Source organism: Juglans microcarpa x Juglans regia, chromosome 4D (assembly GCF_004785595.1).
Source record: "Juglans microcarpa x Juglans regia isolate MS1-56 chromosome 4D, Jm3101_v1.0, whole genome shotgun sequence".
Classification (NCBI taxonomy): Eukaryota; Viridiplantae; Streptophyta; class Magnoliopsida; order Fagales; family Juglandaceae; genus Juglans; species Juglans microcarpa x Juglans regia.
The window spans coordinates 25,208,347-25,279,993 of record NC_054600.1 but is presented as its reverse complement, the minus strand read 5'-3'; the positions used below and the strand labels follow the sequence as shown (position 1 = coordinate 25,279,993).

The following is a 71,647-nucleotide window of genomic DNA, read 5'->3' as shown; positions in this document are numbered from 1 at the left end:
CATATGTAGCATGCATTGACCGGGTACAAACCGCGTAACGGACTTAATAAAATTAAATAATAAAAAAAAAAAGGAAAGAAAGAAAGAACTGCTCAAGTTTGACCATGCTGCATCTAGAATGCAATATATATATATATATGTGTGTGTGTGTACACACAAAGCTGCAACCCCCTCCAGGTTCCAACCTTTACTTTCTTGAGAAGATGATCAGATTGATATTAACGTAGCTACCAATCGAAGCTCAACAAGAGGCAGCTTCAGTCAGATTGAGAACCACGAAAATAAATAAGGAAATAGTTACGTACATACAGGTGGCATTATTTCTTCTATTTTTTAAACAAAGTATATTTAGGTTACTTTCCTGCTAATATCTTCGCATTCAATATATATTGATCTGACGAAAGCTGGATGAAGTATTTCCGCGTTAGATCAGGTATATAGGTGGAGGATTAAGTGGAGCTGTTTTCTCGTTCATGTACAAGATATAAGAGAGGTCTACGCGTTCCTTTTTGATGGTCTGAGGCTCTGAGGGCTCCATTCAAGTTCTAAACAAAAGATATGGGTGACCCACATGCATTATCTTCTTCTCCCCACGAGTCACGATCAAGAAGGCTCATGTAGTTTTCGGGAATAGAAGGACGGTGAAGGAGACTGTTATTTTACTAATAAATATAGTGGCATTCTCTGTGTTTTGCTCGTAAAAAAGGAAAAAAAGGTACAAATTAATTAGAACGTAGGCCCTTTTGCAGATTTTATATGATGTGTTTCTGGGACTGCAGTGATAATAAAGATCAGTGCTTGTCGACTGCAATGCCAGACGTACGAATGGCCTCGTGTCCCTGTTCTAATGAGGAAGAAATAGACCAACGACCCCTCGAATTGTTGGGGTTGTTTTGGCCAATGAAATCATTTGCTTAATGGGGATGAAAAGCAATAGTAGCAACGAGACTTATCAACTGTAACAAATTAAATATTTAAAATATTCAAATATGGAAGAAGAATGAATAATCAAATTAAAAAAAAAAAAAAAAACTGCTAGGTATACAAAAAGATTATACAAACTAAACCTATAAACTGATATAATTTTATGGAAGCTGTTAGATCTACTTTACAATAAATTAATTTTACAATATAACGTAACATATCAATTTATAAATTTACTAGTGTAATTTTGTTGTGATTAGAGTATTTCCTGAAAAAGAAGTGGGGTACAAGGATGTGGAGTTCAAAGAAAGGGAATGACTTGGGGTTATCTGTAGAGAAGTAAACAAGGGGCCCAATTGGCCATCCAAACTGAGAAGTAAAGTCCACAAATGCTAAAAAAGTATTGAGGCCGAGTTGTAGCAGCTCAAAATTCTCTCTTCCTCCTCTTCCTCTTTCTTTGAACTTTTTTCTTTCCTCACATCCTCGATCCACTCTGCACTTAGTCCAACAGACTTTTCTAAACCAAGGCGACAACACATTTTAAGGTGGCACTACTCGCATCTTTTGGTTATTGTCAATTTCATGTTTATTTAGTGTAATGTGTAAAGGGAGGTCCAAGTGATATTTGAGTAAAGAGGAAAGCAAAAATAGGTGCACGAAAGGTGCTTGATAAAATAGCTCAATCAGATTTTCCTTTTCACAAATTCATTTTTGAACTGAATTTTCCTTGCTACAGAGTAGTGCATAGTTTTTCAGTATTTATAGACGATATCAGGCCACTATTACAGGCGTAAATCCTATGCATTTCATTCATTCAGTTTCAAAGAATATTTCTACATTCTTCCACAGCATTCCAGTATGAGGATTCGGTTATTCCTTTCTGTTTTGATTTGGAGTCGATTTCACTAGAAGCTTCCTTTGAGGCAGTGAGATCTGAGGTAGAAGAAACATGTGCCTTAATACTGAGCTTATACTCTAAAAAGACTAGCCAATGATATAATTAGAGTTTTATTAAATCTATTATAAAGAGCAAGAACTTTTCCTTCCCAAATAATATCGGATTCCATAAACCACCCACTCTTATCACTCAATATGGGTATGGTCTTACATATTTATTTTGTAAAGAAAAAACTGTTTATCAGATTGAGACAGAAAGTAGTATCAACTTTTTTTTTTTTTCTGAGTTCTCTTGATTGCCATGGTAATAGACCAATATGGTTCGATCAGTTAGAAGTTATCAGTATTATTTCCAATTGTCATTTTAATGAGAATCAAACCAAAATCAACCTGTTCCTGCTACTAGGAGTTACTTTTCAAAGACAAAGCACTCTCCTTGTTGCTTTGACTAATGTATGGTTTGCTTGGGTATTTTACCCAACTTTTAAGAGCAATCAGCTAAGGCCATATTCCTTTGTTAACTTCAGCGCGATGCATCATGCATGACATTAAAACCCGCAATTCGATGTGGAGTTTGACTTTTCCTTTCCAACTAAAATTTCATAATGGTGTTCTGAAACTTACATATTAGTCTTCAAAGTATGCATGATCCGTCTTGCAAGAATAGATAATCATGAAGGAAGTTGACGTCTCTAAACTTACCACAATTTAACTAGTTTACAGAACTGTGTGAAATCACTTAAGAGACATATCAGCCATAACTCCATGATTCTCTGGTCTCCATAATTTTCTCCTTAGATCTCTCCTCATAACAGCTGATGTGATTTCTTTCTTATTTTAAGCATAACGTTAGTCTTGCACTACTGTAAATAGCATTGCCATAGGATTCTTTCACAGCTGTATAGTTTCCTTCTTTATTTCTTGTACAACTGTAAACCTTTGTTTTGTCCTCTGTTTTTGCATCTTGTAAATGCTATATAAATGAAATATGAGCCATACATACTAGCAGGCTATTTTTCTCATTCTTACAATCATCACTTGTCTCAAAAGCTTAAGTTGATGGGAATATGTAGAATTTATTATTTGTATTATAATTCTTAACAAACTGGAACTGCTGATTTCTCCTGAAAACTGCTAGTTTTACTGCTTCTAGCTTCTGCTTCATTTTCCAATAATGACATAGGCTTTATGGAAATCACGAATTCCTTATCACTTCAAGTGTATCATGTCTTCAAAGATGTGAATAATGTTGCTGATTATTTTGAGGGGGAACTTCTTGTCATTTCTTGGGTCGAAGATGCATTCCTAGAGAAGTAGTGGGTTTGAACAGATTAGGTTGCTCTTATTTCAGATGTAGATAAAAACTGTATAGCTTGCTTTACAGCAGCCTCGTAATTGGGTTTTTCTGTTTCTTTCTTGTACATGGTTTTTCCCTCTACCTTAAGTGAGGGTAGAGCAACAAAAGTACAGACCAGAATTTTAGAATTTTAGTAACAAGACAGATATGCAGAACAGAATGATCTTTTAGTATTACTCAGATGCCTCGATGGGATGAGACACAAAATTCTTCTCTTATCTCATCTCGTCATTACCTATTTTTCAAATCCCCATACAAAATATAATAAACAATTCAACTTTTTCAAATCCCAATTCACATTTTTCAAATTTCAAAACAATAATAATATTAAAACATAATATTTTAAACTCTTAAACAAAACACAAAATTCTCATCTCACCCCACAAACCTGCCTTAAGAAGATACCTTACAAAACACGAACTCTTAAAGTTTGCCTGTGTAGAAGATACATTACATTCTGGTCTTCCTAGACAAGTTGGCTTCCTGATTATGTATTAATTTCTGCGCTGCTCATGGAAATTTAGTTATATGTTGGTTGTTCTTTACCCCCTAAATCTTCGCAAGTGTTCAACTGAAACTCCGCAGTTTTGATGGACCGAAAGGAAGTTGCTATTTGTTCAATTCGCAATAACTTTGTAGAACTTGTATTCAATGTATTCTGGTTTAGCACGTAATATGCATCTAACTTGCATGATCAAGACAAAGTGACATTTGATTTCAGAAAGCATACCAATTTTGCAATATAAAGATCCTTCGCTTAAGTTTCTTAAAGTTGGTGTTCTTCCCTTCCTCACTTCCCCGTTCGAGCCATTTGGTCTTGAATTTTGAATAGACCTTTTCCAGGTGGTGCCAACCAAGTGGGGTTGGTCTTTAATACCAAGCATCTTGGCAGCATCCAAGAAGCCGGGTAGATAAGTAGTCTTATTGGATTTATTTATTTTTTTTTTACTTTTCCTCTGAAATTGGAAGTTTCTTCCTTTTTTATTTATTTAATTTATTCCAAAGTGTTCCTTAAGATAATGCTATTTGCCTTGAAGAAGCTACAAGCGATGGAGAAAACATATGGCCGTTATTAGATTGAGAGTCACCATCTCTATGTACGGACTCCAAAGTGAACAACTCTCAATTCATTTGTGGAGCACCTTCTTCTGGACTATATGGTGACACCCTTAACGCGCTCTCGTGCGTGTGTTCGTGCGCGCGCATGTGTGGGAGCATGCACGCACACGTGTGTACAAGAGAGAGAAGAAGAGATAGCAGTTGCTCTCGAACTCGAAGTCTTGCAAATCCAGCAAATGAGACGTATTGCAGATGTCATGATAATTTTTTCCTTTATTTTCTCAAAATAGTCCGGACGAAAACGAAAACACTGTTATGAAGGTGAATGAGATTTGCGTCCCGTGAAGACAGTGATAGGCAACCATTTGAATCATAATCTTGAAAAAGAAATTGGATTAAGAGGATTCATGTAATATTCAATTGTCTAGGCCCTAGAGAGGTGGGGGGAGAGAGAGAGAGAGAGAGAGAGAGAGAGAGAGAGCCATGGTCTAACAGAGAGATTTGACATTATTACTGGTAAAAGGAGTAACTGGAAGCTGGATGAATAAGTTTAACAGACATTTTCCAAAATGGTCACCAGAAAGAATTGCAACATTACAGAGAGCATATGCATTGAGGAAAAACAAAAAAGAAGAGTAAAAGACACCGGTACAAGCCTTGTTTTGCAATTCTACCTCACACAAAAGAAGAAAGAAAAAGGTAATAGCAAGAATGTTTCCTCACAAATATATCAAACCCAGAGGCTGAGAAAATTTTCTGTATTCTGATCTATATACAAGAGAAGAATATGTGGCACACATCTGTACTAAAGAAAACAGGCTAGGATTTGAAGCCTCTTGTAACTGAAATTCTGCAGTTTTGTTCTTCCGCCGCTGACCAGAGGCTCGACATGTTAATAATGGCTTGCTAAGTATGTCCAAAGGCCGCAGTTAGCGTTTGGATATCCTTACCACATATATCAGAAGATTGTAAAGGACCTTGCTGCTTGTTATGAGGCCACATAGCACTTAAACTATCGTTTACCAAATGCGATTCTGATTTTATCTCGCTGTACAAAGACTCTGGAGTTTGAGTCGTTTGTAAAGCAGCCGCCATCAATAATGGGTTATTAAAATATTCAGACCACTTCATGTCTTCCGGTTGTTGGCTTTCCATCAGATGGATTTGGGTGTCTTTGTTTGATGTGCTACAGTCGGCCAATCCCCAAGAAAACAAGCTGTTCTCCAACAACGAGCTGTTGCTTTGCAACTCAGCGCTGCTACTACTTCCACTGCTGCAATTGCTGTTGTTGTTGGTGGCGCTTGGTTCCCAGTAACGGGATCCATTCACTGCGAAAGAGCTGATGGATACATTATCGGAGGGAAAAGTAAGTGGTGGAGGCTTGTAACCAATAGACGTTTGAAGAAATGAGCTGGTTGAAGGTGAAAGAACAGATATTGCGTTGGAGGTGAACTCGGAATTCATGTCAAATGTTCTCCCAGTTTGGGTGAACCACTGAATGGGGTTTGAGGATGCGGGGAGCCTGGCATTGGATGCATAATTCAATTGCTGAAGCGGAAAATGCCCCACAAAATCTGAAGCCTGGCAGTCGATGGTGGAACTTTCTTGGTGGGATGTTACAAACCTATCTTGGAAGAAGTCCTTACTAGGTGTGTTTGTCATCAAATTGTTGTTTTTCTTCCTGCAGTTTGTTGTCTTGGAGCTGGAAGGACCCTGAACTTCCAATGGGTAGCAGCCTTGTGCTGCTGCAATTGAAGATGGTCTCTGCTCAAGTAAAGCTGCCTCTTGCTTTGAATTGTCTGTCTTGAGGAGATTCAGTTCATTAGACACCACCGACATTTTGTCTCGGCTTTTGGCTGCTGTATCTTTGCCTTCTCCATTTTCAACCTCGGAAAGTGGTTTGTGGGTGACGGGGTCAATGCCTCTCTGCCTGAGCTTCTTCTTTAAGCAAGAGTTCCAGAGATTTTTTATTTCGTTGTCGGTTCTTCCAGGCAATTGTGCTGCAATCTGAGACCACCTGGGGAAGCCACAGAATCCCAAGAATGTTCAACAACATTAATGATTGCCCCAACCATAGGGAAAATGTTTAGACGAGGAGAAGAAAAAGAATTTACCTATTCCCGAGAACTGCATGAAGTTCAATTATAAGGTTCTCCTCCTCCTGTGAGAATGTGCCTCTCTTCAAATCAGGCCTCAAGTAATTGATCCACCTCAATCTGCAGCTCTTCCCGCACCTTTGCAGACCTGCCAATTCATCATATGGAGATCGACAGTTAGAAATTTCTCTTGTTCAGAACATTGCAGAGAGGTTTAGTTTGAGAGTAAGAAAACACAGGGGAAGAGTAAAAATTAGGCTACCAGCTTGCTTAGGGACAGAGCTCCAACACCCATGGCCGTACTTGGTAATATGCCTCAGAAGCTTTTCATCCTCCTCAGGTGACCAAAGGCCTTTCCTTAGCTTCTGCTTATAACAGCAAGAGTGCCTTCCCATTTTGGAGCAAGTCCCACCTGCTATGAGGGATATCCTACCCTTAAACAGCAAGTTTGTTGAATCCTAGGTGAACTGTCAGCAACGGCTGGAGGTGGCTCTGAATGGATTTGTAGGGGAGCTTTGGGAGAAAAGATGTAGAGAGAGAGAGAGAGAGAGGTGACAGGGAGGTTGAGAAAATGAAGTAGCAGCTGAGAAAGGGAGTTGAATTAATATATAAGAACTAAGAAGTAGCCCCCCAGTGAGAAAAGTCACACTCAATTGAGAAGGTACTTTTTTTCAGTCTAGTTTTTTCTTTTCTTTTTTTTCTTTTAGGGGGGAGAGAGAGAGAGAGAGTGGGAGTTGTCTGTATAAAAAGATGAGAAGGAATGGTAACAAGCTGAGTTGCATATGTCTAATCAAAACTCTGAGAATTAATGTCTCTTGCAAAAATGGTGGGGTATTTTTGTTAAGAGTAATATTAGAGAGAAGTTATTATAGTAATATATATTTTATACTCATTATATATTTATTTTTAGTTTTTTATTTTTTTTATTTTAGATTTGAGAAATGTATGGTTTAGATGATGTCACATCATGTGTGTAAAATAGTTATTCTTAATAATAATTTTTATCTATATTTATTTTTTCACTAAGAGTAATATTAGAAAAAAGTCACTGTAACAGTGTATACTTTACATTCATTATATGACTGCTTTTAATTTTTTATTTTTTTATTTTAGACTTGAAAAATATATAATCTAGATGATACCACATCATGTATGTGCATCATGCTTGCCACATCATGCCACTAATCCATCTGAGAACAACCCATGCTTGCATCCGAAGTCAGCAAAACTATTTTTTTCTGGGCACAATGGATGCATACTCGGGATGCTTCATTCATCCTGACTTGTTTAAGTTTTACTGGTTAAAGTCACCTATTTAAAATTCTCTCTTCACAACAAGAACTACAGTACTTGAGTTGGAAAAAAAAAAAAAAAAGTCATTAACTTCTCAGACCTCTCTGATTAGACATATGCAAGCAGGCAGGCAGGCAGGCCGGCGCCAACTTAAAGGAGATAGATGAGGCTGGAGAAAAAATTCACCAAATTTCAGTTTCCATACACCATGGCCCATGCAAATCCCTCTGTCATCTGTGAAAAGTAAACCAACAAAAAATATTCCATTACTTAAGCTGGAAAACTTTTTCCTCATAAAAAACAGGACTGTCTGTCTTCTTTACTTTATACTTTGAGAGCTTTATGAGCTATTCTTCCCAAAATAATCAACACTTTGAAAAGTCTTATCATTACGTGGAAAGAGGATTATGCAGTGTTCATTGCCAAAATTAGAGCAAATCACCCTTTTTTCTGAATAAATTACACTGAATGTTGCAAATTATTTAAACCCTTACGGTTTCCATTTTCATGTTAGATTTATCTAATTTTCCTTAAAACTTCATACACATTCAAGAAAAAGAGGGTTTCCCTGCAGCCTGGTTAGTTCTACCATATCCGGTTATATTGAACTATATATATATATATATATATATATATATATAGTCATGACCATTGCTATATTAGTCTTAATACACTTTGAATCTACTAGAAAAGATAAAGCTTAATTGATATATAGTCTTTATAAAGAATTGAATTTTCACAGGAATTATAGGAGATATTAATTCTTAAATAACATCAACGTTTTGCATGCAAGAGTTTAGAAAAACCCTAATTAATATCCCAACAATAAATAAACCTATTAATTAATAATTAATTCCTAAATAATCAGAAAGTAAAGCTAGCCCTGATTTAGGAAAATTCGAGAATTACAAAAATTTTATATAATATATATTCCAATGACAAACATGACATCGCATGCCAGATCACATATATAAAGGCATTATACATTGAAGGTGACTCAAACTAAGGCATACATAAAGCAATTATATATATGTGAAATCAGAAATAAGTGCTTTGAAAATATATAAATAAATAAATAATAATATATACTAATAATAATGGGAGTGCCTTATAATAATAACAATAATAATAATAATAAAACCTAGCTACGAACGGTACTAGCTAGCAATTAATCGGCCTTTAATTGTTAACAACTAACAAAGTGGCGCATGCAACAATAGATTTATTACAACCTAGCTAGCTAACATGATCGATATATATATATATATATATAAATATATTAAGCTTTCGGCTACTAATTAGTTTAATAAAACCTCATTAAAACCAACCGCCATATATATCATATATTTCTTCGATCGATCCTTCAATCATTTTCTCAGTTGATTACAGAAGGGATTGAATCACTGTTTTCTGCCCTCTCGAATCAACGTTGACATGCAATATATTACACACAAGTAATTATTGTTCATGAAGTGACATGCATTCATGTTAAATTATTAATATTCATATTTTCTTTATTTGTTTTAATATTGCTGTCATGTACGTTTTCCTCGATTGATTTATCAAGTTCCTCGATTGCTTGTGTAAGCTGGCACTTTCAAAGATATTAATGAGATTGAGATGCATGCAACTTGATTTTTATATACATATCTATGTATAGTACTTATAAATTTACATATATATATATATATATATATATATATACACACACCAACTAATTAACATGGCGATGCTCTTTTTTTTGTTTTCCACTTCAAACAACCAAAAGACAAAAAGGATGAATGAGAACTTGCTTTTGTCCCCTCTTCCATGATTGAAGATTAGGCAACTTTGTGACCTTTGGAGCTGTAGATCAATATCAAGTTTTGGCTGTGACAACAATGTCAATTTATAATTCACATATTTATATATTTCTAGAAAATGATTGGATCAAAAATCAAATATATTTGTCTAAAAACTCGATCTTGGCATGCATTCATTCATTCATTCATTCACGACCATTTGGACTAGCTAGCCTAGCTAGCTACAGATAATTTGATATTAATTGCAGCTAGAAAGCATAGATAACGCTTTTGGATCATCGTGGACATGATCGCAATTCAATTATTAATTCTAATTTTCCAGTACCCCCCATGCTTGCATGGATGCATGCCAGCTCCATGTGCATGTTATCCCCCACAAAGGACAATGAGTTGAACCCTAGCTAAACCCTATTTTAACTCATCTTCACTGGTACCAATTGACATTACAACATGAAAGGAAAACGTATACATTTTTATCTTTTTTGTCTTCTAGTCTGCAAATTATTATTCTTCATCGGAATATAAAGTTAGTCCGTGCAAGTAAACTTCTTTTTAATATTAATGTCCATATATATACGACAGTACTAGTGGCCGGGATTAATAAAATAAGCGAAAATATCATGATTCTGTTTCTGGGATTAATTTTTATTTTTATGTCAATGATTAGAAGGATGCATGGGCATGATTGTTTGAATTATTCTCAATTTTTGAGTATTTTAATCCCACATACAAATAGTAATTTTTAAATATTAAACACATTTATTATTATAAATTACTTGAAGATATATATATATATTTTTAATTTTTGCTTTGGACCCCCCTCCCTCCCCTCCACTACCCTCCACTCTTCTTCCCTCAACTTTAGAGCTCCGGCTTCAAGTCTTCTAATCCCCGCTGTCTGTTTCCATCCTTTTCTGGGGCCCTTTAAATTTCTTTGGAACCATATGCGAGTTAAATTCAGTTTTCCAAGAAACTTAAAGCTGCTGCATGCTCTGCTATATTCGCCAAATTAATATTACAAACAATTAGCAGCTATAGAGAGAGCCTAGAGGGAAACATGCAATATCCACATGAATATATTCGTCCGTACTTCCAATTTTCATTTAATGGCTGATGTCTTTTTCTCTAGATAAACCCTCATATATAGCTAGATAAGCCTCATGTACGTCCGTAGCTTGAACACAAGATCATGTCCTGTATTAATTAATTAAAACAAAAATTATCCCTATAATTATTTTTATTTTTTATTAATTATCCCTTTGATTAAGAGAGCTAGGGAAATTATTGCAATATATATATATACATATATATAGATAAAGACTGATCATGATGAACATTTTAGCTGAAGAAATTGCACTTATAATATATATATAGAAGCCAAATCATTCAACAAATTAATTCAACCATTAAAAAGATTAACCACAAAAAAGTATTCGCATTCAATTATTGCAAATCATTAGCAGCCGGTGTTGTGGCCCGCTTTTATTTGTGAAACCTTTTCGAATCTCAATGGAAGATTCCAAAATATAAAAGGCGCGGTAAAAAAAATTCTACAAAAATATATATAATAATAATTCATAATTTAAAATAAATAAATAAATAAATAAAGCTACGCCGACGACGTTATATATATATATATCATTGATTGTGTACAGTACTTCTTAAAAGTAAAAAGAATTTAAGGAAAATCACAACACTTGGCCGGGCCGATCGATCAATGATCAGTAAAGTAGTACTGCAACTTAATCTGAACGGTTCAAAATATATAAATAATTATATATATATATATATATATATATATATATATATTGCGGTGGAATTTTGGTCTGCAAGGCGCTGCTGCAAAAGCAAAAATGTGGAATTTTCAATGTGGACCCACCCAAGAGATAACACCGGGCATTACACATCTCCATGTGATATACACTGTGCAGATATATAACATATCTGTGCGCCATCTTTCTGGGCCCCCAAACTGTCTCAAATTATATAATTAAGGATCGGATCGATACATATTGCAAGCTAGATAGATGGTGATCATTAATGCAAGGCATCATATATATATATATATATATATATATATCATAATCCCCATTTGACCTTGCAATATTATAATATCTTTTCTTTTTTAAACTAATTTTCTTTTTGTCCATATATATACATCATGTAATAATTTTGACGTACCATGTAAAACTAATGGATCAGATCAATAGTGCATGTTTTGCTGAGGCCGCCTGACTACTGCAAAGTACGTACGTAGACAGACCCATGGAATTTTTAGCAAAGGACCATAAATACACTTGGCTATAATCGAAAGAAAATATATTATAAATATTATTTTTTTTAATATTATATATATCTATTTATTTTTTTTTAAAGAGAATACACAGAATTTATACATCTTATAAATAATATATATATATATATATATATATAGTTTTATTCTAAGTAAACAAATAAAAAGCCTTGCTTGCAAGTCTCACCAATGGAATTTAAAAAACCACGATCGAGTACGTAGTACATGGTATTTTGACTTTTACTGATCATCAAAGTGCTGGTTTTTCTATTACTTTGGCCGCAAATGAAAATTCTACCACTAGTACTTTTTTCGATTGATCTCTGTGGTTTGACTTTGCATGTTTTTAACCAATGAAGTATTGAATTGTCAAGGTCGAGCCAGTACTGATTGATCTTGATAATATATTGATCGAGGGTTTGAACTTTGAGGCCATGGAGGAGTACTTGGCTAGCTCAAGGAAATATGCATGCAGGATCGAATATATATCATCATCATGTACAACAAAAATAATAATTTAGGTGTGGGACCTTCGGAAAACAATGGAATGTGGTTGTCTGGTTGACGGTATATATATATATATATATATATATATATATATGAATATACACCTCTTCATTTATAATTTATTAACTCTAAATCGATCTCCACCGACAGATATTGATTGGAGGAGCTTTGGATCGAAATTATGACCCTCAAAACTACACAAGTACTCCAATATAATGATAACGTGGCAGAACTAGAACTAGTCCTGCGTACGTGTATTTTCATGGATGCTAGCTAGGGTGGCTTCCGCATCATCAATCGTGTCCATTGCAACGTACCTTACAGATTAAATCTGAATTTGATATATAGAATATTGATTAAATGCATGATTAAATTTGATTCTCTGCATCAGTTTAGTTTCTTTGAGATCACTGGTAACATGCATATATATCAGATCAGAACACAAGTCTCGAGTTTTACCTTTTTTTTTTTTTTTTTTTTTTTAATAAATTTCTTTATATATATATAATTTACTAAAAAAAAAAAGACAAGAAAAAAAAAAACCCAACATAAAGTTGACTTTGGATTGGACCCTCGATCCCTAATGCCAACCTGTTTTAATTATGTGTGTGAACGTTTTATCTATCTATCGATCTATCTTCAGTATATAATATTATAATTCCTAATTTTGTTCTTCTCATGATCAGTATTCAATTGCTTGTTTTAATTATAAGTTAATATATAGGATAGAAAGATTCCATATTTTAGGTTATTATTATATATATATGTTGTGCAAAAAATAAAGAACTTTTTATTAATTTATAATGGAAAGAAAGAATTAGAATTAAGCTAGCTAGCTAGCTAGGAATTGTTAATTCGTGACTCGCATTAATGTTCATGGAAAGGCAAATATTCCATGACATGGTGTGCGCGCTGTATATACAGACAACCAGAGCCACCAAGGCGAGCATCTTCTACCCTTTAATCCTCTCCAAGCTTCGAAGTTTTCAGTAGTACTAATTAGAACACAAACATTAAAAAGTAATAGAAATTAATAATAATATTAATCCTGCATGCATGCAACACTTTCTCATGGGAAAATCCCAAAGAGAAAAAAAAGAAGTCTTTCGTTCTTGTATTATGGTTTGTCTCCTTGTAAAACCATGATGAGGCACTCTTGACCTTAGCAATGTCCTCGATCGGCCAGCTGTTCACACACCCAATAAAAGCAATAATTAATTTATTAATTATAAAATAATAAAAACACCCAAAAGATCAGATATTTGTTACTGACCTTGATCCATATATAACCTCATCATATATATATATATATATATATATATATATATATATATATATATATATACTCCCGTGAGCTTATGATGATCATATGCAAGAACATGAGCTGTTTCCTTTAGTCAACTATTGTCTATAGCTACATGCATGGTTTGGCTTAAACAATATGCTAATGCTACCCAAAAGCTAATGCTGCCGGTTGTCAATGATTTATATAATTTTGTTGCAACTCATTTAGACGTTTCTCATGAACTCTTCTAATAGCTAGCCAAAATCCAAAAAACTCAAAAACAATAAAGCAGAAATAAATTAACAGATCATCAAGGTGTCATGATTAATTTTCTGGGATTTAATTAGTATCTTTAGAAATTAATTAGGATTTGAACGAGATCTTATTTTGTTTAAACATTTACGTAGCAACTTGATAGATATATATATATATATATATATATATATATATATATATATATATATACACACACACACACGGGAACAGTACGTCTCGGGTGCGTTAGCCCCGGAGTGCACGTGATATAATGATTTAAATAAAAAAAAGTGAAAAAGTCAGTAGCTTATTTGTCTTGAAAAAAAAAAATACAAGGTATAAGGTTGAAGAAAGACAAAAAAATCAAGATTAAAAAAAAGTCTAAACTTTAGCAAAATATGAATATTTGTCTGCATCTATATTGAATTATCTATTTACTCTCTATATAATAATAAAATATTATTAATTTAATAATTTTTTTAATTTTTATTTTTATCACATTTTATAGTTCTACTAATTAAAATAATAATAATAATAATAATATTCTAATCAAATTAATAATATTCAATATTAATAGTAATAATAATTATATTCTATTAAGGACTTTTTGGTAAAACATGATCATTCATTAAATTCTACAAGAGAGCTACACGTCAAATGGTCAAAGGTTTTAAGGACCTTTTAGTAAAACGTGGTTTGAATTTAGAGATGAGTTGAGATGGTTTGTAAATAGTAGAATAAAAGTTGAATTATTTATTATATTTTGTGTGGAAATTTGAGAAAGCTGTTTTGAGATTTAAAAAAATTGAATTGTTTATTATATTTTGTGTGAAAATTTGAGAAAGTTGTAATAATGAGATAAGATGAATTGATGTGGGTTTCGAATGCAAACGAGTCATTTTACAAAGGAGCCACATATTAAATGATTAAGGGTTTCAATTGCTTTTTAGTAAAACAAGACTTAACGGAAAAACAAAAAAAATTAACAGAAAAATAACAAAAGTTACTATTCACAGTTAGATAACCACTTATTATAATACAATATATATATATATATATTTAAGAGTTAGTCTACATATTTGGGGACTGTTCATACAAACCCATACAGTTATGTTTAAAAAAATTTTAAAATTACAAAAATAATGTTTTTAAAATGATATTTTTTCCCTTTTTACCCTAATTCATCAGTGAGACTACACACACAATCTCCGACTCAAGACTGCAAATAGAATTTCTTATATATATAATTGTTGCCACGATGAAATTATATAGCACATGAATTGAACAAATAATATGCAATTATTAGTAGAAAAATGTTTGGCTTAATTATAAGAAAAACTTACAAAATGATATTCATGAAAGTGTATAATATTGAATCCAATTTAATTCATAATACAAAGGCCGTTTTACATGATGAGCTATAATTTTTTTTTTTTGTAAGTAAATAATGTATTTAAAATTATAAAGCATTAATATCCTTGCATAAAATATCATCTTATTGGTAACTATATATATTGCAAACGAAGGAATTAACGGTAAGATCGAAGTACGTACTAATTTATAAGATCGAGGCCTTCGCAAATACCACAAATATGTACATTTTGTAATAGCCAGGGACCGGCTCCAAATTACAGTGACATGAAATTGAACTGTGCCAAGAAAAAAGGGGGCAATTTAAGCAGTGGGGACAGTAGTGTTGACTGAAAGACTATGTAGATAGGGCCGTGGCCTACCGTGGGTGTCAAGAATGACATCAAGATCATTCGGCCATATATATATATATAAGTTGTGGCTCTGAACTTTGAGTTGTCTTGGTTCAATGGCTTGCACGAAGAATGATGTATTATACGTACGGGTCATGTGCTAATCATGATATATCGTCGGAGCTCGTCTGATTCAAATTAAGGTGTTTGGGTACGAAATATGTCCTCCCAGGTATATGAGCTGTGGCTATGGGGATATTGATCATCGTCTTCATCTCCATCGAAATCAGACCACATCACACGACTCTTGTCAACTTTCCTGCTTAACCCCACAACGAGAAAAATTCTTATAAATAGAACAACATAAAATAATTAAGTGAGAGAGGATCGATGCATGATAGATAAGTTTTTAGGGTACTGATCATGAAGTCGCCTTCATGAATATCAATATGTGTTGCTAGTCCATTTTGACCCCACCATAGGGCCACTCCCCTAATCATTTTGCCTCTACCAAGGATATATCAATCCAGTTTAATGCCAAAAAGATGAATACCCTTTTGAGTTGAGGGAAAACAAATGCAACAGTTCGTGATCCAAAACTAGGACTGCCTGCCTATTAATATATATATATATATATATATATATATATATATTGTTTTAATTTCCTGGCATGTCTTTCTTTCGGACTCCAAATGATCGTATGTACAGTGATTCAAACAGTATAGGCAACTTGCTTTGGGAATACTAGGTGCGAGCAGTACTAGTACAATCTCCTACAAATAGTTAGGCCTTGCGAGTGTAAAAATTTCTGATCATACTTCCTAGTGTTGTAGCAGCAAACAAAACAGGATCAGAGTCTAGATTTCAGACAGGAAAAGTCTGCATTTTATCTACCAGTACTACTCATGCAAGCTTCCAAAGCAATCACTAGTTGTTCAATAATTTTGAGCAATCCAGACCTGAAACTCAAACCAGTGCTAGCTAAGAGATTCTTTGGAAAGTAAATGAAATATGGGACCTGCAATTTCGAGTCAATGTTTCCAATGTCAAAAGTGATGAGCCCCAAAAAGACCCAAAACAAAAGTGTGTTGTTCATGTGAAAACAAGACTTTTCACCATTCTCAGGAAATGTCACATTCTTCAGGTACAGTGCACGATCGATCGAGCAGACTCCAAAGGTGGGAAAGGAAAAATGCAGGAGAGCCATACAAGTGCATATATGTTCTGTACCATGCAATTAATATCCATTGGTGATCAGTAGTACTATACTTATTAGGCAGCTCATGTAGGACCCGATCCACACGAATTCAAGAAAAATCTTGATCTAATTAACTGGACCTTACGATGAATCAGTCCTCCGGTCATGCATGGGGCCCCCGGCTTGTTCAGTAGGTGGTGACGTGATGCGTTGCACATGGATACGTACAACAATCATAAATAATTATAAACACCATGCAAATAATGCATTAATTTCGAGATGAAAACCCCACGATTATGGACAAGATCATCGAGTGTGCATGTCCTTTTTTCACGCAAATTATATATCTGGGAGACCCGACCCTCCATCAGCAAACATAATCGAGTAAAATGCATTGGTTTCCAAAAAGTGTGTAGAGGCTAGAAGCTGGAGAGGCCGGGTGGACAGTCAATATTTTAGCTTAATTTTTAACGAGACATCATTTGAACAGTGACTGTCGGCAAACCCGATTTTAAACAAGCTGGGTAGACACTGTGTTTAATTAATTACTATTTGTTTCTATTATATAATATATATTCTTCAGTGATGAACTTTGTCTGTCATAATTGCAATCATGACTCTGCAAAATTCTCCCTGAACCGGCACTATATACTGTCTCTTACTCTAATGACAGGGAGATTTTTTATTCCATTAAAATCCTCTTTAGTTTGAACTTTTTGATGCTCCAAACTTTTACATTTCTTTCTTAATTTGGGGTTGGTAAATTAAACTTTAAAGTGCGTACGTGAGCTGTTGAGTCGACAGCCGTTTGTGTCTGTTTGCCTCCTTGTTACCCAGAAGATAAACAAATTTTACAATTTTATATTATAAAAATAAATTTAACCAGTAAATTTAATTTAAAAAAATATTTTTATGATTGTTGCAGTACTCATAAATAAATAGGTTATCTGTTTAACTAAGGTAAAAACCTTACTTTTCTGTAAAGTTAAAACTGGCTTATCAAATGATAATGTTTGACACCATTCTCAACGTGTATTAAAAAATTCTATTCATCATTTTTATATTATACATAATTTTTTAATTATTTTTTCTTAATAAGTATGTAGTATAGGAGTAATAATGAATAGAATAATTCAGTTATTTTAGTAGAAATAAAACCAATTAAATAGAGTATTCACAATTCCATAAATAACACCGGCCTGCAAGTTTCTTGGTTTTTTTGGGCTTGTACTCCTTCAACATTGTAGAAAGGAGAGAAATATATATATATATATATATATAGTTAGAATCGTGATAGAAATTAGCAGCTAGTATAAAATTTTGAAAAAAAAGTCCTAATTAATATGGCATTATATAATTATTACTTAAAAATAGATCTTTAATATTTATAATAAGTTGGTCTTTAACAGAGGCTTTTATTTCTGAAGGGTTTTAAGCGAACATCTTAGTTAATTACCTATATATTATATATTGTACCGGGCCTACGCTCAAGGTGTTCGTTAGTTTGCAGTACTTCATGATCAGTGCATGTGTTGAAGGCAGAACAACATGAACCATGCACATAGTAGAAAAGGATTGATTTTGGAAAAATATTATGTTTTATCCCTTAGCATATATATACTAACACATACTTAATTCTTTTCAATTAGACAATAATCAAACTATATATGTACAGAAATTGTATAAGTTGCAATTTACACATTAAAATCTACTCGTCAAATGGATGGAAAAAAATAGACCAGGAATGCATATGCTTACCGGTTAAATCATGGAAGGGAAAAAAATTGAGAGGAAAGTATAGTTTGAATATTGAAATGAACTTAAGTTATAGTTTGAAGAATCTCTTTATATCTATAGAAGTTCTCTGTTTGATCGTTTGACAATTACAATATTACAAAATGGGTGATAGTTTAAGAAGATATTTACAGGGTAATTTTCCTTTGATTTTAAGTCATTAATCCATAAATTTCATTGTTTTGTGATCTATAAATTAATCTGATTGCATATATGTAAGTGATCAAAGCAAATGGTCTGATCAAGATTGAGACAATCTTCAAATGCAGTAACAATAATATTATTTTTCATCATATAAAAACTCACTGTAAGAGTTATAGATCATCATTTGGCTTATTATCCAATGATTTTTTTTTCATTAGATTATATATTATTTTTTAAAAAAATAACAGATGAGATTGTGATCAGATATGCACTTCTTTTCTCAATGTACTACTTAATTTTTCTAATGGTTTCTAGGACTACTTCAAGGAGAAATAATTTGTACTCTTAAAATATGTCAACTCTGCATATTCCCTTTGACAAGATGAACAAACTGAAAATCTATATAAAAATGTCAACCTTTTAATAATGACTCTCACTTCTATTTTATTTATTTATTTATTTTTATCAAAATAAGTAAACAAGATTTACAGACGTTAGAAGTGTCAAGGAGATTACTCTCTCCAAAGTGACTCAAAAAGAAGTTATTTTTTACCCTCTCATCTCCTAATACAAAAAAAAGATGATTTATATAAGTTTTAAATAGACAAATTTTGTACAGTCTTTTTATAAAAAAGTAGACCTAACTATGAAAAAGTGTTAAAAAAATCTTTTCTTTTTAAGTGAGATCATCTTTACAAAAGGTCTGCACATAATTTATCTATTAATTAGACTATGTTTGGAACACAAACCGATCACTTCAACCTATCTCAAATCAATTATTGATAGGATATACTACTTTTTCAACTTATCATAAAAAAGTTAAATTCATCTTAACCTACGTCATATATTTAAACACATATTTACATGAAACGCATCTCAATAGGACTTATAAAATATTACTATTCATATATTAATACAAATTATCTGAAATCATCTCAACATCTAAACGCAATATTAATATTTCTCATCTCCAAAAATCCATTGGCCCTCATTTCTCTGCTTTGTTGCTAGTGACGACACGCTATCCAGCACGTGCATCATTTTTGTGGGCCCCAACAACTATTATAGTCATGTTAGCTTTTTTTACTTGAAGAAAATGCTATATACCGCTTGAGTTTATCCTCTCATTTTGATCTCTTATGGACATAATATTTTTTACTTAATAATTAAGGAACTAAAGAAGTGACTTTTAGTATATTGATATATTTTTTTATTTTTAAAAAATATTTAAATATGTTAAAAAAATATGAAAATAAAATGAAAAAAGAAAAATAAAAATGTAAATTTGTACAACAATACTCTTTCCCCTAATTCCTACGGAAAATGATAAAGCGACCGAGGATATTATAATATACTTTCTACCTAAGTGTATTTCTTTTTTATTACTTAATGATTAAGGAATGAGTTTGTGATTGTTTTAAAAAAAATGTTTAAAGAAACTTAAAAAATGCTTGAAAAAAAAAGCAAATAAAAAAGCAAAGTGCAAACGCACTATCTGTAGAAAACCTTGGTGGACGTAGCAACGTCCATTTCCTATAGAATTTTGCTATAAGTTAGCAACTGTTTACATTACATATATACACATAACGTGAAAATTTATTTTTTTTTTTATAGAGTGTGAGGATGCTTTTCAGAAGGTGTAAGGTGTAAGATGGTGAATAATAATTTATAAGAAGAATTTTTCTTTCCTATATATCAACTTCTCGTTGGTGGCCCGTGGCTGAGAGGACTTTTGGTGGCTCATAAAGGGATGCTTGGGAAATGATATGAAATAAGAATTTAGTGAATAATAGTGAGATAGTTTGAGTTAAATATTTATTAGGTATTGGGAATGAAGAGAGAAAAAGTTGAATAAAAAATATTAAAATTAAAATATTGTTAAAATATACTTTTTTAATATAATTTTTATTTTAAGATTTGAAAAAGTTAAATTATTTTTTATTTACAAGTTTAGAAAAGTTGTAATGATTAGTTTACAAGTGTTATGTTTAAATGATGTTTAAAAATAAAATGAGATAGATGAGATGAAAATTATTTCCAAACATCCGTAAGTAGCTGCTATCTCCTCTGTAATAGTTTAGCAACACAACCTTACCCTGACCCATTAAGCTGCGTGCAATTCATTATGGCCATCTAATTACCATATATCATTTCTGTCCAAAGATCAAAGGAGATGATTGGACCCACAACCCATATTTTTTAGCAAGTAGATTTGTAGAGAATCAATATTTAATTAGGATATACAAGGAGGAGCAATTAGGCCGATACAAAGGGGGTGAGAGCCTTAACAATCAACCAAGAACAATCAAAATAATACAGGACAATAAAAAATACGAAGAAAAATGAGATCAAGGAATGGGTAGTGAGACAATATTAAGGTGATCCCGGTCCTATGAATTTGATCATTCTGATTAAGATTGTGCAAAATCTATGAAGCTTTTTATGTTGCAGTCTTGATTGAGTTTATGTAATCGAATAAGTTCGACACTCTAATCTTTTGTTGAAAAACATATCTAAAATCACATTTATTTATGGACGGCCATAAAGAAAAACTGAATGGATTTCGCGAGATATGGACTTGTAAAAACTGGATGTGATTTTGAGGAGTTTGGATCTATAGGATTACATTGTGAATTTGTTAAAATGCCATGGAAGTAACAATATATATGGAGGTTGAATGTTGTAGTAGTAATAATAGTTGGGAGTTTTATGCATAGGAAAATGGAGATAAGGTAGGGGTGTTGGATTTTCTCTAATATCTCATAGGAAAATGGATTTTTTCTTAGGAATTGTTGGGATACAAGAAGCCTCTAAATTTTTATTATCTCATCTCATCTAATCATTACAACTTTTTTAAACTTCCACACAAAATATAATAAATAATTTAATTTTTTTCAAAGATTAAAATAAAAATAATATTAAAAAATAATATTATAATAATATTTTATTCAACTTTTAACTTTTATCTCATCTCATCTTAACTCATTATCTAAATCTCCTCAATTTTTAGGTAGAGAAAGCTGGGAACAGATCAACAAGACCCACAACCAATAGATTAATGTTAAAATTAGAAGTTGTCGACACTTGGAATCTACTCGCTATCCTGTTTAAAGTATAATGAGATATTAATGATATGTTACTTTTGACTTTAGAAACTAAACACTTATTGGGTTATATACATTTCAACGTCGTTTCAAAAATTCTGCTCATGAACTCATTATAACACCTAATATATATATATATATATATATATATATATATATATATATATAATTTCAGTTACAACATTTTGATAACATATATGCTATCTCAAATCTGTATTATCTCTTTTCTTCTCGTACATACAATGAGAGAGAGAGTTGAAATATTTTAAAAAGCAATATCTAGGTGTGAATTTAATTATAGAAAAATGATATTTCAGTCATAGACTATGCAAATACCGTGTACTCCCTTAAAAAAATGAGTAAATATGAAACCCACATAAAAAAATTAATTTTTTAATAATAGACTCAACTATTTTTCTAAAAGAGTGTGTAATATTTGTACAACCCATATATAACTGTATCTAGCATTACTCTTAATTACAACATAATGGCAAAGTATGATTTGCAGCTATCACGTACAGTCGACTATGGCTTATTATTAACAATGCATGGTGAGATCTATGAAATCTTTGCATGAAAAAAATGAAATTTATGCACATGGAATCATAGTCTAAAAAATGAAATATATATATATATATATATTTATATATATCCATCATTCATGCATTATAGACCATCAATCATAGTCTAAAAATGAAATTATAGAGTGCTTTATATTGAATTTATCTATTAACTTAAAGCAATGGTAGGTCAAATGCCTTTGCAATATAAAATTTGACTAATAATCCCTTAAAATTGTCTGTATTGAAAGTTTGCATTTGTCTTAAATGCTACAGTAAATCTCCAAATATGTATCGTTATTGTTTCCTCTTCAATTGATTAATTTATGTTATTTTTTCTCTCATCTCTTTTCCTTACAATCAAACTCTTTTCTCTTTTCTCTTGATAGGTTTTATGTATTTTGATGTGTAGATTATTGAAGATTATGAAAGGTAAAATAAAGATTAGTTCAAAAAAATATAAAAGATATACATTAATATGTAGATAAAAAATTTAAAAAATTTTAAAAAATAAGAATATTTTATTATTATAGCTAGTGATATGGCTAATTCAATGCAGAATATAAAATTAATACGGATAGGCAAAAGACAAAAGATGACATTTTATTCAAAATTTACCTAAAACTTTAGCTATACCAATACTAATACTCAATTTATTTAATGGAAAAGTTAACTTGTGGGGGGTACTATTTTAGTCACACTGCCTACGTGACCATGTGACGATTTTTAGCATGAGGCTTATCACAAATTTTGCATTTGAGTAATGATAGGTATAAGTCCGAAATAAACAGGTAAACTTCATTTGGTACATGAGTATTCACGACATATATACACAGGTAAACTTCATTTGAAGAATAATTACGTACATGCAGCATAGGTGACCCACGCACCTTTGCATGTTTTTTGAAGGAGGCTCGTCGACATAATCAGCTGATGACTGATTTGAAACCTCAAATATTAGCCAGTTTAAGGTGAATACATACATATATATATATATATATATATGGAAACAGTAGATATAGACTTTTCCTTGATTTGTGTATTCATATATGGATCATATTATATACTCATCGATCGAGTCGTGGATACCTATATAGGGTTCTAGGCTTCTAGCTATTCATTCCCGCATGATCTTTTTCATGCTAGCTACTGGCTAGCTTTTTATAAAATAAATCTAGATTATTAATATTGATTGCTCTTTCAATATATAGATAGATATATAGACTAAAGTCAGCCCCCCCGGGGAATAACCAAAAAAAAAAAAAACAGCCATAATTAGGTTGCGTAAAGATGGAAAAGAAAGCAGATCGCTTGCAAGAAAATAAAAAATAAAAAATAAAAATTATATCTATCTGCATGTCATAGAATATGGGATGTATATATAAATAGGTGCATGATGGGATATTAGTGAACCAAGTTCATGAAGATAACGATTTATGAAGATTCTAATCAAGAAGTTGTTTGAATCTTAAGTGGCATCATCGAAATGTCCTTGAACAAGAAAGAGGAGAGAGAGAGAGCTCATTAATACTCTTTTGTATTTAATAATTATTATTATTTTTATTATTATTATTATTAATCCATCTCTTTCCGGAAAGGATGACAACCAATTGACAAGAAAGATCAACCATCACTTTTTGGGATAATGGGATTAGACAATTGGGCTAAGCTCTCATTAAATTTGCTAATAATTTCCATCCCCGAGGCTGATTGAGTTTGATGTTAACGGCGGATGGAAGATGAGCAATGCAATGTCCATGACCCACCCTTTGTTTTTAGGAAGCACACCACGTTCCTCTTTGGAGTACTAATAGGACTACCACTAAGAAGGGGTCTATTCGAGATGACCCTTAATGTATCCCACTTAATAAAAGTCCCCCCCCCCCCCCCCCCCCCCCCCCCCCCCCCCCAACTAAATTACATGCCCTAACATTTATATATTATAAGCACATGCATTTGTCAATATCTCTCTTTTCATTTTTCAATTGATTAAACCCCTAATTAACATAAATAAATTACAGCGATCCGAAGCCCGTAAATTAATCTGAGTAATTACCATGTAATAATTAGTGAAACATGTACATGATGATCTAGACATGAGTGATTAACTTAAGTGTAAAATTTCAAAAAAAGAGGGAGGGAGAGGGGGATTTAACTTTTGATTATAATCATGATATATTATATTATCTTAGGTTTAAAATATTAAGGGAGACCGAAATTATTATGGGTATTTGACTTCAACAAGAAGGAACAAGGCATTAATTAGTAGCTAGCTAGAAGGGAGGATTGATTAATTTACCCTTTAACCCCATCAATGATCAAAAGGGGTAGGGTTTTTGTCAAAGCTTATGAAAGGGTTGTCGAGTTAAAACGCTCATCTTGTCCCCCTAAGGTTTGAATTATTGCATCCTCTCCCTCTCCCTCTCTTCAATTCCCTTTTGCTTTCCAGTGGGAAATGATTGTCAACTTTCATCACAGATTACATCATTGACTTCCAAACCGGAAAGTAATTAGACCCTAATTGATCATCAATATCCATTATTATTATTATTTTCTTTCACCCAATGATTCTACTCCACATCACATGTTACTCTTCAGATTCGATTATGTTCTCAACTTGTCTTATCGCCCAATGATTCTACTCCACACCGTGCCAATCCCCAATTGAGGGGAGGGCTGGCTTCAATATCAAATTAACACATTTCTATCAAAACTGTCACATCCTCAATTTAGAGGGTGTTTCAAAGCTATATATCTATCTATTAATTCCCCCCATAGACCCACTATTTAGAGACTCCATAAAGAAAAGAAAATGAATTTTTTTAAAAAAATGTAACATGTACATGCAACAATAGTAATGTCTTGGTTTTCCTAATTTTTTTTATTTTTTATTTTAGTTATATTGATTATTATGATACGTTTTAAATAAATTTATAAGTCAATTGATATGAACAAACTGAAATATCCTCCTTATTATCTGGCCGGCAGTTTGAATTCATTTTTGTAATTTGTAGAGCTTCTTTCTTTAAAAATTAATAAAATTTTGGGGGGGGGGGGGGGGGGTGGTTTGAAGAGAGGCATGCAAGCGCAGTTTCTTAGGAGAGGGAGGGAGATATAAGTAACGTTTTTGGGTCTTAGGTAATTTTTATGGGCTGTGGCATAAAATGGTCTTAGAGAGTTTCACGTACTCAAAGGTGAAATGGGCCGGAACCAACTGAAATCACCGTACTTTCTATTGGTGCAGTCGCATTTAACCTCGAGAAATCATGGTCCACTATCAAGCTCACTCGTGTCGTTTAGTTCTTCCTCGTTTAACAAGATCGCGTTCGTCTCCTCATCTCTAGCTCCTATGACTGTGTTGAGTTATATTCACACATAAGATGACGACTTAAACCTTGCACCAATAATATGTGCATGTGTGTGTAAGGCTAAAGAGAAGAGTCAGACTAAAAAGAACATGAATAGCTAAAAAAAAGGGCAAATAAGTAAGAAATGGTGATATATATACTATACTCATGTGAGTCGTGTAGCTCACAATAGTTAGGAATGCGGATGCGAATGCAATCATGTTCACTTGGGAAAAACTGAATAACATGAGTGAGCTTGAAAGAAGGCTAGGCTTTCTCGAGGTCAAATGCTTGTGCACTAACAAAAAGTACTACGGGGAATTACTCACCAGAAGGATTAGGGTTTCTGTAATCTAAACCCTAGAGCTAGCTAGCTCTTTTGAAAGCTTACAAGGTCGATCGGGGATCCTATTCTTATATTTCAGTGCTAATACATGCAGGCATTCATGCTAATGCAATTCCATGGTATTTATAAGAGTCTCAACATCATTGTGGACTACACTTATGGTAAGTTACAGCGCTCCAAACTGACATGAGCTTGCATGCATGATGCACTACTTAATTAATTTCTCTCTGTAATATCCATATATGAATGAGGTTCATGATCATGATTAGCTTTCCTTCGTGTCTCTTCTTTATTGCTAAATTACAACTCATTAATTATGAAACCTTTTGAGTAAAGAAATTAATGAGAAAGAAGAAGACCATTAATGTTTGCTCTGTATGAGCTCAGTCTTTAGACCATATTATTTGGATAATGAGCTGATCTCAACTTATTTTACTTAATCATTATAATTTTTTCAAATTTTCAAACAAAATATAATAAAAAATTTAACTTTTTCAAATCTCAAAGCAGAAATGACATTAAAAAAAACTATATTATAACAATATTTTATTCAATTTTCAACTCTCATTTCATTTCATCTCATCTCAACTCAAATCTCTCCATCGCTGTTCAACAACCAACAAAATCAAACTAATTAATGTGTTCATACTATAACCTACATCACTTTAATTTACCATATGACCAATTAATGACCATGGCATAGGAAAAAATAGCAAATAACTTGAGATTTGAACAATAAAAACCAAAGTTCTAAATTCCATTTAGTGACTGTTTCAGTTTAACTAGCTACTAGAACGAAATATTTTAGTATCAATATTTACTAATATTGTACTGCTTTTTATATATAACCGGCCGTATATATGACTATCTATATGTATGTTCACATAAAGCTCATGCCTTCATTGTATTGAAACATTAATGAAAAATTAAAAGATTATCTTCAGCATGTCGATGAGTGATTGTAATTTAAAACTTATATCAAGATTCAAAAGGTTTTATTAATAATAGACCAATCAATTTGGGAAAAGAATCATAGTTTCAAATATTTTTATATTTTAGTGTTAGACCTTCAAAAAAAGTCAGTTTTGGGAGTTGTGACAAGTGGTGGGCATAAATGAGATGATTTAAAATTTTGAATTGACCTTCTGTTGAAACTCAAATTGCCATAGATTACAAATTCTTGTCTCGTCCTCATAGTTGTTGAGATCGGTTGAAAAAGGTTAATGATTCAATTACCAAAGTCAGCAACCTTGTGAAATATACGAAGGTTTCCCCCCAAAGGCTTGGCAAGTTTAAGGTTATAGCCGAACAACTTAAAATTCTATCTTCTGGTATGTTGAGCTTAGACAATCCGACTCAATGGAATTCTATATACACGATGTTGGATGTAGCACAAAAATACCAAAGAGCGTTCGAGCGGATAGGGGTAGAGGATAGGGACATGAGGTATGCTTTACTGGAGTTAGTAGGAGGGAAAATGGGGCTCGGTGGGCCAAACATTGTTGATTGGGTCAATGTGAGGTAGTTTGTTCAATTTTTGAATTATTTTACGACATAATTGTGCACATATCTAGTGGTTCCAAATATTGTACTGTGAACATGTCCTTCGATGAGCTATCGGGGCTTTATAACCACTTGCAACACAGTTGTACTACCACTGTCAGATTGTTGAATGGTATGACTATGAGAATAAAATCTAAATATAATAAATATTGATGAGATGTTGAGAATATAAATAGATTATTATTTGTGTATGCAATTCTTAACCCCCGATATAAGTTGGTTATTGTAAAATTTTGAATTATAGATATTCTCGGTGATGAGAAGTCCGATAAGTTTATTAGAGTGCTGAAGAGTAATATTGATGATTTATATAGTCATTACAACTACAGTGGTTAGTCTTTAAGCGAATGTGTTAGCTTCTCACGACCGACCAGCTCGACATTTTCCTTGGATGACACACATGCACAAAGTTTATTTGTTTTGATATGACGATATCATCAAATCCGTGCATTGAGAAATATTGTGTAGTGTAAGTCTGAGGTTGAACATCATTTTATGCATGATGTTGAGGCACCTAGTAATACATTTCATATATTAACTTGGTGGAAGGTTCATTCCACCAAGCTTCCAGTCTTTTCTCGAATAGTCTGGGATGTGCTAGCCATTCCTATCACTGCGGTTGTCTCTGACTCTACGTTTAGTATCGGAGATTGCATGTTAAATGCTTATCGGAGTTCATTGGCTCCGAACTTTATGCTTTTAAATGATTATTTATATATTTTTAATATTTTAATTATTTAACTTATTATTTTTCTGATTTTGTAGACTTAGCTGTGAACTCCAAAATAATTGTGAATAACTGAGACAAGTGCACTGTGGGATGGAGTCCGGACTGTCCGGTATACCATTAACTTTCATTTGAGGTACTTAATTGTTAGTATGTTTAATTTAGCTAAGTAGTGTAATGTCTAACTTTTTTTAATTTCTAAAACAATGTAGGATGCTGGAATTGGAGGCTAATGGTGCTTATAATTATTGTACATTTGTAATCACTAGTTTGTAGTTTTTTGTTTTATTTTGATACATTAGTATATTTTAAATTGGTTGAGGATTTTGGTGAAGCTGGTTAGGGTTGTTGTGATTGTGGTGGATAGGTGGTTGTTTGGTGGTGATTGTGATTGTAATTGTGGTGGTTGACAGATTGTGAACTTGTGATTGTAGAGGTTGTTTGGTTGTGATTGTACTAGTTGTTTGGTGGTTCCTTTACATTTTTTATTTACATTATGTTTGTGATTGTGCATTTTTCTCTCTTTAGTTTTGTAATGTAAATTTTTTTTAATTATTTTTAACAAAGTTTTTCAGAAATGGGAAGCCCACTAGGCTGTTGGTAATTTTGTTTTTTTTTTTAAAAAAATTTTTGAAACAGGTTTTTGAAAATGGGGAGCCCAAATAAAGATTGGGCCCTGGATATTGGGTCGTGGGCCTTTAGCCCACTCCAACTCCAATTGAAGCTCCGAGCTCTGATCGTCAACTCTGACCTCTGATCGAAGTTGAACTCCGACTCCCATCAGAGTTAGAGTCCGAGTCCAAGTCCAAAATTACCTCTGACTCCAGTCGGAGTCCGAGGTCAGAAGTGGGCTTTCCAAGTCCGTTAGGATCAGAGCCCACCCCTACCGATTTGTTAGTAGTAAAACTCTAATCCAAAGAGAAAGAAGTAGCTGGATTCAAATAGGTGATTATGTGCACATTCTTTTGTGCTAGGGCATAATGCATCTACAGCTAAATGAGATGCAAGATATTCTGTAAAGGTTATTGTTGGAAATAAAGGTTAAAGGGTACATGCCAAACCAAATTAGCTCATTTTTGCCATGATCTTGTAGCAGATGTGATGAACTAATCAATCTTGATGTTTGGTGATCATTTCAATATTATAATTGAAAATAATGAAAAAAGTAATGTTATATGTAGTCGTAAAGTGTGCAAGCATCATGTAATCGTTTTGAAAAAAAATGAGATTCATTATTAAATAATTAATTTTTTTCATATGAATTCTGTAATTACTCATTTTTTTTCAAAAAGATTGTAGAGTATTTGCGCACAAATATCATTTCTACAGTGAAAATGGGTTTATGGCTGATTAAGATACATTTGCAAAGCACTAGTTATTGGATCTGCCAACAAGAAGTTTGTTGGATGGAATCGCCATGTGGCACCATAGACATCGCTCACTTTTCATTATATTTTATTTTACAATAAAATAAAATATATTTTACAATAACCTCATTATATAAAAATATTGTAAAAATATTGTATGTTTATATTTTTTTAATAACTACTTTGACGTGATAATAATAACACTATATATCTTGTCAAGATTTTTTGGGTCAATTAGTAACACCTTGATTTTTTATTAAGAGAACTAAGAATCAAATCTCTCCTCCCCATGTATAAAAAATAATAATAGCCTATTGATTAGAAATCAGATAAAAATGATCTAAGCGACTATTTTACAAAATAAGTTAGGTTGCGCTTGGATAATGAGGTGATCTCAAAATTCTGTGAATAGTTATGAAAAGATAATGATAAAATATTGAATAGTAATAAAAAATAATAAAAATATATAAAAATAATAATAAAATAATAAATAGTATTAGAATATTCACTATCCAAACGAAGCCTTAGATAGCTAGAAGTTGCAAACACTCTCAATTTTCGAGTTTTAGTTATAACAATAATAGCATAAACTCTAGTCCCTTTAGGAAATTTAATAAATATTTAGTCGGCTAATATTAATAGTTTAAGCCGCATGAAGATGAATCTAAAACCTAGTACATGCTAGATTGCATAGAAGTAATCTAAGAACCATTAAACCATCATCCTTTATGGTATTATTCTTTTCCTTTCTATTCGTTCATAGTAGTTAATGTGGGCATAAAAGTAGTTTTCATGTCAATTAATTATCATAGAAGGGAAACTCCTTTACACTAACAGCAACCCCTCTCGGAAAGCACTTCAACCCTCTTATGTATTTTTTTAAAAAGAGAAATACTTGGTCTTCAAAGGAATCTTACAAAAACAAAAAAAAATTAAAAATTTAAATTGATACAGCTTAATATGATATGTTAGATTATAAATCACTTTTAAGTGGATCTAGCATATTATATTAAGTCATATCAATTTGTAGTCTCCCATATTGACAAGAAATCGATATAAATATTCGTCTTACCAAAGTCAGTGCAAATGCATTTCTTGTTGAGAAATGCATTAGCCACAAAAGTAAATTTACAAATCAATGTGGTTTAATATGATATGTTAGATTATAAAGTTATTTTTATTGTAAAATATATCTAACTTATCATATGGAATCATGTTAGTTTATAAAATTACTTTTATGAGATATCTCTATGAGTGTAGTAGCACTTCTCTTGTTTATTTGAAAGAAACGCTCCAAGTTGTAGAATGTGCTACCATTGCTATTATAATTCAATTCTAGGTAGATTTTGGTGAGAGATAAATACAATATACAAGTCCTATATACTATACAACGGACAGTAATATATTTTTGATAATGTTGTAAAGCTCACCCCTTGTGTCTCTCTCTCAAAAACCAAGGTAATTCTAGGGGATCTCAAACCATGTCATTCCAACATTGTTTCAACTGACAAGAGCCTATGTTATTGATGGTTAAAGAGCCCTGGGTCTCTGGGAACATCAGATAAAATTGATTATATCCTGATGAACTTGTGATCTGAATATAAATTGAAATTCTCCAAATACCTCTGATTATTCACGTTAATACTAAACAAAAGCTATTAGCACTGATTAGTAACTAATATAAAATATTAAGAGCATTAACATAATAATTTGAATACGAAGGGAAACCCTTTGAAGAACTCCTCAAAGGTAAAACCCTACGGGGCAACCAAGTCCAAGAAAGCCAATTTTATCGATTGAGAGTATTACAAGTAAAACGTTTACAAAACTTTTGTAACTAGACACATTTACCCAAGACACGCGACCTACTTGTCTTCTACTGCAGTAGATAATCAGAATCTCTGACACTCTCCAATCTTTGTCTTTCCTACTGAAACCTCCAATGGTTGAACTTGAATACGGCAACTCCCCCTCGAAGCATGTTGTCACTCAATCCCACAATTGAGCTTTTTGGAAAATCTTTCTCTCAAGAATTTTCTCTTGCACGATCTCTTGAAATTCAACCTAGATCTTCAAACTCTCAATACTTGTGAATATGTGCTATTCAAGTCACTTGAAACCCTCAACCAACTCATCAACAAATAGACAATGTTGTGATTGATTTGGAGAATGACTCTACCGACAGGTTTATTCAGAATCTCAGTCAAATACGTTTCTCACTATTTGCAAACATCTCGCACTAGATCACTTCTTCTTGATTGCCTCGAGTTCAAATCAGTTTCAATTTCTTCAATAAAGCTTGCATCCTTATCTCTTCAACTAACTCTTAGACTCGAAACATGCCTATGATTCTTATAGACTCTTATCTTATAATATTAACAAGATTTGATAAGAGTTACAATTCAAACACTCATCCTTATCGGATAAATACTCATCCTTATCAGATGCAATCCTAGAGTCCTATTAAAATTACATTCATCCATAATTCGAATTAAATACAAACTCATCTAATCCTAACCCAACATAAATTACATTTACATAAATAATCACCATCAAGGAGTCCCCCGTGTCAAACTATAAGGAACCTTTTTGTGATGATTGGCTTGAGAAACAAAGTATGAAAGGAGAAAAGGCAATTTCATTGGCACTATCTTCATCTTCTTCTTCAATAGGTTATTATTGGACAGATGGAAAGTGCAAGCTGCATGAATTAGAAATCATGAGCATTTCAGTTAATCTATAAAACCATAACAAAATAAGATATGTTTTATTAAAACAATGCCAAATGATAAGCCAATGGACTGTTATAAAGGATTTATTACATTGTTTGGGATTTTCTTTGATTTCCAGGACAGAAATTTTAAGTCAAGCTCCATAGCTGCGGTTCTTCTAGTATGAAATCATTTTTTTCCTATTCTACAGCTGACATTCATTGGAACAAGACCTTGGAAACAATCTGTGGCTGAATTCATTTGCTTATCCTTCAAATGGTTCTTTTTAACCTCAAGGGAAAAAATATGCATGTCTTGCAAGTGAATGCTCACACCTTGATGTTTGGATCTTTGAGGATTCTGTATTTCCGTGGTTAATCTTTTCTGAGTAGATGTTCTGACTGAAATCCTCTGAACCTGTTAGGGGAACAGAACCAAGATGTTCTACAAGTGGGGAGGCTCCAGAGATGCCATGTGCTAGAACTGATTGGATAGGTTGGCTTCCTAGCGAAGGAATGAAGGATGGGTGTGAAACTGGCATGGGAAATGCTTGACCAGGAAATCCAAGCATTTGAAAGCTAGTTCCTGTAATCCCAGGCAGAGCAGTGGCTCCTACTTGTGATGTAGAGAACTGTGCTGGGCCGCAACCCATTCCCATGCCCATTCTCATACCCATCCCAGCACCCATGGCAGAGAAATGTGTCAAATGTGCTGCATTGATATGTTGCATTGCAGTAGGTAACATCATTGGATGCATACAAACACCATTTCCCATCGACATAATCTGCCTCAAGACACAAAAGATAGGGTGCGCGTTTCAATATCATAGTACTCATGCAGTTGACGCAGAAGCCATTAGAAAATTTACCTGTAGTTGAAGCTGTAGGGTTTTCAGATACTCAATGGCCTCATCAAGCATTGAAGCTTTATCCACCTTGGAGACATACGGCGGAAATTAGCAACAAACTGAAAAAATAAAAACCTTAAAAAAGCACCGTATTGCAATATAATGCAGATTCCAACCTTATTGCAATTCGGTATGAGTTCTTTTAATACACGCATCCTTTTGTTAATTTTGTCTCTTCGCCTCTGCAAATTTTCACCACAAAGGAGTAAGATTTCTTTTTTTTTTAGTGGGGGGTTGCTAGGGGCATCACTCACCCTTTCAGACAAATTATGAACTTCCGCAGTTCGGCTTCTCTTGCCACCAGTACAGCTACGACCAGGCGCCTGTTTTCTTAAACCCTGCGGTTCTTCAACATTCTGCAGTAAAGTTGGAGATTTTTAAGCCATGGAGACGGGTGCGGATAAAGGGATGATCATGAACCTTTACCCTTTTACCTCACTTGGACCTGCCGACGACTCAGTTTCCTCGTACGTCCTCCTCAAAGAATATGATGGATCGTTCGAAGCTCCAAGTGAGCATACTGAAGAAGATGTAACGGGTGGCTTAGTTAAAATCTTCACATCGGTCTTTCCTTTTCGTGTATTTTCTGCTAAGCTCGAGGTTTGGTTTCCAAAAGCTTCAGAGTGCTCACGAGGCAGTGGCTCCTTTGTCTTGGCAACAGGTGGTAGAAGCTCTGCTTCTGCTTGATTCTGAATACCTGTTACACTTTTTGAAGTAGTAGCCCGTTCAATCACTGTTGATTCAAGAGCGTTTCTACCACCCAGAGGAGGAGGCCTCTCATCGTTGCCACATTTCGTCTCCTGAACTCCTGTAAAAACCAGACTACTTGTTGGCCTTGTCACACCGCTGCTCTGACTATTAGCTTTGAGAATAGCTGCAGATCGTGAGTAAGAGATTTTCACTGCTCCATATTTCTTATCAGGTTGAGAATCACGCTCCGGTAAGGTTGACGTGTGCTGTTCAGTACCCATTGGCAATAAGGTCTTGCTTGAGTTCAGTTTTGGTCCTAAAACTGTTTCTGATGATCGGGAATACCCAGAGGTAGCAAGCTCCGGTTCTTGGAAACGTTTGGAATGTTTGGACTTCTTGTCCTCCCTCTTGCCTTTGTTGTCTTCCAAATTGAATTTATATAATTGGGGCGATGATTCAAGATAACCAGTTTGTGAAGAATTATTATTATCGGTAGAGTTGATATCAGAATCCGTGCGACCTAAGAGAGCAGTGTCATTCAGAGTCGAACAAATAGTCTCTAACCTTGCTTTCTTTGTGTGCATATTCTCTCCATTTTCTGCCTGAGCATTGGAGGAGGATAAAGAATAACCAGTCCAAGAATGACCCTTTTGAGCTCTACCTGATCGCCCTCGCATAAGAATCTGACCATTTTCCCACACCAGCTCCATACAGTCATCCTCAAACCTGCATTGCAGACCCTGTTAAAATCATGATTCCATATAAAAAGAGAAGGCATCTGCAAAGAGAATTAAATAAAATATTACATGGGAGCTAGAGTAGGTAAACGGCATGTCATCCTTGGTCGTGTTGATTCAAGCATGTTGTCCTCTGCCATTGAACAAAGTTGAAAGAAATTAAAAGGAAACACACTTAACTATAAAGGGCACTAAAAATTAAGCCATTATTAGGCTGCCATATACTCCTAAATGCAACCTAGTGCAACCACATATCATTTGAAGCCTCCACAACACCACATCAAGATGTTAAACTAGTATAGTTTAGATATCCATGTTATATATTTGCAGAATACCTGAGACTATCTTATCTTCCTTACTGCAACTCCTTTTTTGTCACCCACCCTTTCTTTGTTGCAGGACTCAGAAGCGAAAGAAGAAGATAGACTAGAGAGCCCCAGTTAGTCAACTTGAAAGAGATCTTCACATGGTCTCAATTTATAGGCCTCGCCATCTCTCTCTCTCTCTCTCTGTTTTTTTTTTTTTTTTTCCTCAGTTTTATCTTTGGCTAATACATAGGCCACACACGGCATCTCACATGAAGTTCTGCCACTCAAATTCTAGTAACCAACATTTCAAACATAGGTTTTAATTTGAACCAGTCATGTCTGAACAGACGCCAATCACGAGAGTTGGTGGAGATTCCTTGGTCAAGATGAAGTGGAGATTCCACCAAAATGGGGTCCGCAAAATTTAACCACCTCCCGATCTTTTTTATAGAGTCCAGTGTTAGGAGTTTTCAGTTGGAAAACTAAATGATTAAACAACGTTGTAATACAGCAAGGTTTTTTCACCTTTTGTTCTTATCACGGTCTCCTTAAATTTTTATGCGAACTCGAGGGTTTCAAGTTTTTACTTAAACTTAAAGACTTCATGTAAAAAAAAAAAAAAAGACAAATTAAATAGGTCCTAAACATATATTTTAGCCCGTATAAATATTTCTAGTAGTATTAAATGTATAATAAATTATATAAAAATCACTTAAACGTGTATATCTTAATCTTTCTCTTGAGGTATCCGAACTTGAAGAAATCTTTTAACAGGTGTGTATGTACCTTTTTTTTAGACTCAGGTAAGACAATTTACTTTCTAACTGTACTAATAAACTCATATATAATTTTTGGGTGGAGGTTTATTCTTGTTGAGTCACTCTGTCAACACTGTAATTAAAGTTAATGTTATTAAATGAAAAATAATATATGATGGTTCAATGTCAGTTTCCATATATATATATATATATATATATATATTAATCCAGATAATAGAATCAAGCATTCTCACACCATTGCAGAAAACACCAAATATGAACAAAAACTTGTGTAAATGAGGGAGGAGTGGGACCTTTTACATGAAGAAGGCTAACCAAAAGGGCTATTGCAGCCTACTTTGTCAAGTGTATTTCGTTTTCTGCAGTGTTTTTATTTGTGCGAGAAAATAAAAGAAATATGCTATTAGATTTGACGTCCATAGCATATGAGTTACCTCACCGCCTTTGGAGGACGAAGGGACAATAGTTACCTTGCCTCTTTTGAAGGGTAGGATCGTTTAGTTCTGTTTTTACAAAGTATTTTCTCTATTATCACGAGAGAGTATAGAAGTTAAGACAATATTCGTCACAAAAAAAATTGTGGGCGGAAGGAGCTCCTAACAGATGAGTAGTTTGACTGATAATCTAAGTTTTTTTTCTATATTGATTAGTTACAGTTATAACTTCGGATTAATTGAATGAAATGAAGTTTATTTCTATAAAAAAAAAAAAAAAAAATTAAAAAAAAGGATCTATTGCCTATTAGAGTCATCCCTACTTGTAAATGAGCACTCTTTCCTCCTCGGGTAGACTATATTTGCAGAATGTGTTCTACTACAGAAAGATTATGGTTTGAGATCGTCGGTATAGAGAATCAGATGGTTGATGCAGTAGACGAAGCATATGTTGGATATTGCTCTGAACAAAATGTAAGATCCTCCTTTACACTCATCAAGGGCAGGTAACAGAGTAGGTAGAAGAAACCAACATATGGTGAGGACTGAGGGCTGGTTTCTTATGATCGAAGACACTTGGAGTTCGTGATTCTCGTAAACATGTATCATCTTCTTTAAAAACAGAGCATCATCAAGCAACTTCTGAAAAAATGAAAAAACAGAGGGTATTCAGAGTTACCTCAGTCTTGAGCTTATAACTAGGTTCTCTAATCGTACCAACTCGGCACTTGGCAGGTACTCTAGATATTTGATTTTTGACAGGCAGGAAAGAGCTGAGGACCATTTATTGGGAGACTCTTCTGAATATAGACCAAACCTTTTTAATCACAACCACTTTGACACATATTGATGCGAAACCAAAGAGATCAGCACTGGAAGTGGATTCAGCCATGAAACCCACTATTGTTCTTCGCTTTTGTACTCCACAAAACTACAAACTACAGATTGATGGCGAGGTGACATGTTCATCGTTATAGCTATCTTGTCGTACCTATGATAAGGACACGACATAAAAATATTGTTCCATTACCCGCTTTTCGGGATTTATTAAACAAATTAGGGAAGAAAAAATAGAGCAATCTTACATTTAAACATACCCACGTGGACGAATGTATGACATTTTAAACATACATTGTATCTATCTCCCCTCAAACATCATGTCAAATTCACAATCTCAGGGAGAGAGGCCTTTTCCGTTCCGATGAAAAGTGTCTTTCACGTGGTACTCCCGGTGGACTTCACGTGCCCATCTGATTTCTTGTCTGCGTAAATGTACTTTTTTTCTTTCGTTCCATACATAGATAAAAGGACAAACGAGCCGGCCACACAAAAAAAGAAACAACTGAAGAAAAGGACCTTTGTTTTGGGTGCGGCGTGTGGGCATACCTTCCACAAGCAGTGTAGTACGAGACGGTTCCTTAAAAATGTTTTTATTTATTTTTTTTATACTCTTAAAAAATATTTATTTATAATATTATTAAAAAATATTTTCTTAATTATTAAATAAAAAAATAAAAATTTATCTGGATCAAACGGACCCAACAGCCTGTCAGAGTAGCATTTGTCTATCGTCCACAGTTTGTTATAGCTACTTCATAAATGACCAATCGGTCTGGAAAAAGAAAAATCATCCCAGACGTGAAAACGACTTCTCCGGATTGACCACCAGACTCCAGAAATGGAGATGAAAAGGATTCAACAACAACACTGGATATTTAGTTTGTGAACCAATCGTTTTCCCCTTTCACTCTCCTTGGTTTGGGTGCTTCGTGCCTGCATATTGTCCACAAATTGTGGTAACTAAACAGTTCACAATAATGAAAACGTTGTATTAACGTCATTGTCCTTTGGGCCTGAAATGTCCCACATGAATACTGGACATTTACGATACTGTCAGATCTTACGTTCCAAGCAAAGCTAGTGACGGTCCTAAGCACAAATGAAAGTCGTATGCGTGGTCCGAAATCATTAGATTTTAATTACTTAACGGCATCGAAGAAATGGTTCTGAAACACAATTATAACATTATTGAGGATGAGTTTGAATGTTTAGTTGAATTTAATTTAATTCTTTATAAATAATAATGAATTAAATTGTCCAGTGAGTTATATAAAATCTATATAAATTAAGTTTAAAGTGTATTTAAATGTTAAGATGAGTTTAATATTTTTTATGGAAAGTTAAAAAATATTGTAAATTTCACGTATAAAGATATATTAAGTTAAAAAATAGTATAGATCTCACGTGTAATAAGTTTTTGAATTGAGATGAATTTAATAATTTGAGAGTTGAATTTTTAGATGTTAAACTCAGTTTAAAATTTAACTGAACTCAACTGAGTCTTACAACCAAATGCAACCTAAACTTAATACAAATTCAACGCAGTTAAATGGGAGACGGAGACTCAATTAAGATATAGCAAGAACATATTGCAAGCAAATTTTATTACCACTCCTTTACTCACTTGCACACAATTAGAGTCTCCCCCAATTTCTAAATTACCACTCGAATCCTAAAAGCACAAATACAATTAAAAAAAAAAAAACTACCGGCTTTTACTCAGACAGTGTTCCATTTGAAAAGCATTTTACTTTTCCTTCCTTTTTTATGCCAAATACATTTTTTATATTGATTGGTGAATGATTTTGGGTAATGGACCCAAGCTTGACTGATTCGAGATGGTCAATCTCCAGAAGAGTTAGAGAGCAGAGAGTAAAGAGAATCGAGAGGAATTTCCCTCGACTCACTGTATTTATACTTCTTCATTATACGGCATCGTATTACAACATTCCAAAACCCAACTCTTACAAAACGACAACGTCCTATTTTTTCACATGACAGACCATTAAGCTAAAACGACAGCGTTCTATTTATTCACAGAACAGACCATAAAGCTAAACGGCAGAGTTCCACTTAATTCTTTCCTCGATTACAACACGACACCGTTTCCTCCTTCCCTTAATAACAATTGAACACCGACGGCTAACTGCTACTTCCCTCTTCTTCTGCATACAACACAGCACCTTGCCAGCACCTTCTCGACCCCTAACACTTTGTTAGAGGGGTAAAATGACCGTTTACTCTAAAGTTTAAATTGATGAAAAAACAATTAATTATTTATATTATATCGTTAACACTCCTTACATGTGAGTCAAACTCACTCTTAATAAAAGAGCTCAACACATGAAGTATTTAATTAAATGAGTAGAATATAGAGTCAAGATTCGACTTCAATATCTTTATTATAAAATCATATGAAATCACTTTTATCTAAAAAATTTAAACTAATAAAAAAAAAGTAAATTTAATTATTTATATTATATAGTTAACGGGATAATCTTTCTTTCTAAAAATAAGAACACCTCTCACACAGACCAAAAAACCAAAAAGACATTATCGCCACTGGGGAGAAAACTGGGGTTTTCCGTACACTAAAAAGTATAATTGAGAAAGATCAGAGATAAATTTGCAAGTAATAGGACAATGTTGGTTACCTACGAGATGCAAAGGCTTGGATGGTCACTTCTAAGCATGGATGAATGTCCTCGGGACTCTTTGAACTCTAGCCGAAGTCCGTCTTCCTAGATAGCAGTAGAAATCCTTTCAACTAAGAATGCCATCCTTCAAACACAATGATATCACGCCTTTCAATTGGAGCGTCTTTCCTCTTGCCAACTGCAATGAGTTCAACCAAATAAGCTATACTATATGCATAAGCACTGTCTTATTATTATGGACTATATACAATTAACTACAATATAAGCGCTCATATCTTATGAACAGAATATTAGAATGCTGGTATTTAATGAGTAAGCCTTAGGCTAGGTTCAAAGTAAAAAGATTAGAGCTCTAACTTTGCCAGATAACCATTGCATAAAATATACTCATAGAAAAGCAACTGCATTATTCTTCTTGGTAAATTAAATGTGTGTAGTGCGTCTTGCGACCATAATCTAATTAGTCTAATTACAAAAATGGGGGGGGGGGGGGTACTTTAATATATGGGAGGAGAAGTTCCATGTGAGCCCGAGCACGTTGGCTTCATGGAAAGAACCATAAGACGAGTCACTTTTATTTCAGAGCAACTGATGGTGAAATCCACTAAAGAGATACGCAATCACTACATCAGCCACCAGCTTGGATATTGTGCTTCATATGATTTTAAATATATACTTACTGTACGCTAACTATATAACCATTCTTCCAAAGAAGCACGGAACACAATATCCAGATAATATTATGGCTGAAACAGTTAGAAACGAAGTATTTAAAAAGCAGCACAAAACTTGCCTCATGGATGGCTGCGATTCTTCTTTGGGCATCATTAAGTTGGGCTTCAAGAGCTTCTTCCACTTGCAAGAGAAGCTTCCGGTGTGATGCTTCTGTCAATGAGAAGTAAAAAAATAATAACAGAATTCTGCATAAAGTTTGTCTACAAGATACTATAATATCGAATACATGTCTGACACATCAGTGTGGTATTATTTGAGTGTTGCATTGGTGGTGTTACGAGAAGCATTGCTCTTTTTCAAAAAGAACTGTCGATACTTCTGTTGTTCTTTCCTTTTCTTTTTTTAACTAGAAGTAGCTGCTAAAACTCATGTTGGGTTCAATTCCATGATTTTTTTCTCAACTGAATAAGGAAGCCCTGAAAGCAGAGTAACCAGCTGCTACATGTATCAGACAATGACTAACAATTAGAAACGACAAGAAGCTTGCAAAGATGATAGATTGAAGACATTGCAATGATGGCTTGATATCTTAAGACAAACCTTTACTTTGACAGATAATGCCAACTCAAAACATTGTGATGATGAATTGAAACGATTAAAAAATGTCCATCAACAAACAAGATTTGCCATACTTTGCTTCTCCATGGTCCCCTTAAGCTCTATGTGGTGTGTTTCCAGCCCTTCCAATGCTTCTGTAGTCCTGGAGATGCCGATTAATATCTTCTTTAAAATTTTCATGAATCAACTTCAATTCTTTTCGTTTCTCTGCATGATAAATACATCACCTATTAAGCTTCTCAAGTGCAATAATCCACCGATCAGGGTAAAAGTCTTTTTTATACAACTTATGTTACCTTCAAGTTTCCCTTCAACCCGTTTTCTTTTTTATTTACTGAGGGCTGTGATCTTCCCTCAGAAAACATTGTCAAGACCACAAATAAGAAACTCTTATCATGTGCTGAGAAACGTATCTGTTTTGAAATACTTACACGTCTTTCTGAATATGAGACTCAAGGTTCTGCAGCTGAAAATATATTCCATCAGAAATGGACATTAGGATTCTAGATGATTTTTTTGTGGTCTCTGACTTTATTTTGCTTTGAGTTTTTTGTAGTTCCAAGGCAAAGAGTTTGATAGCCCTAAAACAGTTAACAGTGGAAAAAATATCATCAACTAATTATTGATCGCAAAAACAGGAAACTAGATCAAAACTAAATGCAAACTTTTTATGGCTTTGAAAAGCAGGGAGAATAAAAACCTCAGCAGTTCATCCTCTTGGCTCTCCTCTAAAGGTTCGTGGATCCAATTACTTTCTCCAGTCCCGGGACATATACTGTAACATACTAGTCTTGGATTTAGGGTATATAAGTAAATTTCCTAGTAAAACTTTTTCTATTATTATTATGATTATAGTTTTATCAGATTTTTATATTGATTCTTTTAATAATTTCTATTATAATTTTATTTGAATTTACTAGATTTTTGTTTTAATAATAATTACTAAATTGTATCAGATTTACGTTCACTAGAGTTTGGTTTGAAATTTAAAATTTATTTTTTCTCTATCTCCACCGAACCTCATTTCTTGTTTTTAGCCTCTTAGTTAAACACTTTAAACCTCAAAACCCGTACGTTTCTCAGTGTTTGTTGTTAACATTCTAATGAAAAACCGACTCTGTTGATGAGTAATTTTCTCCACTCCGCACGTCTCCACTCTCATACACATGCACGTCTCTACTCCTCTAGATTTCCTTTTATTTTTCTCTATCGTCTACCCTTATAAATTGTGCTTACCCCGTATACGAGAGGAGAAACTTGTGAGCCACCCCACGAAAATCCTCTGTTTCTGAAATACCCAGAGGATCAACACATTTCGCTTAAGCCTTAGGTTCTGCCCAACCGCCGCCGACCACCATAGGATGTCGGAGCACCACCCATGGAGCCAGAAACTGCCGACCAGCTCAGCCCCAAAACACCCACTCCCTTCCGGTAAGACCTCGACCGCCGCCAGCCTCCTCTTGTTTTCGGTAGTTTTCGGTTTAGCGTAGTTCTCTCTCTAATCTCTCTCTCCCTCACTCGGTGTCGCACCACCACAGAGAAGCCACTAGTTACTCCGCCGTGACCCCCGCTTGTCGCCAGATCCGCCGCGCAGCCCGTCTCCGTCGCATACCCCCCCTCTCGGTGAGTCCGTCGCAGTGGCCTTCCCTATCTCTCAAACTCTATTTTTTTGGTTGACCATGTATTATGTTTCTAGAAGAATCCTGAGGTTCTTAATGGGCCCTTGGGCCCTAGGTCCCTTATGTGCGTGTGATGGGCTTATATTTTGTTGGGCTTATGTAGTAATGATATTATGTTATGGGCCCGATTGCAACTCTTACAAATTCTAATGATCTTTAAATGAACTTGTATTTTAAATGGGATTTGATCTTATTTTATTTCAACAACAGTTTTACTAATTTTATTTGGCTTAACATTTTAAAAGTCAGATTTCTTAAATAAATATATTAGTCAAAGACTATTTTATAAGGATATTTTGCTAATATTTTGTTAATATTCCTTTGTCTATTTAGTAAAATTTAATAAAATTATTATGTTAAGAATATTTAAACAATATTAGTATTTATTAGGTTTCTTATCAGATTTAATAATTATGTTAAGAAATGAAACTTAGTTAAGAATTTAAGTTTTATGAATTATTTTAAAATAGCTCGAGTATTCTACTAAATTATAAATTAGTATTTTAAGTAATTTAAATACTATGATTTATTGATTATAAGGTTAAACAAAAGATTTGTTGACTATATTTTAGATTGTGAATTTAATTATGTAGGATATTAGTACTTATTTGTTTTCAAACAAATTTAGTGATAGTTATTATTACATATAGGTGTCAAGTTACGAAGTGTTATTTAAGAAGAAACGCAGCGAGGTAAGTAATTTGATCACAAATTAGGATCATCACAGTTCAGCTTATAAATAAGTATTATTCAAGCCAGTTCATTTCCAGCCAATTATTTATGAACCACTCATGTCATATGAAAACAGTGCAAGATAAGATCAGATCAGTTAGTAAGATAACCATTCAGATGCATAGTACCAATGCAGTTCAGTTTCAGGGTGGATGTGCAAGCCACGAACTCAATCGTGGTCCACTATAGTATGCCAGAATACTATCAGCAGCTCCCCTTGCTGTAGCGGGATGTGGGGCCGGTGAACAATCTCGCACACAGTGTTAAGTGTGTTGGCCAGTCAGATAAATTAGTTAAATCAGATAAATTAGTCAAATCAGTCAGTTATTTCAGTTAAATCAGTCATGCATAGCATAAGTATCAGTATGAACAGTCATGGATTTAAACTCTCAGCATGAAAATTTTTTATGAAAACCTTATGTTTATTATATTTACGTTGTGATGGATTTCTTGCTGAGTCTTCGACTCATTTTTGTTTGTTTTCATGTTTTTAACCACCCAGGTGAGGATGATGAATACGAGCAGGTAGACCAGGAATAGAAGGAGCAATAAATTTTAGTTCAAACTTTCTAAAATAAAACATGCTTTTATGACATGAATTATTTTCAGTTTATTCATTTAATGTTTTGGAAGACATTTTATTAGACATTTTCTACAAAATAAATTTTTTAATTTCATTTATGAAATTTGAGATCTCTTGCCAGATTTATTTTTATGAAAAATACGTGACACTCATTGCTTAAGGGAAGGGGGTGTTACATATACCAAGATTGAAAGGATATAATAATAGAGAATTTTTTATAGCTGAAACGAAGTAGAGATGAAGCCATGCCTTTTGGAGAGGATGAGGTGGGATTAATATTATCAAATCTAATGCCTTCACAGGTCCAGAGCCTTTTGGTTGAATGGAGCATGAATTTTGGCTGATCGGCATCACCGGGTTCTGAATGTAATGTATCTCTTTCTCCGCAACCTGCAGGTGACCGCTAGATAAAGTAGATCTATCACAACTCTACAAGGAACATATGTAGTGCTGACACCATAAACTATACATTGTAGCACGGCTAATTAGGGTGCTATCATTCAAGCTTGAGTTGAAAAGTAGAAGTTTAAGTTTGGTTCCTATAATGTACATTTCTTGAATGTATTACACAAAAATTTTGTTGATTGTAGAATTCATATTCACTCTGGACATCTCAAATGTCACCAATCAAGAATTAAAGGGTTCATATGAAAAGTATATATCACAGAAATTGCAATGGCTGCAATACTGAAGTCCATAAGGAAGATGCTAATCATTTAAAGAAATATAAAAATCAGTCCTGCAGTGGGATGATCATTTTAATATGGTTCTTTTAGGAAGTATGACGTGCAGTAACCTAGAGCCTAGAGAGAATGATGTTAATGAAAGGTTTCAGTGGAATCATTCATACCAGGTCTATTACCCACTCTTCAATTGAAATCGAGCACCACTTGCACATTCCATTGGTCTCAAGTCTAGAAAAGTAATCTATCAAAGGTTAAGGGATATGGCTTTGGACTCGGTTTATCTTTTGATCAGCAATAAAAATTTAAGATTGGACTCAGATTTCATTTTTCTCCTAAAGTGACAGGTTTTCAGCATCTTTTCCAGCAAACCATTGAGAATCTTGATAGAATTTAGCAGCTACTTTAAACTAACAACTTCTGACAATGAGGATAATTCACAATCACCTCTGTTATGATCATGAAGGTCACAAAAGCAGCAACAAAAAGTTGTAAACAAGATTGAAATTCAAATTTGTTTATGTTGTTTTATGATGCCATGCTTATTATCCTGCCCAATTATATTAACTTTTCTAGGATAGAACTTCACTTTTAGCTTCTTGTACTCTTCTCATGCATATCAAGTTTCAAATTTTCAATGCACACAAATCCATGCTGCAAGGAAATGAAGATCAAGTGCAACTAACTACAGCTACCCACTTTAGATACAACTTTTATTAATACCTGTTGTCTAAGTGGAGTGAGAAACAAAAAGTATATATGAATCTCTATCAAACATTTAAAGTTAACGTACCAGTATATGCTTCAATGATGGGTGAACCCTCTTCCAAACTCTTACAGTCCCTCTCTTCAGCTGATGATTCAGACAAATCATCTTCTGTATCTTTCTCTTCAATAGCAGCCACAGATTCCATGGGTGGAGAACTTTTAAGCTCCCCTGCATCACCCTGAAGTTCAATAAGGAAATACAAAAGGCAGAAGGACAAGAGTTCAGCTAAGAAACCGGCGAAAATGCAACGCTATAACCTCTAACATAAACAAGGATACCAAAAAGTCTGTCTGTCTATTTGACCCATAACAGTCTGTCTGTCTATTTGAAGTCTGCAAAGTACTGAAGCTACGAATATCTCCCATGGTAATTATTCTCCCTGCGGGTGCAGGATTGTTGACACCATTTACCAGTCGGTCACTTCTTGGAGATGACGAATGGGAATTATCTACTAGTTGGTCCGTATTTGGCGTTGAGGTAGGGGTAGAACTTGAGATGGCCGTTTTAAATCGTGGACTTTGGAAAGTATCTTGTGGTTCCACATCATTTTGTAAAGACAGATTTGCGATGTCTTCTTGTCAGTCCCCATTTCCTGGACTTTTGAACTCCTCCTGCTGACTGGCCTTGTCTATCAATGGCGGTTGATGCGAATTTTGCTCTAGGATTTTATTCTCCGGTCCAAGCCACTCTCTCTCATCCTCAGATATGCAATCATGAATATCTTCCATTTTATTGCCATGTGAAAATGTTTTCTCAGCAGGAACTGTTGTTTCACTCCTATAACTTGTTTCCTGAATCTTATCTGTCATATCCTTTTTAGGAAATACAATCTTGCGTGGCTTAACTCTAATACTCTCAATGTTCTTCCTCGTAAGCTTTGAGGAACCACTATTGACAGCACTATTTACTCTCCCCGACCATCCTTCATCTAAAGAAAAGTTCTTCTGTTTGTGCTTCTGCATGTAACCAGTGGATGGACCACATGTAGTCACCTTAATTTGCACTTTCAGTGGTGCTCCTTTTCGGATCAAAGTATGAGTTACAGGTCTCGTACTAGCATGATCAGAAGCTTCAGAATCAGTTTCTATTGTATCTGAATTATGTCCACGCCTGGCAACTGTACCGACCTTCTGATCAAAATTCTGCCCCGGCTCTATATCATTGGCACCAACCTTATGTCTCTGAGAGTTTGAATACTCATTTGTAGGGGAAGAAACATTTCCCAGTATTTCCCAGAGCTTCATTCTCAAAGATTCGGTCTTGTTTCCTGTTTTACCTGCTTTATCCTCTATTGCCATTTTGTTGGACGCATCAACTTCTTGTGTAGTTGCAAAGGTAAATTCCTCCATCATTTCTGTGGTTCCATCCTTCACTCCCTTCCTTTTGTAGCTAAACCCATCAAACGTGTTTCTGCTTGCCATCACCAGGTTGTAGAATTGATGTCTTGTTCACAAAAGATTGAACCGAGCATGCTGCCATTTCATTATTTTGTCCATTAAACTTGTTTTGACAGCCACTAGTGGCTGGTTGTGCATGAAGAACGGTCTCTGGAACATGTGCTTGCTGGTAAAGTGATCTAGTAGTAATCCATGGGGAACTCTCTTGCTCCAGTGTGTCTGTTGGTTTCCCTTTACCAGGAGTTGTGACTCTTTGCCCCTTCTTTCTCACTTCCATGGAATTCTCCACATTAGGATTCATCTTTTCTGCACCTAGCACTGTGACCTTATCTTCCTTTGCAGGTCCAGATTTTTTCTTGGTGACTGAGTCAACCACAACTCCAATAGAGATCTTCCTAGATTGGCTGGATGGGTAACAATTGCTTCCAATACTCCGACAATCACTCATTCGATCCTGAAATATGTTTTGAGATGTCAATTATCCAATTTTAATAAAAAACTTGCTATGGTTGCAAGTGGTAACATCTATTGGGGCCTGAGAATTCCAGTTCCCTGTCCATTAGTTTCCATATTCTCATGGACTTCAATGTGAAGGAAAATGCCAAGAGGCACCCTCCTTCCCAAGCCATATCCACAAACCATAAGAAGATAAATAAATTAAGTAAAAAATTATGTGAAAGCATGGTTTCCGAATAACGCTGAACTGAGTCTCCAACAAATCCAATTATCTACAACCAAATATAACCATGATGAATTCAAAGTACAACCGATATGTTCATCAAGTAGAGCTTACATGAGCAATCGCCATTATTCAAAATCAATGGAAGTGATTATTTGAGAGCTAAAGAAAATAGCATATGCACAAGCTAATGAATGTGCAAGCTCCCATCCACCAATAAGAGAAAGGAAATGCTGGGAACAAAGTCTAAAAGCTTAAGCAGTAATTGTAGCCGAGAGACATAATAGTTGGGTTGAAACACCATTCTGTCAGCACTATAGCCCTAAATCCAACATTTTCAGTACTTACATGTCGTAGATTTTGGTTTGCACCAACCTCCATTATTGCTAATTTAGCAAAGAACACACTGAACTGAAACCTCCAGCAGCTGTAATCAGAACAATTTAGGTGAAGAAGCAAGTGGGAGATATCACAAATCGATAAAGATCAGTTTACTTAGTGAGAAAATGTAGCCAACTCAAATAATTTAAACTGTATATCTTACAAGATATCAAAATTTCCTAAGCTGAATTCAGCGCAATGAGTCTACAACAAATGAACCATATGATTCAAAAAATGAATTATCCCAGGTTTTTCACCAACTAAACAAAGTGATAAAGGAAATAGAAAATGATAATTCGAAGGGAACTACTCTATTGTTCATTGAATCAATCGGCTATGAACCCGCACCAATATGCAGAGCGTAAGCCCTAATGTTCCTGATCTATTCTTCTCACCCAATTTCCGCATAAGGATTCATAATTACCGTCCCGTTGATGCAAGAATTTGAGAAAAAAATGGCGCGAATACACTTCGGGAATACCAAATCCTCGAGAACTTTATGTTCTTGCTAATCATCACACTAATAAAAGAACATAGATAAACCGAAATCTGCGATCAAGAGAAAATAGTACAAAACAATCAACTAGACCAAGCTCCACGATCATAAATTTCCATTTCAGACAAAATAAGGGAATAAGATTCAAGGATAAACAGAATTTCCTGCACAAAGTCGAAATCAACAAGACCAAGCCCACGACCATAAATTTCCATTTCAAAAAAAAAAAAAAGGGAAATAAGATCTGAGGATAAACAGAATTGCCTGCTCAAAATCGAAATTCAAACAAAAACAAACAAAATCGAAGGGAAAATCGCTTACTACTTGTTTCGCAAGATAGCCTAGTTGAAGAGTTCTATTTTCATGAAACTTGGATGAATAGTGAAATTTCAATGATCCTAACAGTCGCGCGGGAAAACTTTTATTGAGTGATTACGATGCCCATGTGTCTCACAACGGCTTGGGTGTTCTACTTTATATGGGGGTGCGCATTGCGCCCACTACTCTTAGTGAAATCGGCGATTTTATTCCGAATTTTGTTGCGTACAAATAAATTTATATATCAATCTATGTATTAATATTATAATCTTCATATTTTAAATTTAATTTAATATTATTTTTAATAAAATTTATTTTCTAATTAATTATATGAAATGGATGCTCGTCTTAATACAAAAAATCATTTACGATTAAATTTTTTCATTTACCCCCTTAACTTTTTAAGGTCGCTGACTAGCTGTGACGTCTTCGTAGGCTTCCTTGGACTATTTGGATTATTAATGAGAGAATATTCTTGCTCGAAAATATAACATAAAAATCGATCATACAAAATGATTTGTGAAAGTAGGACTATCGTTAAAATTTAAAAATAAAAATCTAAACTCAAAATCAGGGCATGGTCTATACAAAGTCTCTTGCATCCTACAATAGAAAGCTTTTCTATTAGATGATAAAATAGGTTCACTCACGTAGGATTAAAGTTCTATTAACTTAAAATTAATTGAATTATTATTATTATTATTATTATTATTATTATAAAAAAGATGTTTCGGTGGTTGTCGGTGGTTTGCCGCCATCTTCGGCGCCAGTGCTGGTAGCAGACCACCCTGACGAGCACTCGGTTGGAACTAGCCAAAACCAATCAAATTTGCCAAGTTTAGTGTTGGAATGGCACCGAATCCAACTGCTCCCAATCGAACGCCACCAAATCCGGCCACTTCAACGTTGAATCCGACTATGGACACTTTTAGCAATGGCCAGATTCTTTTCTTTTTTTTTTTTTTTTTTTTTTTTTGTAATTATTTCAATTCTTTCTTGCCATCCCGAATGACGGCTAAAATGATGTCTAAAAATTGTTTTAAACATAATTAACATTAGGGTCTTTAGAAGTTTACGGCTTATATTTTAAAGTTTTAGATTATTTTTAAAAACATAATTTGGTGTGTTGGTATTTTTTAATAAATAGTATTTATTAGTATATTTTTTTAGTGTATATTTAGAATTGTAGTGAAAAATATAACTTATAGCGTTATGGCTTATAACTTATAACTTATGCAAGAAGTTCTACACTTCTACTATTAAAAAATTATTTATTGTTTAGTAACCATATGCTTAAAGTACTTTCAAACATATTACATTTGTTTAGAAATAAATTTAAAAAGCGTTACCTGATGTAGAAATGACAATTATTTGATTTTTTTTAAAGATTATGATCGTATCTTTAAAATTTTAAAAGTTATAATTATCTAAAAATTGTATAGACATTTTCGTCCGTTGACAGTATTTTTAAAATTTGAATTACATTCTAGATTATCTAGAAAAGCGTGTTTGAAAAAAAATATCAAAATTATATTTTTTCTCAAATGTTCTTTTTAGCTTATTTATATTTAAAATATATTTTAATATGTAACACTCAAACAATCTAATTTTTTTATTAAATAACTTTTAAAATTATTTAAAAACCTTTTAAGGTTCCTAACACAACTCCCAATAGGCCTTAATTTCATTATAGTTACTTTTAAGCGTCATTAAGCTTTCCTTCAGTTTTTTTTATCTCTCTCGAATTTTGTAGTTAGACATATATGACTTTGTTTCTTTTTTAATAAAGTGTGTAACCGTGTCCTTAATTTCTTACCGGCTCGTACGGTTTTGGTCTAAGTTCTTGCAAGTGGCTTTTAAGTTCTTATAGCTTAGTGCTTTGTGGGTATTAAAACGTTGGCTGTCTTTTTTTTTCCCTAAGTAAGCATATATATCATTTAAATACGGAAAATGAGATACATGAGAAGGGACCATGAGGTTCCCAACAAACACCTCATTTCAACAACTACAATACAAAAATGAAAAAAAAAAAGTTTTGAGACCAAAATCTTGGCCCACCCATACCCTACCAAGAGGGAGCCGTCTTGAATTTAACCTATCTTATATTGATTCCAAAGAAAAGATAGCCCGAGTACATTAAAGATTTTAGACCTATTAGTTTATGTAATGTGGTATATAAGATCGTAGCCAAGGTCCTAGCTAATCGTTTGAAGCTGATTTTATCAAGGATTATTTCGCTATCTCAATGTGCTTTTATTCTAGGTCAACTTATTACAGACAATGTTTTGGTGGCTTATAAGACGGTGGATGCAATACGGAGAAGGAAAATGGGTAGAAAAGGTTGTATGTTGATTAAATTAGATATGAGTAAGGTTTATGACGGGGTAGATTGGTTGTTTTTAGAGAAAATATTGTCTAAGATGAGCTTTGCTCCTACATTTATTTGGTTGCTCATGATGTGTATTACTACAACTTCTTATAAGGTTCTTATTAATGGGATTCATTCGGATTTAATTACACTGACTCGTGGTTTATGGCAAGGTTGTCCACTTTCTTCATATTTATTTGTTATATATGCTGAGGCTTTGTTATCAATGTTGCAGCAGGCAGAATCACTTCATTTGATGAAAGGGATTCATGTTTGCAATAGAGCTCTATGGATTAGTCATTTATTTTTTTTTTGAGCTTCAGTGGAAGAAAATATGCATCTTAAGAATATATTGTCTCTTTATGGGACTGCATCAGGCCAATTATTGAATAGGAAAAAAAACTGAGTTGTTGTTTAGTTGGAATGTGAATGTGGAAGTAATAAATGCCCTCAAGGAACTTTGGAGAGTTGATTCTATTCAAACTCATAATAGATACCTTGGATTACCTTTGTTTGTTGGCAAATCAAAATTAACACTCTTCGGGATATTAAAGATAAGGTATGGGCAAAATTACAAGGCTGAAAAGAAAAGTTACTATCGCAGGCTGGTTGCGAGGTTTTGATTAAAGCTGTGGTTCAAGCCATACCTGCATACGCCATGAGTTGCTTCAAAATACTAGAAGGATTGTGTCGTGATTTAGAAGAGCTGATTGCTCCTTTTTTATGCGGACAACGAGAGCAAGAGAAGAAGATTCACTGGATGAACTGGAAACGTTTATGTAGATCCAAATTTTCTAGGGGGATGGGTTTTTAAGATTTGGAAGCATTTAACTTGGTTCTTTTAACTAAACAAGGCTGGCATTTGCAAAGTCATGAAAACTCTCTTTTTTACTTGGTTTTCAAGGTTAAATATTTTTCAAATTCTGATTTTTTATCGTTTAATATTGGCTCTAATCCTTCTTATGTGTGGCGTAGTATTTTTTAGTCTAAACTTGTTATTCAGTCTGGCCATTTGTGGCATATTGCAAGAGGAGAACAAGTGAGGATTTGGTCAGATAATTGGTTGCCGAGCTACCCAAACATTTAACACTGCTTGTAATGTTCTTGTTGCTGATGCATGTGTTAGCGACTTATTAGATTCTTCACAACCGGGCCAATGGAGGACAAATTTGATACATCAGGTATTTTTCCCTTTTGAAGCTTCTGAAATCCTTAAAGTTCCATTATTTTCTCATTGGACTGCTGATAAAATGGTGTGGGGTTGTACACGAATTGGTTAGTTCAATGTGAGGTCAGCCTATCATTTAGTGCTTCAGTTGAGAAATGTTACTGTTGTTGAAAGCAGTTCTTATGTGGACTTTAATACATCTTTTTGGAAGGATATTTGGCATCTGAAGTTACCTAACAAAGTTAAAAAAAAAAAATTTGTGGAGAGCATGTAATAATGGCTTACCCACTAAAAGTCAACTGCGCTATCGTAGAATAATTGATTATGATGTGTGTGATTTTTTTCTTATGGAGTCTAAAGATGTTTATCATGTACTATGCAACTGTTCTAATATTTCAAGAGTGTAGGAAATTATTTTGAAAAAGATTTACATCTTTTGGATGAACACTCCCGATTTGATAAACTGGTTGGGGCAGTTATGGCTCTTAATGATCAAGTGTTCTTTCTTGTTTTGTTGTTGTTGTTTGGGGTATTTGGAAATTTAAGAATTTAAAGCTTTTCCAGCATACAGAAGTTTCAGTTTGTGATTTTGTGAGGAATTGCTTTTCCTATGTTGAATGTTATTTGTTGGCATGACAATGTATACAAGTTCCTCAGCATCAAACTTTGTTGTGTTAGAAACCTCTATTAAGTGGACAATTCAAATTGAACTTTGATGGGGCCATTTTTAGTTAGGAGTATAAGTTTGGAGTGGGTGCAGTTTTGAGGGATGACACATGGAGAACGATTATGGCCATGTCAAGAAAGGAAGAATGAATTTTTTTGGTAGAAGATATTGAGGCATTAGCGGCTTTAAGGGCCTTACATATTATCTCTCACGTGGGAATTTCTTATTTGATCTTGGAAGGAGATTCCTTTATTGTGATGGAAGCCATTCAATCAGTCACTGATCAAGAGTTTAGTTATAGCTCTATTATTAGGGAGATTCAGTTATTGTTATCTTATTTCCAATCTTTTGATGTTCTTCATGTTGGATGGTAGGGAAATGAGATGGCACATAAACTGGCTTGGCATGCACGGGTTGAGGCAGATACTCTTCAATAGTGGTTTCATCTTCCTGACTTTATTCAAACTAGTTTAGAAGTGGATGTTGAGGGCTGTTCAAGGGTGTACTGCAATGACTAAAGAGTGTATTTTATTTCTGTATTTTGATGTACATGCTTCTTTATGGTAAATAAAGTAATATTTGATTCTAAAAAAAAAAGGGCCCTGTCTTTAATGACAATTTTTACAGTTTGCACAATTGTGCAAACTATGATTCCACCATTGGAGGCGGTAGAAGCTGAAAGTGCATTGTAATTTATTGTCCTGAGATATTTTCTGAAGAGACTCGTATCCCCTTCCTCAAGATCATCAGTTAAGGAAAGCAAAAACATAGTAGGAAGACCAGCATCGAATGGCTTGGACTGCTGCTGACCGAGTTTATAGGGGTAGCACGTGGAGACGATCTTGATGTAGCGAGTCTACTGGTACGACGCGTGTAACCATTGGACACATTTTGACATGGGGGCACGTGATGGCCATGTGCGGAACAAGCAGTTCGTGAGTATCACGGGTTGAGATTTTTGTCGCGGATCCACTTTGTCCCGGTAGATCGACGGCTGGGGGGTTGTGTGGTGGGGTGTGTACAAGCTATCGGTCGCCGAAGTGCGATAGATCTGGCCAAAATCAAGCCGATGAAAATGAGGGATTAAAAATACTAGCAAAGAAACTTATATACATACAGGTATTAAAAAATGAACGAAGACGAGAATGGAGCCTTGAGCCAAGGCTCCATCCTCCCCTTTAGTTGAAACACTGATCATAAAGGATTAATAACTTTTATAGAGAGAAGTGAGAGTTTTTCTTTCTAGAAAGAGAGGTGTTCCGTGCAACTTAATTGTCCATTGTCGTTCGGTTGTAAAAACGTATACTATTTATTATATATAGATTTTTTAATTCAATTGGAAAGTGTGGTGTTTTTTCTTTTTCGTACAAAAGAGAGTGAAATTTCTTAGAGAGAGAAAAAAAGAGCAAAGTGTACGTAGATATTTTTTTAGAGTTTTTTTTCCATACAAAAGAGATGTGTTTTTTGAATAAAGTTTTGGGCTCAATTACTTGTGCAAAGTAGGTTTTAGCTATACGACAATCAAGTAGGTTGCTGTATCCTGAAAGAGACAAGTCAAGAGGAGATTTGCTGCACCAATTCATTTGAAACTTTGTATATCACAGAAGATTTGAATCTCCTAAAAGAGAACGAGATTTTCGTGTCTCAATCCAAATTGATTTTGTTTGAATGTTGATTTTATTGTAATTTTTATTATATTATTGTGTATTTCACTAACAATTTTAAGAAAATATTAGATGAAGCCTACAATCAAAAAATGTACAGAAAGCGTTGAAGATCTCAACAAGTCTTTCTTTTTCAAGGGAGCTAATTTTAAAAAATGGAAGTGCAATGTGCTCTTCTATATAAGCCTTTTGAACGTCTCATACGTTCTCACGACAAAAGTAAATTTAATTTGTGAAAATTGTGTCTTGCCCAAAGGTTGAAATTGAAGAAATAGTCATTTAAAGCTGCAAATAAAAAATTTCAAAAAATTTAGTAAACCTCACAAAAAGAAAGCCAAAAGAATAAGAGCCAAATACTCATTTCACAAAATCAAGCTTGTTTTGTCTGTGGCAAAAATGAGTTTTTTGCTCAAATTTGTAAGTTTTTTAAATGAGAAAATAATCATCAAGTTAACATAACTGTGGAACCATTTGTAGCAATGATTACAGGCATTAACATGACTCAATTTATTGAAAGGTGGTTGGCAGATTTCAATGCCAATAAGCATGTTAAAGTTAGTTAAAAAATCATACTCACTTTGAAGAAGATAAAACTATTATGTTTGGAGATTCAAGTAAAACCAAGATTATTGGGAATGGTGAGGTCAAGTTGAAACTCACCCTTTGATGTATATTGATGCTTAGAGATATGATAATTGAAGACATGGTTTAAAAAAAAAAATCATATTTCAAAAGAGAATTAAAATATATAGTTTTACTGTATGTAAGTTTAATACATTCTCTTTAAACAAAAAAAAAAATTAAAAGGATTTACACATCCTAAAATTACAAATATAAACTTTTGTGTTTTTTACTTTATGTTGCCCAAAAATAAGTAAAATAAAGACACTGAAAAGAACAAATTTACCATAAAATTTTAACATTTGAAGCAAAAAATAAAGATGATAAATAATTTATAGGATTTAGATTATTTAAAGTTCGTAACTCTAGATTTAGAGAGAGAGAATAAATCCAATTTGACAATTTCACATCATTTATGAATATTTAACTAATTATTTTGGATAAAAACTTTAGAGGAGGTAAATTTAATGTTTTTTTTTTTTTTAATTTCTATAATTAAAATGGGGATTGGGTACGGTATATTGACACGTTAAGGGATCAGATGATTGCCCATAAAATGAAGAAGGATCGGATGATGTAACAGCAAACAACAAAGAAACTAGATCAGAAAATCCTATCCTACACCATTTCTCTCTTCTTCAAGATAACGTAAACAAGCGGTCGGTGCTTTATTCCTCCTCCTCTAGTCTCTATATTGCGAGCGCGCGCCATGAGCACCTTGACCGACCTTCCTCTCTTCTTTCGCACTCAATGTCCTCTTCTTCTCCGCCCAACGCGTTTCTCCACTTCCACCGTTTCTGTCTTCCTCCCTTTTCCTAACAGACGAACCCGCATTCGCTGCTCCATCGCCAAGGAGGAACCCGCGATCTCTTCTACCTCCTCCTCCACCTGGGAGACAGAACGAAGGCACTCCGGCACGGTGGACTGCGTTGTCGTCGGCGGCGGAATCAGCGGCCTCTGCATCGCTCAGGCACTCGCCACCAAGCATTCCGATGTTGCTCCCAACGTCATCGTCACAGAGGCCAGAGACCGCGTTGGCGGCAACATCGTCACCGTCGAGAGGGATGGTTATCTCTGGGAAGAGGGCCCCAATAGCTTCCAGCCCTCTGATCCCATGCTCACCATGGTGGTACGTACGCCTCACACTACCTAGGGTTTGTGCTTTTTGCCTAGTTTGATATTAATTACTGCACATTAGCTTTGTTCTTTGCTCGAGCCGAGTTGAACCGTAGCCTGTATCCACTTCATAATTTTCGTACTAATTTATTGCGATGCGAACCCGTATACCTACCTTGAAATGTTGTCTTTCTAAACTCGAGTACATTCTGGAGGCACATTATTGGGGTAGGTACTATAGTTTAGTTTAGTTTTTTTTTTTTTTTTTGCAAGTAAAATGAAATTTTATTGAACTAAGTAATAGGCATTGCCCAAGTACGCAGGAAGTAAAGAAGAAAGAACACCTAATTACAAGCTAGGATCTAGAAAAAGAAACAAGGAAATTATGAAAATTAGCCCCATCAAGAACAATAGCAGAAGCCCAAAGAAATAATGTATGGAAGAATACGCCTCTAATCTCTCACAGCGAGCGATCTCTATCTAAAATTACTGCCGAGCCAAATACACCACTTAAGGCATAGAGAAATCATCTCACCCCATGGCTTCGGTTTGGTGTAGGCACTGTATTTTAATGTTTCAGATGATCATCGATTAATTGTTCTTTCACGTAGAGTCAGATTGTTCACGATTTGTTTTCTCTCATGTCTAAGATCTATGCGTGCACGATTTCATTTTTGGTGAAGATTTTTGTTGTTGATTTGTTGGTTCTTTCTATTGCATTTTTTTTTTAATAGGTGGATAGTGGATTGAAGGATGATTTAGTTTTGGGTGATCCGAATGCGCCTCGCTTTGTGTTGTGGGATGGAGAATTACGGCCAGTCCCATCCAAGCCAAACGATCTTCCGTTCTTTGACTTGATGAGCATTGGTGGCAAACTCAGGGCTGGCTTTGGTGCTCTTGGCATTCGTCCTCCTCCTCCAGTTTGTCCTCTTCTCCACTTTGTTTCCTATCAACTCCATTTATTTTTGACTCAATACGCCTGCATTCTTAAATTGAAGTTCTCATGTCTTGTAATGTTTACAAAAGTGACAGGGGCGTGAGGAATCAGTTGAGGAGTTTGTGCGTCGTAATCTTGGTGATGAGGTTTTCGAACGCTTGATAGAGCCATTTTGCTCAGGTTATAACCAACAGCATAGCCTATTTCATTGATCAATCTGTTTCATCCTGTAGTTCTATTGAATTCTATTATTCTTCGTAGAATCTGTGAACAGTCTGCAATATGCAATAGATGACTTCTTTATCCTCGGTTTTATGGCTGTGTTGACCTGAATATTTTGTCTTATGCAGGTGTCTATGCAGGTGATCCTTCAAAACTAAGTATGAAAGCAGCCTTTGGGAAGGTTTGGAAGCTTGAGCAGAATGGCGGTAGTATCATTGGTGGCACTTTCAAAGCAATCCAGGAAAAAAATAGTGCACCCAAGCCACCTCGAGATCCGTAATGCTAATTTATTGAAGCTTATCTTGTGATTGTATTATTAATTTATGAGTCTATTATTGATCCTTGTTCAATGTTCTGAACTTAATTATCATTTAGGCGTCTACCAAAACCAAAGGGCCAAACGGTTGGATCTTTTAGGAAAGGACTTGCTATGTTGCCAAATGCAATTTCTAAGAGGTACCCATTGAAAAGGATAAATATTTCAGTTGGAAAGGCAGCCATCATAATACAATGGAAAAAGTTAACTTGTAGTTTTTTATGTTGTTGGCAGCTTGGGCGGGAAAGTAAAATTGTCTTGGAAGCTTTCAAGTATCAGTAAGTTGGATAAAGGAGGGTATAATCTGACATATGAAACACCACAAGGATTGGTTTCTCTTCAGAGCAACAGTGTTGTCATGACGGTTCCTTCCCACGTAGCGAGTAGTCTGTTGCGTCCTCTATCTGTATGCTTCTTTCTTGAATAGCTTTTAAGAAATAGTCTTCCAGTCACTGCTACTGTTAGTAATATGTATTTTTTAATAAAAATATCTGTCTTTAGGCAAGGCACCATTTTTTCAATTATTTAATCTTGTTTATGGAAACTATGATTCTGTCATATTTGAAATTTATTATTAATTTATCGACAATCATATAAAGAAAATGATTCTGTCATTTCTTAAATAGCTATTCTAGGTTTTCTAATGACTTTCATATATTTTTTCCTATTCTATAAAGCTCATGTCAATCCACTAAGTTCGGTGCATGGTTATCACAAGGATTTTATGTATAGATAGTATTAGCTCAACAATCTTGATAGATATTTATTTATCAACGTTGAGGTAGCACTTAGTAAAATTTATATCTGGATCTGAGCTTTCTTGTGATTGTAGACTGGTTTTCATATGGATGTTAGGTGAACTGGTAGAAAGAAAGTGCCATGTCAAATTTGTGCTCCCAGATGCTCTAACTCTTTCTTATTGATACAGCATGATGGATATATGGTTAGGACTTTGTTTTCCAGGTAGGGTGGGCAAAAGATCTGAATACCCAGTCACTCCTGTGTCACCTACCTGAGACTGACCAACACTGATTGGTTTCTTATTGTTTGCCAGGGAAGTACAGTTCCCGTTTTGCAGAAAACGTGTGTTTTTTAAAAACCAGTTTTCTCCTTCAACTGGCCCTATCTTTTTGTCTCACTTCTCACCCTTGTTTCTTCCCTCCTCTCCCCTCTTTTCTTACTCATCAGAACTCATATGTCACCTCTTGGCCTTAGCTTCTCAATTCTCACCCTTTAGCCATCCCTGTTGTCCTGTCTCATCATGTCAGCCCCCTCTTGGCTCCATTCCTCCTCTTATCTGCGCTGGGTTGCTTATAGGGTTGACAACTTTTTACACGACTTGCAAGCATAAGATGGACTTAGTGAGTTAGAATCGAGAGGTTTGACTTATTTGATTAAATTGGTTGGGTTAGGGTTTACTCATGTACGAACGTTCAATTTGACATGACCTGAACCCACACACGACATTCATAGTTGACAATTTTTTTCACAACCCACAAACCTGACCCAAAATTTGGGAGGGAGGGAGGGAAATTCAGTGTTTTTTTAATTATATATTTTTATTTTGTTTTTCTGTTTGTTTCAGTCAGGATGGCCCAAATGGGCTGAGCCAAAACTGAAACTTGGCCCAAACCACCTACAGTAGTGACTGCGGTGCGGTTCAGTGGCCTTTCTGACCACTGATACTGTTGGGTCTGCCATTGGACTCCACACTGATTGATTGGTTTGGTGGTCACCTCTACTTGAGCGTATGCTCAAAAGTTATCTGGTTTTAGTGTTTACATTAAGCTTTAGTGTCATTCTAATTTGTTTGGGAGTATTCAGATTCTTATAAAAAAAAAAAAGAGTATTCAAATTTCAGTATATCAGCTAACTTGATAGTCTGAAAGTTTGATACAGATTCTTAGCCCAGAATTTTGTTTCTAAGCTAAAAAGTCATTATATGATAATTAGCTTTTAGTCTATTGAATAAGTTGAGAACAGATAAATATCTTTTTTTTTTTTTTTTAAGTAAACTGTAGTATAAATAAGAATAGGCCAAGCCCAGGTCTACAAGGTGGAATACAAGAGATAGGACCTATCTAGTTGCTAAAAAAGAAAGAAGAAAATCATGTACAGTTAGGCCATTAAAATCTACAGCACTAGCCCACAGAAGTAAGGTGCAGTAAAAGAAAATTCTAAGATCCTCTAATGTCAGCTCCTTATCCTCAAATGTCCGCTCATTACGCTCCCGCCATATGCACCACATAATACAAATAGAAACCATCTTCCACACAGCTTTGATTTGTGGAGCACCACCCGGCATTACCCAACAAGCCAATAACTCTTACCACTGTAGCAGCATGACCCAAATCAACCCTATACGTATGAACACATCGCTCCACAATGCTCTACCTCCTCATGATTTATATTCTTTTCAACAACTAAAGCTATGTTTCCAGGGCACTCTGTGTGATTGTCTTCAGCGGTGGTTTGTGGTAGCATGGACCTATCTTTATGTAGTAGCATGGACCCATCTTATTACATAATATATGTTCTCTACACCAATGAAATCGTATTTATTTGCTGGACGATTGCAGGTGTTGTTTGCCTTTGCTTAATTTGTTAGAATGAAGCAGAGACAAGCATAATCTTCTTCCGCCTGTTTTATTTTTACAGGTTGGTGCTGCAGATGCACTTTCAAAATTTTATTACCCACCAGTTGCATCTGTGTCCATTTCATATCCAAAAGAAGCAATTCGAACAGAACGCTTGATAAATGGTGAATTAAATGGGTTTGGTCAATTGCATCCACGCAGCCAAGGGGTAGAAACTTTAGGTATATTTGCTTCAATTTACTTATCCAAAAAATATATATTTGCTTCAATATATACTTACCAAAAAATTGGCTTCGATTTAGCATTTCATTGTCGCTTTGACTCATTCTTAACTGTCTGTTTCTACCAAATGTAATGGTAGAAAGTTTGATTTAAGAATTGATATTCTTTTAAGGAAGCATTGACAATTACCTGCCAAATTTAGTATATGTGATTTTCGTGGGTGTTTCAGGAACTATATATAGCTCATCACTTTTCCCCAATCGAGCACCAGCTGGAAGGGTTCTTCTTTTGAACTATATTGGAGGAGCTACAAATCCTGGCATTTTATCTAAGGTAGGATGATAGAGATGATTCAATTCATGATTAGGGGTATTATGGTGTAAGGCTGGTGTTCAGGTTGAAAACCGAATCAATGCTTTTTGTGAACTCTAAGCAGGTGTTCTTCAATGGCTTAATGATGCAATTCAACTTATTTACCAAGGAAGAAAAGAAATATAAGAAATAAAGAAGGGAAACAGAAAAGGGAAGGAGAAAGGGAAGACTTTGTGACACATATGATTACTCAAATTGGATTATATTCCATCTGGGAGATCTAATGTGAAACTCCCATCTAGTTTAGTTATTTAACCACAATACATGTTTTCTTTTCATCTCTCTCTCTCTGCTAGGAACTTAGTCCCATGTATAAGCTCAGATATTGCATATCAAGATAATGGTTGGTCTAATTCTCACCTATATAATTTTTCCAGCTTTGATATTGTGTAGATAGTAAATACTTTTTACTTTCTTCTTTCTTTTAAGTCTTCCCATGCCATTTTTTTTTTAATATTTTTTTCTCCTTGGCTGATGCCACTGTTTTTAATCACAGACAGAGACCGAACTTGTTGAAGCAGTAGATCGAGATTTGAGAAAAATACTCATAAAGCCTAATGCAAAGGATCCACTCATGATGGGTGTGAGGAAGTGGCCCCAAGCCATTCCACAATTCTTGATAGGGCATCTTGATCTTCTAGATGCTGCAAAATCTGCTCTCAGAGATACTGGGTTTCAAGGGCTGTTTCTGGGAGGAAACTATGTATCCGGTGTGGCCTTGGGCAGATGTGTTGAGGGGGCGTATGAGGTTGCAGCTGAGGTGACTGATTTCCTATCACAGTATGCATACAAATAGTGTCAGTTACAGAAGCTTTAGGAAATTGATGGTCATTCACTAATGGAGGGCTTATCTTTAGCTATTCGCTAGGTGGATTTTGGTCGCCTTTTATGTAGAGAGGGGTTTTTTTTTTTTTTTTTTTTTTTTTTTTGTCTATTTACCCCTTAGGCATTTGTTTAGGATCTTATTTGAGTTGTAGTTACTGAGCTTCTCCGTCTTTAAAGATCTCTCCAATGCCATTTATAATATTTGCTCGTCAGAGATTAGTACAGAAGCACTCATGCGAAACATTTTCCATTGTACAACTTGCCCCTTAATTTGTGCCGCGATTGGTAAGCACACATCTAGTACATACAATAAGACATTTAAAATCTAAGTGTCAGCATGAATTGTCTGGACATATTGTAGAAGCATGCTTGAATTCCGATCTACCCCCCCGGGGGAAGAAACTGTGTTATTTTGTTTGTGGGGTGGGTCATGTGGCCCCAAATCTAGTCATATGCCATGCCCCATATCTAGACAAGGATGTCTGCTCGAGTCTCATCTAAATTATGCATAGCAGTAGGTGACATGTACAATGCACGTGCAAAGATTTACGCACACAATAGTGTCCAACGTTGGACACAATCTTCTTTGAAATGTGCCTAGACATTGTTCTATCATCGAGATACACTGGACAACTGATCTTTTAAAAAGGGATAATAGTCAGTCAAAAGTCTTGAAGCCTAGCACCACGTAGCCAGGCGGCCAATAGCGTGAACCTTGATGACCCACGAGACGCCTAGGTTTCTTGATACATATATTTGGATTTCAAGACAAGTTTTGATAGAAGTCACGCTGCAATTCAGTGGCAATGAGAGGAAAAGGTCCGTAAAGAAGGAGTCTGAAATGGGGCATGCCCGGGCCTGGTCTGGGAGACATGGTTACATGGGGAATTCAAAAGCAAATCACAAGTTTGACTGAGAATTAAACATGTTGATGGAGATAGAATTGGGGTTGGAAGAACACAGCTGGGGTAGAAAGAATGGGAAAAGGGAAAGAGAATTTGGTCTCAGGTGTCCAAAACATTAAAGGGTTCTGGAAACTGGAAAGAGTGGGCTACGGGTAAACATGCGTTCTAAGTTGAACAAAAATACTGTGTTTGTAGACCAACAAACATATGATGCGTAATTGAAGCAACATCATGGTAGGGGTGGTGGGGAACATCTTCCTTTTCTTTTCTTTTCTTTATTTTTTCTTTATCTTTTTTTTTCCCCCCCACCTGTTTGTAACTTGTCAATTCTTCCTGGCAATAGGCGTATCTTTAGGTCCAAGCAAGATTTTGCTTGTTACCCCCTGTGAAAGAGAGAAAGGAGGAGCATCATATCATACACGTGAATTGTACACGTGGGGAGAGATGTTTAGTGCAGAAGCAATCAAGAATGGTTAAAATGCTTTTTTCACGTCTTTTTTTGTTTCAATCTTTTCCTTGTGTTTACAAATCTAGTCGATAGCATGTCTCCATGATAGCATCTCGGGTATCCTCTTTCGATAAAAAGCATTAGCTGGTAAGATTTGCTAGTCTAAAGTAATATAGAGGAAACTAATTTTATAAGCAAACCTTTTTTTTTTCCTGTTTTCGGACAGACAAAAAGAGACAGTGCTATAATTAAAACGATGGTGGGCATTTTTTTTTTTCATGTGTGTATGCAACGGATTGTTTGTGTAATGACATATAGAAAAGCAGGATTACAATATAAGAATTGAGAAATGATTCGGCCATCAAGGAATTTCAGGAAAGTAAATTTACAAACTGGCGTAATACGTTAGATTGTATAATTATTTTTATTGTAAAGTAAATTCATTATATCGCATGAAGTTATGTCAGTTTCATGTAAATTTACTTTTGTGAACTATCTTTATAGCTGTAACATTTCTCGTAAGAATTACCTTTCCGTCATAAGGTTTAATTTCTTTTCTAAAAAAATGATCAAGAAGAAAATTATGAAAAATGTATTTCGATGGTTTAAAATAAAAACGGGGCTTATACCTAATTCTAAAGTGACGCAGTTATATAAATCGATGCCCCTCGTGGCCATTGAAATATTCGGAAAAGAAGTCTATACAAGAAGAGCATGAAATACCAATAGAAACTAATGACAATGAATGTACCCATTTTAAATTCTATGTGGAACACAAGGATTCAAGGACCCCATCAATGTCTATAGGGGATGCCCAAGAAGTCCGAGGTTTCATCTTGCCTGTTGAAGCAGCCCCCATGGTTTATCTCGATAATAATAAAATGGAGCTTAAAATAAAGCAGGAACCATATTTAAATTCCCATTACGATATACAGATGACAACACGTAAGTATCCCCAACATTATCAGTGCTCTTAATTAATATGGGTGCGTCCCATTCCCAAGTCCAAATCCGCAACCCAATAATCATATCCATTGAACTCCCCTGATATAGAGATGATTTAGGGCATGCGTGTATTGTATTTTAATACGTGTTTCAGGGTGTGTAAAAGTTTCAAGGATCGATGCGTATTTGATTGATCCTCCAACAGTTGTCTACATTAATTTCCTCAAGCACACATGATGTTGTTTGTAGACGGTTTTTCTAAGGACTTGGAGGAAGGAGCAAAGGAAACTTCTTTTGAGTAACACCTTCACTATTTTACAGAATATTGTCTTCAAAGTTGTCTGCATTTCGAACTGCAGAATGTTGTTTTCCTTTTTTCACTGACTACAGTACAGGCGACAACCACAAGTGTTTTGTTTTTTTTTACCTTTGAATTTGGAAGTAGTCTATCTGCAATTCTTCAAAGCAAAATTCTCCACTACTCACTACTTTTACATTGAGTGAAATATGTTCATACCATCGACCTGAATAATGAAGAAGTGACTGAAGTGAAAATATCACCCACAAAAAAAAAAGCCTAAAAAATTATGCACATGAACCACATTGAGTTTTCCTTTCAATGGAAATCATGATACAAGCCACGTTGCTTCCTTCTCGACGCGTGTACTTGTCGGCCTCCCTGACAGCATTTCAGGTGGACCAGTCATTTGAAATTAATGCCTCCCCCTCGAACACAATTTCATCTCTCTCTCTCTCTCTCTATTTATTTATTTAAACCTAAGGTGGCGGCTTAGTTTGTCGTCATATCTAGCAATGGGCAGAGCTACTAGTTCTTGTTCATCTTCAATTGACAGCAGCAAACACCCATCTTTCTCTAGTGCTTCCTCTCTCTCAAAGCTAAAGAGAGATCTCAGCACAGATCTTAGGCTTGGACTTAGCATCTCAGCCTCTCAACACAACTGCTCTTCTGCGCCAAGGTATACTCAAAATGATGCCAGCCCATGAAGCCAGTCTTAACGTCTGTTCATTCATATTCATGATATTCTCCAGTTAGAGATCAGTACTCTCATTGATGACAATCTTTATATATAGTTCTTCCATTTTTATCGTATCTGAACTTTTGTTATCTATGAATATCATTGTTTCCTCAAATATTTGTATTACTTTTGTTATCAGCGAGCAAACATCGGATTATCCACCAGTTACGTCACTTGCAGAAGAAGGAAATGAGTGCAATGAACACGCCACCTTCTTTGTTAAGGTTTACATGGAAGGCATTCCAATTGGAAGAAAACTAGACCTATTGGCCCATGATGGTTATGATGACTTAATAAGGACTCTCGACCACATGTTCAACACCAACATTCTCTGTTAAGTGACTGATGTTTCCTCATTCATATATGTTTTGAATGATGTTAATTTGATCTCTTTTTTATTGTGATGAAATGGAGGAATGATTTGAGTTTTTGGAACAGGGGGAGCTGAGGTGGATAGAGTGCATCCTGAGAAATTTCATGTGTTAACTTATGAAGATGAGGAAGGAGACTTGATGATGGTTGGCGATGTTCCTTGGGAGTAAGTTTATCTGAAGATAGAACTACTCATTCTCTCCCCAGCACTTTCTTTCCATCATTTTCTCAACATGCCATTTTTTCTGTTTTCAAATGTAGGATGTTCTTGTCCACTGTAAAGAGATTGAAGATCACAAGGGCAGGCCTGTGCTGATTAAGTGACTTTGATGCATACTTCTCTCTCTCTCTCCCTCCCAATTTTGTTGACAGTGGAATGAATTCAATCTAATGTCCTCCAAAGCATAGTACTATTGTGAAATATGTTCTGAAGTTGCATATGTATATTCATACATCATACAGGCGATAGTTTTGTCTTCGAGATGTAAGATTATTGTATGATCATGATCATGATGTGGTTAACAATTTTATTGTAAAAACACTCATCACAGATGACAGATATATTGATGACCTGAAAAGGAAAGTTTGCCACATTGTTCACAAAGATAGGACCATCACTAAAAATTTGAAGACAAGCTTTCTATCTAAGATGTATCTTATAAATCAGACAACAGAAACCAAGATTCCTCTTCCCCACTTCCTCTTACTAAGGGAAGCAACAGTTCTATACCAAAACTTTCCCAGCACTTCACTCCTGTAGTTGAGTGACCTGAAGTAACATATAGGGGATCCACCGTGTGCCAACAAATAATTTATCAAAACACAATATCTGGGCTGTTTGAACCTCAAGTAACTAGTAACAAACCGGTTGACAGAAAAGAGACGTTTATAGTTTCGAAGTTCATTCAGTGCCGTTGTTAACTAGGGAGAAGCCAGCAGCAGACCCTGGCAATTGGCTAAATCTTAATTACTTCTTGAAATTCTCAGTGCTCAAGTTTCGAGGATGGGAGACAGTAAAACTTAAGAGCAGCTGATTGAGCATGCTAGAAGATCTCTCAAGCGGAGAGGTGAATAATGGTTTAGAATTAACAAAGCTCATTAAGCGTGGAGTAATAATCAGAGGAAACCGGAGGTTCAAGCTAACCTCATGAGTCTGCATAGGATTTTCAGTTGATGGGTTTGATGCTTTTGCATTGGACAATACAATTTCTTGCTACTGTGCTGTATAATACATTCTATCCCTTAAACAATGAATTAGGACAATCTTACAGACCATGCATCTGTCTCTATCTTCTGAATAGATATGAGGAGATGCATGTATCTAAAATATTCTGTTTCTTCTCTTTAATAGGATGTGGACCTTAGCTTTTTCTTCTTGTTTTAGATGTTGGGTATTTTATCCAACCCAGAGAAAATTCATATCTGCGAATGTTTATCAAGTGGGCCAAACTAAGTTATGTATGACTTGCAGACTTTTTCTCACAGAACATTTCAGTTGTTAAACACTCCACTCATGCAGGACATCCTTTTAGTTTCTTTCGTAGGATTCACAAAGTAAATCGAACTTTTTCTGCTTATAAGAACCAAGAGCAAGATATTCTACAAGAATAATGCAATAAACTGACTTGCAGGCTGCAGATAATAATATGCCTGTGTATTTGTTGGTGATTGCTGTTTTATTATTATGGTAATGGTGATTAGCTTCTCTTACAAACTATGATCACTTTTTCTTGAATGTCACTTTTAATATGGATCCTGATACACTTATCTGTCTGCCTCTTGGAGAGTTTAGCCTTGGAGATCATACTGTGATCTATGTGGTGCCACAGTTTGTGGATCACTGGAGGTTGTGAAAAAGGAAGGGTGAGAAGAACTAACTGAATGTCTGTAAACCCAGCCCATATACACTGCCCAGGCTCAATGCTTCTAAAAAGAGAAATGCTACATATAGGTTCGGGCTTACAAGCTTTGCGCAAGTCTTTTGAAAAAAAGTTAGACTCACCACAAAAAGGTGATTTTTTTTTTATTTTTTGTGGGTGCCATTTTTTTCCGAAAGGCTGGGGAATGTCTATCAAGAGTAGATCGTACTGTTTCCTGCAATCAAATCCCATGAAATCATTTTCCTTTAGCATAAATTCTGAATCTTGTTTTTAGTTCCTAGTATGGCTGAACTTAAGTTTATTTTTTAAAATTGGTACAGTGGCAAGCATAATTCATAAGTCATAAACTGAGCCTGAGGCAGGCAAATCGACATGTAAAAGAGAGACAAACATGCACTAGGGACAGAAGCATGGACAAAACATCTGTTATATTAATAGACACTCAGGTCATAAGCCATTTGGTCCATTGTCACGTTCTAATTTGTTAATAGGATTTCTGATTTTCACAATCCAAGTTAGGTCCAGTATCAACATTAAACAGCTCAGCATATCTCTTGAAATAGCCAATCCGATCACTGACCCTCCCATCATTGGGTATACCACACTCGAGTCCACCGTTGATAATGTTGGTGACAAGACCATATCCTGCCGTCCGATTGGCTGCTGTGTCAGCTTCTGTGGGGACATATCTTCCAACCATGACATCGTGGCATGAGGGCTTCGGCTTCTGCTCTGTCATCCAGAACCATAGCGCTGTCTTGAATGCGATCAAGGAGTTGTTTGCCACGATTTCCGGGTTCCTCAGTCCATCAAATCCCAAGGCCTTCCCAGCTGGACCATAATTGAAATTCCTGCCATGAATCATTTCAAAGACTAAAACTTAGCTCCGCAGTGATCCGAAAGCATAGTCAATTAAAATGTGTAACAAAATTTAAGATGAAAAGTAGCGTTCCTCGACATATCATCTTGATACAGAGTATTCCTTTCCTAATGATAAGCATCATTTGTTAGGCAACAAGGAATAACTTCTTACCAAGATAGTTGAATGGGACCTCTTCCTTTGTAAGATTTGCCAGGGTAGCAGGGCCATTCCTTGTTGGTGGAGTCACAGTAATTGCTTTGGGGACTAACTTCCTCTCTAAAGCACAAACCCCATGCATAAGGTCCATCGGGTGCGGTTGCCCACCCACCTGTGGTCTCGTGGGAAATCTGAGCGAGAAATGCCGCAACCTCGCGCTTGCGCGTCGCTGAACTTCCAGTGGCACCGAATTTTGGGAAGAATTTCGATGCATTCAGGAAAGAATCGTATGTATAGAAGTTCTTGGCAGGGCATGCGTTATCATCCTTGTGTAGAAATATCTTGTCAAAGAGCTCTTTGCTAACTTGAGAACAGAGGCTCAACCGCTGAGCTTCGGTGCAGAGGAGAATACCAGAGCTGAAGAAGAAGATGAATGAGAGAAGTGCAAGACAATAAGAGGCTGAGAATGCTGCCATTGCCAAGGCTAAAGTACCTTGTCTGGGAACGGGACGAAGAGAAGCTCGTTTTATAGATACATCCAAGCAAAGACCCAGTCCCAGCCAGCCAATGGCGATAATCAGCACTTAGGACGCATTCGGTGAAGGAGTTGCAATTTCACATACAAACAAAGTCAGAGGTCCAGTTCTTGACTTGGTTTGGTCATGATATTCCTCCTCCTTCGATATTGAACGAGCATTCAACATTTAAACACATTCTTTGAATCTATATAAATGAATTCACATATATATAAATCCCATTTTTTGACTGGTCCTGAACAGTTGTGCTAGGCAGTACTTGGAACTACCATTGTCCAGAGTGCAAATGCAGACACCCACTACATGTGGATAGAAACGACAATCGGCCCGCAGGGTGAGAAAAGATCACCCACCTTGCTTTTTTTTAATAATGATTTTATTATATGACATGAAATGGTCAAAGTTCACTCCTAAAAGTAAGCCAAAACTGTTTACCACACCTCCGGATCAGTAGTGATCTGCTACTGATCATTGACTAGTTTTTGTGTCTATCCAAACTCCAATCTCCTGGCGTGGTATCTTTCTCTTGAAGCCAAGACTTTGTTTCTAATATTAGGCTGTTTGGATTATTGTGCATCCAAACAGCCTAGATATTAGCACATATCTTACTGATACGTAACTGCAGCCATGTTCCTTTATGTTGAATATGCAGGATTCTCTTGTATTTGGGCATGTGCAAAGTAATATATTTCTCATACCGAGTGGAGATAAGCCCACCCAAGTGCTTTGAGCAAGCACTACGCAAGAGGTTATGGCATGTGCTTTTGACTCTAATCATGTCCGTGTGTTTCAACTTTTTATTCGTTTCATGCTTTGCGTAAGTGCCATCCTTGTATGAAACCACCAGTTGACTTTCATATTTGGATGGTTCAATATCGGTAGGGTGCTATAGGATATAGTTGACTTTCCTATTTGAGAATGACTATTCGGAGACATCTACATCACACACCATTCATATGATATAATTCGATTATAAAATTAAAATTTTAAAATTTATCTTTTAAATTAAATTATGTCAGAAGGTATGTGGTATAAGAGGTCTTAGAATAGAGTTATTTCATTTCAAATAGTCAATGCATTTATTATTTGAGAAATAATGGGTCTAGGCATAGATTTTACAAAAGTATCTAACATATTAATGCACTACGTTAGATTATAACGTAAATATGATATCTCATGTCAAGCTACTAAATTTACTCTAATAAATTTGGGACGGGGCTGCTATGTGGGTGGCTAACGGCTCTTTATAAAAAAAAAAAAAAAAAGCTATAAAATGTATTTTTATATAAAAAAAATTATAAATTTAACAACTTCACTAGTGATTTATCCGAATGAATATCATTATAAATTTATAAGAGAAGACTTTGGTCTTGGGGTATCACTCCCTTTAAGGTCCAAGATTCAACACTTCATGAGTACAAACAATCATTTGAGACTACACCTCCTGTTGAAAAACCAACGATTTAACAAGTTCCATGTAAGAAAACTTTCGAGAGTGCAGTGCACGAGATCATGATTTACTCTATAGAGTGGGTTCGAAGGGATCTACCTTGGAGAAGTTCTCCTACATAAAAAAAAATAATAAATAAAATAAATAAATTTATAAGAGAAGAGTTTGTAAATGGGACCGGCATGCATGCATGATTCGTTGGGTACGGTTGAGGTCCAGTTGGAAATTGGAATCAGCCCAAAAGAAAAAAAGTCCAATTTGGAAATCACAGTACTCAAAAGATTGGATTTAAGCAGAGATATATAGACAAAGTTGGTTGGTCCTTAAATGACTGACCATTGGGCGTAGTTTGGCATTATCCAGAGCCCGATCGAACCAGCAAAGCTTTGTTATGTTTGTATGACTCCAATTTCCAAATTAAAACAAAGAAGATGAAACCTGCATGCATCATTTTGTAAATTTATAGTTTGATTTAAACAGGACTAGTACAAGGAGAAAATTCATAGGAATAAGATACCCCTTTTTACTGTTCAGAGCCATAAAACATATAGGATGGAACCCACCAATCATTATTGGGACCATGCATGAAGAAAATTAGATTAATCCCGTCGTGATATTTCACATGGTAGCTAGCAATAGCATTCCTTTGATTCATCCAAGCCGCAATCCATTAAAATTCAAACATTAAATATACTAGCTAGCTAGGCTGGCATTGTTGTTGTACCCATGACGCTCTCATCAACATGCAGGAATTCTCATCTCTAGCTTCATTTCTTATTTACCCAACATTTATTATTATCTTAAAAATTTATATAATTAAACGATAGTAATTAAACGATTTATCATCCGTGTATGTATTAATCATTAATGTTCTTAAAGAAAAATATTTTAGTTACAAAGAGATATTCTATAAAAATAAATTCACAAATTAACGTAACTTGATGTAGTACTACATCGTTAAATTATAAAATTATTTTTATTATAAAATCATATCAATATATAAATTTATTTTTATAAAATTTATTCGACCACGTTATCTTTTTTTATCCAAATGACAATAAGTAAAGTTAACTGCAGAATAAGTACGTTAACAAATTTATACACTTAATTAGGTGTGGTTTGGATAGTGAGATGAGATGAGATGAGATGGTTTTAGATGAAAGTTAAAAGTTGAATAAAATATGTTACAATATTATTTTTTAATATTATTATTGTTTTGAGATTTGAAAAAGTTGAATTATTTATTATATTTTGTGTGTGAATTTGA

The 71,647-nt window shown here is 34.7% G+C and overlaps 6 protein-coding genes across 9 annotated transcripts; 2 read left to right on the top strand and 4 right to left on the bottom strand.

Moving 5' to 3' along the window:
- Positions 1-4,820: 4,820 nt before the first annotated feature.
- LOC121260801 (transcription factor MYB61-like) lies at positions 4,821-6,981 on the bottom strand. Its single transcript, XM_041162830.1, has 3 exons — positions 6,596-6,981; positions 6,352-6,481; positions 4,821-6,254 (listed from the first exon to the last, which is right to left on the bottom strand). Exons 1-3 carry the CDS (start codon positions 6,726-6,728, stop codon positions 5,144-5,146), a joined length of 1,374 nt encoding a protein of 457 aa, XP_041018764.1. The 5' UTR covers positions 6,729-6,981; the 3' UTR covers positions 4,821-5,143.
- A 25,232-nt stretch (positions 6,982-32,213) lies between these two features.
- On the bottom strand, positions 32,214-37,090 carry LOC121260593 (transcription factor PHYTOCHROME INTERACTING FACTOR-LIKE 15-like). 4 transcript variants are annotated; one of them, XM_041162534.1, is made up of 7 exons: positions 34,736-34,799; positions 33,674-34,655; positions 33,494-33,595; positions 33,356-33,421; positions 33,201-33,266; positions 32,668-33,116; positions 32,214-32,322 (listed from the first exon to the last, which is right to left on the bottom strand). In XM_041162534.1, exons 1-7 carry the CDS (start codon positions 34,789-34,791, stop codon positions 32,298-32,300), a joined length of 1,746 nt encoding a protein of 581 aa, XP_041018468.1. In that variant the 5' UTR covers positions 34,792-34,799; the 3' UTR covers positions 32,214-32,297. The 4 variants fall into 4 exon arrangements, with proteins under 4 accessions (XP_041018468.1, XP_041018469.1, XP_041018470.1 ...); XM_041162535.1 differs by lacking the exon at positions 32,214-32,322 and adding an exon at positions 36,867-37,090 and having other exon boundaries at positions 32,480-33,116; XM_041162536.1 differs by lacking the exon at positions 32,214-32,322 and adding an exon at positions 35,002-35,475 and having other exon boundaries at positions 32,480-33,116.
- A 1,840-nt stretch (positions 37,091-38,930) lies between these two features.
- Positions 38,931-48,826, bottom strand: LOC121260239 (meiosis-specific protein ASY3-like). The gene is given in 14 exon segments (XM_041162074.1): positions 38,931-39,232; positions 39,682-39,862; positions 40,478-40,569; positions 41,052-41,110; positions 41,112-41,182; positions 41,308-41,332; positions 41,409-41,558; positions 41,678-41,742; positions 44,222-44,361; positions 45,448-45,673; positions 46,005-46,826; positions 46,828-47,274; positions 47,848-47,926; positions 48,698-48,826. Coding segments are annotated over 12 exon segments (2,202 nt in total). The 5' UTR covers positions 47,881-47,926; positions 48,698-48,826; the 3' UTR covers positions 38,931-39,232; positions 39,682-39,790.
- A 6,928-nt stretch (positions 48,827-55,754) lies between these two features.
- LOC121259809 (protoporphyrinogen oxidase 1, chloroplastic) lies at positions 55,755-62,111 on the top strand. Its single transcript, XM_041161573.1, has 9 exons — positions 55,755-56,311; positions 57,033-57,218; positions 57,331-57,415; positions 57,586-57,733; positions 57,833-57,913; positions 58,008-58,179; positions 60,432-60,591; positions 60,822-60,925; positions 61,461-62,111. The coding sequence occupies exons 1-9, from the start codon at positions 55,892-55,894 to the stop codon at positions 61,758-61,760; spliced, it is 1,656 nt and encodes a 551-aa protein (XP_041017507.1). The 5' UTR covers positions 55,755-55,891; the 3' UTR covers positions 61,761-62,111.
- Positions 62,112-64,818: 2,707 nt separating this feature from the next.
- LOC121260588 (auxin-responsive protein IAA20-like) lies at positions 64,819-66,066 on the top strand. The gene is made up of 4 exons (XM_041162529.1): positions 64,819-65,064; positions 65,264-65,457; positions 65,563-65,662; positions 65,758-66,066. Exons 1-4 carry the CDS (start codon positions 64,901-64,903, stop codon positions 65,810-65,812), a joined length of 513 nt encoding a protein of 170 aa, XP_041018463.1. The 5' UTR covers positions 64,819-64,900; the 3' UTR covers positions 65,813-66,066.
- A 1,723-nt stretch (positions 66,067-67,789) lies between these two features.
- Positions 67,790-69,268, bottom strand: LOC121259135 (chitinase 10). The gene is made up of 2 exons (XM_041160633.1): positions 68,410-69,268; positions 67,790-68,227 (listed from the first exon to the last, which is right to left on the bottom strand). The coding sequence occupies exons 1-2, from the start codon at positions 68,868-68,870 to the stop codon at positions 67,861-67,863; spliced, it is 828 nt and encodes a 275-aa protein (XP_041016567.1). The 5' UTR covers positions 68,871-69,268; the 3' UTR covers positions 67,790-67,860.
- Between the last annotated feature and the right edge of the window lie 2,379 nt (positions 69,269-71,647).

What these genes read in the sequence shown, in the direction of transcription:
- LOC121260801 (XM_041162830.1), bottom strand. Translation starts at nt 6,728, where the DNA reads ATGGGAAGGCACTCTTGCTGTTATAAGCAGAAGCTAAGGAAAGGCCTT. An exon ending in CTCTGTCCCTAAGCAAGCTG is followed by an intron (nt 6,482 to 6,595) that starts GTAGCCTAATTT and finishes ATGAATTGGCAG; the next exon opens with GTCTGCAAAGGTGCGGGAAG. An exon ending in CATGCAGTTCTCGGGAATAG is followed by an intron (nt 6,255 to 6,351) that starts GTAAATTCTTTT and finishes TGGCTTCCCCAG; the next exon opens with GTGGTCTCAGATTGCAGCAC.
- LOC121260593 (XM_041162535.1), bottom strand. Translation starts at nt 34,791, where the DNA reads ATGCTTGAATCAACACGACCAAGGATGACATGCCGTTTACCTACTCTA. An exon ending in TTCATAATTTGTCTGAAAGG is followed by an intron (nt 33,422 to 33,493) that starts GTGAGTGATGCC and finishes GAAAATTTGCAG; the next exon opens with AGGCGAAGAGACAAAATTAA. An exon ending in TCATACCGAATTGCAATAAG is followed by an intron (nt 33,267 to 33,355) that starts GTTGGAATCTGC and finishes TATGTCTCCAAG; the next exon opens with GTGGATAAAGCTTCAATGCT.
- LOC121259809 (XM_041161573.1), top strand. Translation starts at nt 55,892, where the DNA reads ATGAGCACCTTGACCGACCTTCCTCTCTTCTTTCGCACTCAATGTCCT. An exon ending in CCCAAGCCACCTCGAGATCC is followed by an intron (nt 57,734 to 57,832) that starts GTAATGCTAATT and finishes ATTATCATTTAG; the next exon opens with GCGTCTACCAAAACCAAAGG. An exon ending in GTCTGTTGCGTCCTCTATCT is followed by an intron (nt 58,180 to 60,431) that starts GTATGCTTCTTT and finishes TTATTTTTACAG; the next exon opens with GTTGGTGCTGCAGATGCACT.
- LOC121260588 (XM_041162529.1), top strand. Translation starts at nt 64,901, where the DNA reads ATGGGCAGAGCTACTAGTTCTTGTTCATCTTCAATTGACAGCAGCAAA. An exon ending in AACTGCTCTTCTGCGCCAAG is followed by an intron (nt 65,065 to 65,263) that starts GTATACTCAAAA and finishes TTTTGTTATCAG; the next exon opens with CGAGCAAACATCGGATTATC. An exon ending in GTTGGCGATGTTCCTTGGGA is followed by an intron (nt 65,663 to 65,757) that starts GTAAGTTTATCT and finishes TTTCAAATGTAG; the next exon opens with GATGTTCTTGTCCACTGTAA.
- LOC121259135 (XM_041160633.1), bottom strand. Translation starts at nt 68,870, where the DNA reads ATGGCAGCATTCTCAGCCTCTTATTGTCTTGCACTTCTCTCATTCATC. An exon ending in GGTCCCATTCAACTATCTTG is followed by an intron (nt 68,228 to 68,409) that starts GTAAGAAGTTAT and finishes GATTCATGGCAG; the next exon opens with GAATTTCAATTATGGTCCAG.